Source organism: Numenius arquata, chromosome 17 (assembly GCF_964106895.1).
Source record: "Numenius arquata chromosome 17, bNumArq3.hap1.1, whole genome shotgun sequence".
In the NCBI taxonomy this organism is placed as follows: domain Eukaryota; kingdom Metazoa; phylum Chordata; class Aves; order Charadriiformes; family Scolopacidae; genus Numenius; species Numenius arquata.
The window spans coordinates 7,986,460-8,039,559 of record NC_133592.1 but is presented as its reverse complement, the minus strand read 5'-3'; the positions used below and the strand labels follow the sequence as shown (position 1 = coordinate 8,039,559).

At 54.9% G+C, this 53,100-nt stretch overlaps 4 protein-coding genes across 5 annotated transcripts; all 4 read left to right on the top strand.

Annotated features, from left to right (window-relative positions):
- The first annotated feature begins 343 nt into the window (after positions 1 to 343).
- On the top strand, positions 344 to 5,185 carry TRIM65 (tripartite motif containing 65). The gene is made up of 6 exons (XM_074160299.1): positions 344 to 778; positions 1,252 to 1,347; positions 1,422 to 1,655; positions 2,111 to 2,282; positions 2,592 to 2,672; positions 4,020 to 5,185. The coding sequence occupies exons 1-6, from the start codon at positions 344 to 346 to the stop codon at positions 4,550 to 4,552; spliced, it is 1,551 nt and encodes a 516-aa protein (XP_074016400.1). The 3' UTR covers positions 4,553 to 5,185.
- Positions 5,186 to 6,686: 1,501 nt separating this feature from the next.
- Positions 6,687 to 16,767, top strand: TRIM47 (tripartite motif containing 47). Its single transcript, XM_074160274.1, has 6 exons — positions 6,687 to 7,406; positions 9,461 to 9,556; positions 10,109 to 10,339; positions 10,923 to 11,118; positions 11,829 to 11,903; positions 12,767 to 16,767. The coding sequence occupies exons 1-6, from the start codon at positions 6,687 to 6,689 to the stop codon at positions 13,390 to 13,392; spliced, it is 1,944 nt and encodes a 647-aa protein (XP_074016375.1). The 3' UTR covers positions 13,393 to 16,767.
- Positions 16,768 to 19,563: 2,796 nt separating this feature from the next.
- WBP2 (WW domain binding protein 2) lies at positions 19,564 to 27,781 on the top strand. Of its 2 annotated transcripts, XM_074160126.1 has the most exons (8): positions 19,564 to 19,678; positions 21,448 to 21,556; positions 22,109 to 22,244; positions 23,842 to 23,934; positions 24,241 to 24,357; positions 24,570 to 24,695; positions 25,883 to 25,959; positions 26,153 to 27,781. In XM_074160126.1, the coding sequence occupies exons 1-8, from the start codon at positions 19,620 to 19,622 to the stop codon at positions 26,204 to 26,206; spliced, it is 771 nt and encodes a 256-aa protein (XP_074016227.1). In that variant the 5' UTR covers positions 19,564 to 19,619; the 3' UTR covers positions 26,207 to 27,781. The 2 variants fall into 2 exon arrangements, with proteins under 2 accessions (XP_074016227.1, XP_074016228.1); XM_074160127.1 differs by lacking the exon at positions 24,241 to 24,357 and having other exon boundaries at positions 19,620 to 19,678.
- Positions 27,782 to 36,356: 8,575 nt separating this feature from the next.
- Positions 36,357 to 50,664, top strand: UNC13D (unc-13 homolog D). The gene is made up of 32 exons (XM_074160174.1): positions 36,357 to 36,413; positions 38,913 to 38,945; positions 39,217 to 39,324; positions 39,698 to 39,757; positions 40,022 to 40,088; positions 40,172 to 40,406; positions 40,766 to 40,810; positions 41,200 to 41,268; positions 41,462 to 41,531; positions 41,862 to 41,966; positions 42,281 to 42,373; positions 42,628 to 42,731; positions 42,998 to 43,115; positions 43,735 to 43,859; positions 44,109 to 44,199; positions 44,500 to 44,556; positions 44,965 to 45,062; positions 45,279 to 45,330; positions 45,619 to 45,749; positions 46,087 to 46,207; positions 46,512 to 46,655; positions 46,821 to 46,919; positions 47,203 to 47,409; positions 47,588 to 47,656; positions 48,012 to 48,091; positions 48,319 to 48,424; positions 48,506 to 48,577; positions 48,687 to 48,770; positions 49,068 to 49,188; positions 49,757 to 49,880; positions 50,238 to 50,443; positions 50,558 to 50,664. Exons 1-32 carry the CDS (start codon positions 36,357 to 36,359, stop codon positions 50,662 to 50,664), a joined length of 3,258 nt encoding a protein of 1,085 aa, XP_074016275.1.
- Positions 50,665 to 53,100: the final 2,436 nt, after the last annotated feature.

Sequence of the window (53,100 nt, the reverse complement as noted above, 5' to 3'; positions counted from 1 at the left end):
AAAAGAGGAGTGAAATCAGATTATACGGTGTCCTGTGCGAAGGTGTTCACGGAAATACACGTGGCTCTGAACCTTGTCATGTGTCTCCCTGTGCTGTCGCTGGAGCCTCCTGCTCTGCTTCGGTGCCCTCCCTGTCCCCGAGGGGAGCAGCTCCAACCCTCCCCAGTGTGTGGCACAGCAAGCCAAGGGGACACCCACTGGGTGTCTCTTTAAGAGCCTGCCTGGCTCGGAGCCCTGACCCGCCTCTGTGCTCAGCGTCACCATGTCTTCCTCTTCTGCACAGCTGAGTTTCTATTTCCCCGGCTTCTTTCCCCCTGTCGGCCCGATCCCTGGCACAAGCAAGATGGCATCGCCCATCTTGCAGAAGCTGGAGTGCTCCATCTGCTTGGAGCTCTTTAAGGTGCCCGTGACTTTGCCCTGCGGGCACAACTTCTGCAAGAGCTGCATCAGCGACCACTGGGACAAGCAAGAGCAGGTGCCCACCGGGGCCGAGAAGGGCTACACGTGCCCCCAGTGCCGCAGGGGCTTGGAGCAGCGCCCGTTCCTGGAGAAGAACGTCACCCTGTGCAGCGTGGTGGAGCTGGCGAGGGATGGCGAGGCGCGGGTCCCGGGCACAGAGAGGTGTGAGGTGGCCCCGGGCGAGCTGTGCCCACAGCACGGGCGCCCGCTGGAGCTGTACTGCGAGGAGGAGCGGCGGTGCATCTGCTGCATCTGTACCGCCCAGCAGTGCCAGCAGCACCGGCGGGTGCTCTTAGAGGAGGAGCGCTCTAAAAAGCAGGTGGGGATGACGGGTGGCAGGATGGGGGGCTGTGAGCAGGGGGAGCGATGGCAGCTCAGGCACATCACGACATCTGCCTCTGGTGTCCCATGCCCTGCTGTGGGGATGTGGTGTGCCTCCATGTGCTGAGCTGTGCCCGGTCTCAGTTGAACAGGCTCTGGCCAGGGCGATGACACCAGTGCCTGGCTGCTCCCCAAGAAATAGGGGGCCATCAGGAGCAGCAGAGAGCTGGGTAAATCCAGCAGCACCAGGTGAACAGTGTCGTATGTGTTTGTGACCTCGTGTTATAGAGGAAACAGCTGAAAATGGGTGAAAGACAGCACAGGGAGGGTTTTGCTTCTTAGTGAGCCTGGTCCCAGCCTCTCCCCTTCCCAAGCCTTCTCCTTCCCTGCAAGCCTTGTCCTGCAGCCCTGAGAGGGCTCCTGGGGGCACCAGCACGCTGCACCATGGGACATTGGTGCCTCTCTTCACAGGCTCTTTTGAAAGAGTCCCTGGAAAAAGCCCAGGAGGAATCAGAGAGGATCGAGCAGGTGATGCAGAAGCTGGAGGAGCAAACACGCAGCATCAAGGTAAGGCTGTGACCACCTCCATGCTGGGTGTGCAGGTGGGAGCATGCTGGCTCTCACGGTTCTTCCCCACTCAGGACTCCTCTGAGGAGCTCAAATCCACGATTCTGAGCAAGTTCGCCCTCCTGAAGAAAGCCCTGGAGGATTGCCAGTGCCGGACAGTGGCCAGGATCGAGCAAGAGCAGGCGGCAGCGCTGGGACGTGTGGAAGAAGACTGGAGCCTCCTGAAGGACCACCTGGACCTCCTCACCCAGCACAGGGAGAGGGCTCAGCGCCTGCTGGCCTGCCCCAACCACAGGACCTTCCTCCAGGTACCACCATCCCCTCCAGCTGCCAGTCCTATGAGCTTTTGGTGAGGGCAGAGATGAGGTCAACCCCTTCCCCAGTGGGGACGTGTCCTCAGCCCAGCTCAGGGATGATGGCACAGGACTGTGGGGAAGAGCTGCTTTTGTGGGGGTTACTGAAAAGTTGGGGTGGCGATGCTGGATCACAGTGGACGGTGCTGCCCATGGGGTCATGGGCAGCATCTGCCACCCCGAAACTGCTCATCAAGGCTCTTCCACCACCAGCAAAACACAAAGTCCTGTGCCACAGCCCCTCTGCTCCCACTGCAACTGTCCCGATCCCACGTGCCAGCCGCAGCTAACGGCCAATGTTTTGGGGACGCCCCTGTCACCCACCATGGAGAAGCAGTGTGTGTGGATGGGTTTTGGAGCTGCTGATCCTCTCCAGGCCAGTGCATGGGTGTCTGTGCGTCCATCCACAGGAGTTTCCCCTGCTTCCATCTCCGGACACCCCAGAGGTGCTGGTCTCCATGGAGTTCAATGCAGCCAACATAGTCAAGCCCATTGTTGAGATCCTCACTGACGTCTCCAGGCTCCTGCTGGAGGACTTGCCCGGCTCTGTGGACTCCAAAGCCCCTGACCCTGTTGGCCAAGGTAAGCCCTCTGCTTGCCAGGCCACCCCAAAGGGCTCCAAGTCACCCTGAACCACAGCCTGGCTGGTGTCACGGCTACTGGGCACGGGGGGTTGGGATGGGGACACACATCTACTATATCAATGGGGTGGGATGACCTGGGTGGCTTCCCTGTGGCCCCTCCTTGCTGGCAATATCAAGCAGCTGTGGCATGTGCCCACTCCCAGGCTTGGATATGATGGGTTTCCTCCTCCTCCTCCTCCCAGCAAAGCTGGGTAGGGACAAGTTTTTGGGTGTCGTCACTCAAAATGCCTGTCCCCATCCTCCACAGGCCCGGTACAGCCTAAGGAGCCAGCAGTGAAGGTGGTGGCCCCTCTCCCCGCGTGCCAACTCCGAACTGAGCTTCTGAAGGGTGAGGAGCACATTGGGGGGAAGTGGGGGAAGAGCACCCCACTGGGGTCCCCAGCAGGCAGAGGTTCACCAAGCTGAGCTCTTCTCCAGGAGGAGGGTGGTTGTGGCTGTGGTGAGAGGTGCTCTTTCCCCAGCTCTCCCAATTCCTCTCCCTAAATGTGGCAAAGAGATGGACGGGTTGGGGGACACTGCGTGGCTGGGAAAGGGCTTCTTAGGGGGTGAGCAGCACCAGGCACCACTTTCCTGTGGAAACGGGGGGCTGCCAGTGCCTGGCATTGGGCCAGTTGCTGCCCTAGATCTTGCCTCAGATCTCACCCCATCTCCATCCTCTCTTTTTCACCCACCTCGGGCGTCTTGCCCGGGCAGGAGTGACGTGCCTGTTCCCAAGGACCCATATTTAGACACAGCACTTTCCCACAGGCAGGCAGGCAGCATCAGCAGCTGGCAAACGAGCACCCACAGGGGGATGCCGTGGGCTGCCCGAGCCGCCCCACACGGCACAGCACTGGTCCAGAGCCCTGACCGCAGCCATTGCTCTCCCTCCAGGGATATGGCCCCAGCATTCCCAGCCACAGTCCTTCATGTCCCCTTCCCTCCCTGGGCCCACAGATTTCCTCAACGCTCCCTCTCCCATCTCCTCCCTGTTGGGAAGAGGGTTGGATGATGTTTAGGGCACGTTGGTCAGGTGACTCTTGCCAGGGAGGCAATGGATGCCTGTGGGACCTGGTAAGGATTCCTTCCATCGGGCCCCAGAGAATGTTCTCAGGGTTATTAATAGGGAAAAAAAAAAAAGTTATTTCTGAGCAGCAGGCATGAGCTCAGCAGAGCTGGCCAGGCTGGGTTGTTGCAGGAGGAAGGTGAGGTGCTTGTGGCTGGCGACAGCCCGAGGCAGGAGGAGTTAACGCAGCCCACACAGAGGAGAGTAACTCCCTGCAGTACCATATTTGCTCACGTAATGCCTGGTTTTTCGTTTTTCTCCCCCTCTCTCTACCCATGCTCATAGTTTCTTGCTCTTAAAATCAAGCACATTTCTTTCAAAACACCCACGGAGCCACCGCTGCTTGCTGGCTGGGAGCTGGGCTGTGCGAGGACTGCACCAAGCACCACGTCTCGGTGCTTCGCCAGCTATTTCTGGGCTGTTTCCGTTCCTTTGAGCAGGCGGTTGGGCAGATATCTCACCTCACCCTGCTCCCCTTCCCCTCCGAACACGTTACTGCTTTTTGGGAGTTCTCTTTTGGGAGCCACTCCTACACAGTTTAAGCCATGTCACTCTTGGGAGGGGTGCACACCCAGGGCATAAAGGTCTGATGAAGCATTTCAACCCCATCCATGCCATTGCTCTTTCCAGACCACCGCAACCTGACCTTTGATCCCAAGACAGCCAACAAGCACCTGAAGCTGTCGAAAGGTAACCGGAAAGCCAAGCACAGCCCCGGTGCCATCTGCGGGCAGCTGGAGCAGGGACCCCGCTTCCAGCCCTGGCAGGTGCTGTGCACGCAGGGCTACGGCCACGGCCACCACTACTGGGAGGTGGAAGTCTCCAGCCACTCTGTCGTCCTGGGGGTGACCTACCGCAGCCTCCCCTGGGAACAGCAGCAGGGCCAGAAATTCAACATTGGGCTGAACGGGGGCTCCTGGGGGCTGCAGGTGCTGGAGGATTGCTACCTGGCCTGGCACAAGGGCCAGAAGGAGAAAATCCAGGAGCGGCTCTATAAGAACCTGGGGGTCAGCCTGGACTACGGCAAGGGGCTCCTCTCCTTCTATGGCCTGGGGAAGACGATGCGGCTCATCTACTCCTTCCACAATATCTTCACCGAGCCCCTCTACCCTGTCTTTTGGCTGTGCGAGGGGCGAACGGTGATGCTGTGCCATTGGGAATGAGCCGGAGCTGCCGCGCTGCTCCGTTAGCCGGGCCAGCAAGCCCTGGGCTGGGACCATAGCCGAGCTGCGGTTGGGGCCATCGCAGTGCGAGTGGGACCCCAATGCTGAGACGGGAGTGAGGTGCAGTGTTTTAACAAGAGCTGATAAGGCCTGACATGCAAATTAACCTGCTCTGATTTGCATATGCAAGTATCACACTGGTGACAGAAGTTAGGGCAGAGAAAAGGACGCAGGGCTAAGGGCCCTGTCCTCGCCGTGGGGACAAAGCCCGTGCTCACTCTGCGCAGGGACACTGCGGGTGCCTGTTCCTGCAGATGGGGCAAGGGAGGGGGATGGTGAGGGTGCAAGAATTGGGTTTTTCCTCTTGCTTCTATCCCTGCCAAACCTCCCAGGCCAGGAGAAGATTGGGGGTAAGGGGGATCCTGGAAGGGGGGTCCTGCATCCATGGGGTGCTGTGGAGTAATGCATAGCAAGCCCTGCGCTCCCCCAGCCCCACATGCAGGTCGGTCTTCCTTCCCCAGCCCCTCCCAGTCCTCTCTTGCTGCTCTCGGATGTGGCAGAGCAACATTTTAGGGTGCTGTGCTGCAGTTGCTCTGTACAAAGCTACTTTCCCTAATAAAGCTCTATTTTCCTACTGGTTTGACCTCGGTGCTGGTGGGAGCTGTGGGACCAAGTGGCACTTGGGGGGGCGGGGGGTGAGCTGGGTGCCCCTGCTCCTGCACCCATCCCTGCAGGGCCCCATCCTGCCCCCTTTGTGGGGGCTGGCAGGAGGGACCAGCCCCACATAGTGACCATGTGGCGGCAGAAATGAAAGGTGTTTTATTTACAGTAGAGCTGCTGCGATAAGGAAACCTGGTTTCCAACGGCTCTGCTCCAAGGTTGATCTGGCACAGAAGCAAATCCGAAGCTTTGATTGAAGCTTTTCCAAGGGCGAAACTACAGGTCTGGCATCTCCTGCCGCCCCTGCTGGGACACTGGTGAGAACTAGTGGGGCGAAACTGGGCACTGGTTCAAAGGTGGTGGAGACATGCGAATGAACCTGTGGGAAATGAATCGCATCAGCTTGTTTCCTTTGGGGGAAAAGGGCTTAAAAGGATCAATCCCCTTCTTTGGGGACAGATGTATTTTGTCTTGCTGTGCTTCCTCCTTCACTCCGCACCTCCCCTCTCCCCCCAGCCCTGTCCTTGGGTGGGACCTTGGACCGGCATGGACCTGGGAATGTATCCAAGCTGAAAAATTGTCTCTGTACCCTCCACAGGAGGTGTCCGGAGATCCCATGTTTACCAGGCAGATCCTCAGACTAAAAGCACTTTGGTGTCTCCCCAGCCCCACTCCTGACTGGTGTCTGCCTCCTCCTGCAGGGGCCTGGAGGAAGAGGGGACAGGGTCTGAGCCAGGACCTGGGCGCTGTAGCCCTTTTTGGCCCTGGGAATGGCTGACGTGGGTCCATGGGCACAAGGCTGGCAGGGAAGTACTTGCACCCATGTACTGGGGGGAGCTCAGGACCCTCCATGTGGCCCCCGGCTGGGGAGGAGCTCCTGGGGGACAGTTTGGTGCCAGCAGATTCTGGGGCAGCAGATCCCGGGGTCAGGGAATGCTTGTAGGGGACAGCCGACCCCTGGGAGGGGGATTGGAAGGGACTGGCAACAGCTTCCCTGGACAGAAGATTTGGGGGGTGTGCAGCAGCTACCCCTGGGGGCAGCGGACCCCTGTGATGGGTCCAGATCCCAATGGGGCCGATCCTTTAGGAGGTAGCAGACCCTGGGTGGGATGCCATACATCCTCAGCAGGATGGCATCGTCCCGGGGGAGGGGGGGGGGGGACAAATCTCCGAGAAGGCAGCAGATGTTGGGGAGGGGACACGATACCTGGCGTGGGGAGCAGATCCCGGGGGTGAGACATACAGCCCCCCAATGGGGGACGAGTGATTGGGGGCCAGGTCCTAGGGGATGTGAGGGAGTCAGATCCCCCGGGAGGCAGCGGACCCCCAGCGATTGCGGGGAGCGGATCCCCATCGCGGCGGCAGCTCCGGGCGGGGGAGGCGGAGCGGGCGGGCGGGGCGCGGCGACCGCCCGCCTCCCGCCGGGGCTGGGACCGGGGCCGGGGCCGGGACCGGCTGGTCGGGGCGCTCAGGGATGGAGACCGCGCCCGGGAGCGCCCCGCCGTCCTCCGCCGAGGCGTTACGGCTGGCGCTGGCGGCTCCGGGACTGCCCGACGGCCCTTTCGGTTGCCCCATCTGCCTCGACCTCCTGAAGGACCCGGTGACCGTACCCTGCGGGCATAACTTCTGCCAGGGCTGCCTGGGGGCTCTCCGCCAGCGGCCGGGCCCCCCCGACGGCATCGGGGGGGCGGGCGGGGCCGTCCGCTGCCCGCTCTGCCAGGAGCCCGTCCCCGCAGCCTTGCGGCTCCGCAAGAACCGCGCCCTCTGCGAGGTGCTGCCGCTGCTGGCAGCCGCCGCCGCCGCCACCGCTTCGTCCCCTCTATCCCCAACCCCCCGGTCCCCCCCGATGGCACCGGGAGCCGAGGAGGAGGATGCGGCGGGGGAGGAAGGAGCGCCGGTGCTGTGCGACGTCTGCCCGGCGGGGTCGCGGGTGGCGGCGGCGCGGTCGTGCCTGGTTTGCTTGGCTTCTTTCTGCGGAGCCCACCTGGAGCCCCACCGCCGGGCCCCCGCCTTCCGCGCCCACCGCCTGGTGGCCCCGCTGCGGCGGCTGGAGGAGGGTCTCTGCCCCCGCCACCTCCAGCCCCTCGACGGCTTCTGCCGCGCCGAGCAAACCTGCGTCTGCGCCCGCTGTCGCGCCCAGGAGCATCGCGCCCACGACGTGGTGCCCCTGGAGAAGGAGCGCGAACACAAGGAGGTGCGTGGTGGTGGTGGTGGGGGGGCGTTGGGGGGCTGTAGGGGGTGCGCGGAGGTCCCCTAGGTGGGGATCGTCCCGGCAGGCGCTGCGCTGGTGGGATGCGGTGGGTGGGGAGGATGCTGCACCCCTGTCCCCACGCGGGACCTAACCCTGGCGTGGGGGTGTCCGTATGGGGTGCGGTGCTGGTGGGCCATCCTGGGTGGGGTGAGGTGCGGCACCCCTGGGAGGGGTCCATGCTGCACCCACATCCCCACGGGGGACCTAATTCCCACGGGGAACCTAATCCCTATGTGGGAGGTGTTGCAGGTGTAGCAGTGGGGGCGATGCTCTATGTGGGGTGGGGATGGTAATAGATCCTGGGGCAGCAGATCCCGGGGGGGCAGGGGATGCTCACGGGGGGCAACAGACCCCTGGGAGAGGGATTGGAATGGGCTGACAACAGCTTCCCCGGACAGGAGGAGATTTGGGGGGGTGTGCAGCGGCAACCCCTGAGAGCAACACACCCCCAGGGAGGGTCAGCATGGCCCCCTGGCATGGGGAGGCGGGATGCTGTGCCATCAGGGCACCCTGTGGGGTGGGGACAGGATGGGCAGACCAGGACAGGCATTAGGGTCAAACCCGCTGGGTTTGGTCCTGCTGTGTGGCCGAACTCACAGTCCCAGTGGGTGTAGGGCTGGGGGCGAGGGCGCCTGGGACACCCCGCAGTGGCCGCCCCCGCTGTCATGGGGCACCCGTCTTCTCCGTCTTGTTCCCACAGCTCCGTCAAGGCGGTTTTTCTCGGCGCGCTGGCAGCCTGCCCAGCCGCCGCTCCCGCTCCATCAGCCCTTTGTATCCTGGTGTTTTTGGCAGCGGGGTTTTTTTTTTTTTCCGTCACTCCCATTCCCAGATGCGGCTGAGTCACCTCCCAAATTCGCACCCACGAGCCTCCCCGGGATCCGGGGCTCCGAGCCCGATGTGGTGCTGCTGCCTTGGGCACTGCTGCCTTGAGTGCGTGGGGCCTCTGTGGGCTGCGGGCAGATGGGAGCCTGGGAGGCTCGCAGTGTCGTGGCATCCCCGTGGCTGCATGGGGCACTCGGAGACCTTGGAAGGGTTTGCTTTTTCCAGGGGAGAGCCTGGGGGCTGTGGACACTCTGGTGGGGAGCACAGTGGCAGCCCCGAGCCAGCTCCCGCTCTCTTGTGGGCTCTTGGAAAACCCTTTTGCTGGTGTTATTAGTCATCAGGTGCCTTAAAATAGAAAGCGTGTGCGATCCCAGCCCCGAGGAGCTGTCGGGCCTCCGCAGCCGCTGCTTAACGTCACTGCACGGCCTCCGTGGCTGCTCTCTGCCCCCACCCTCGCGCTGCAGGGTGGGAAGGATGGATGGGGAAAGCGCCTGTCCCCCCCTTGCCGTGCACTGGGCTGGCAGCCGAGCATCAGGAGGGAGGAGAGCTGCCCTGGTTGGGGGATGCGATGCCCTCCCGGGTCCCAAGGGACCTGTCCTCGTGACGGGCAATGGCTGGCGCTAACAATAGCGTGTCAGGAAACGCCACGTTTGGCCGGTGCTTCCTTTGCAGCCACGCAACACCCTGTGCTCCTGAGCTGGTTTGCTTCGCTCCTAATGAGAAACCCCCAGGGGACTCAGCACCGCATTTCCGAGAGCTCCGGGTCTGCCCTTCAGTTTCCGCACCAGTCCCAGGCGGATTTTTCCTAGCCTTGGGATACACGCTAAGAGCACACGGCTGAGCTGCACTTGCTGCTGCAGTCGCTGCCCGATGGTTTTGCTTTCAAATTCCTATTTTGCTTGGTTTGTGCTGGGAGCAGGGTGGGGAGCATGGAGCTGGGCACGACCCTCTGCAGCCCAGCTGCTCCTTTGGTTTTCCAACCGAGTGAGAAGGGATGTTCGCAGGTTGGACGTTGCAGGGCAGGAGAAGAGAGAAACAACTCACAATTCCCCTTGCACCCTTCACCCGAAGCCTGAGAGCAAAGGCATGGTCAGAGAGCAGGATGTGTGTCCCCTGCTCCTCCTTGCCGCTGGGATAGGGGAGCACAGCTCAGTGTTTGTCCTTCGTGTCCACAGGCCCAACAAGCCAAATTCCTAAGCGATGTGGAGAACGAGCTGGAGGAGCTGGCAGTCACCATCGCGCAGGCCAAGAAGATGGTGGAGCTCATTAAGGTGACTCTGCGATGGCTTCTCTCCGTTAGTGCAGCTCTGCTGGGCCAGAGAGTGGAGGCGAAGGGGCCATGAGATTCTGGGGTGTGTGGGTTGTAGAGATGGTGCTCAGAGGGGAGCAAGCGCCCCGTAAAATGATGGTGACCCTGGCAAGGATCCTTGTTTCTCATCTCTGCTAGCTCTCATGGCATCTCTGGTTGCTTTCATTTGCAACCTGAAAGGAGGAATGGGGCAAGAACCATGGTAGGGCATCCGCTGGCTCTTCCGCCTTCTCTACCCAGGCTCACAGGGGTTTTGGTCCCCTTTGGCCCTTGTGCAAACATGTCACTTCACCACCTGGAGACACGAGACGTGGTGGAGCAGTAAGAGACTATGCCCAGCCAGGTCCCTGGACACCTGGGTTGTAAAGTGCTCTGAGTTCTTGGGTGAAGGGGGCTACGAGGTGTCAGGGGGACCCCACAGAGCTCAGAACTGGGTGCTGGGCAGGGGACAAGGGTGCTCTCCTGCACCCTTGCCTACAGGAGGTGACCCTCACCCCTCTCTCCCTGCGCTCAGGGTGCTGCCACGAAGGAGAGGGAGAGAGTCGAGAAGCTCTTTGGAGAAGCCTCCGAGGTCCTGGCGACCTTCCAGAAGGAGGTGGCTGGTTTCATCGAGGATGGGGAGCGCTCCATGCTGGGGGAGGCTGAGGCTGATCTGCGCTGGAAGGAGGAGAGACGAGCCAAGCTGGCCCAGTGCAAGCAAAACCTGGAGAATGTCCCCAGCACTGACACCATCTACTTCCTCCAGGTGCCTGGGTGGGAAGGGGCGAGGAGAAGAAGCTGATAATGTTGTCTTTTGGGGTTTTGTGCCATTTCCTGTGGAGCTGGGTGGCAGGAGCCCTGGGACACGAGGGCTGCAGAGACTCATTCCCATTGGCACAGTCCTCTCCCCTCCCCATTCCCGGGGACACTGGGCAGCCAAGACTTTCTCCTCCATCAACCCCACCTCCATGCTGGCTGTGACTCAGGAGAAGCTGATGTGCTGCCTGGGCTGGGTATCTCGGTGTGGGGGGCAGAGGGTGAGAGCTGCCCCACTGCCCCCCTCCAGCGCCTCCCCCCTCCACCAGCCCAGCAAGAGGAGATCTTTTTGGGAGGAGATGCTGCTCCATGTGAGGTGGGAATAGTCTGAGTCCAGGTTTGCAAGGGAGTGAAGAGAAGGCGCCAGAAACGCGTGGCCGGGAAAGCTCTCTCCTCCCTTTTGCAAGGCTGTCCTTGGGCCAAGTCCTGCGAGCTGCCAGCTCCCAAATCCTCTGGGGCAGGGTGGGGTTGTGGAATAAGAGACAGCTTCGGCTTGTTTGAAACCTCCTGAAACTCCCCTCTTTTTGGCTCAGGAATTTCAAGCCTTAAAAGTAGCCATGGAAGAAAACTTCTCCCCGGCACTGAGCTTCCAGAAGGAGCTGAACTTCACCAAATGCACCCAAGCCGTGAGCAGCATGAAGGACGTGCTGTCCGCTGCCTGCAAAAGCCAGTGGGACCACTTGCAGGGGAAAGGAATGGATGGGCTGAGTTTCCAGGAGATGGAGGAAGGTTTGTGCTCACCCAGCTCCTCTGCCCGGAGGTCACCCCGTCACCCTCCATCCTCCCCGCGTAGGTGGGAGATGTCTGCAGGCTCAATGGCTCCTGTGAGCACTGGCCCCTCTCCCACCAGCCCTGGAAGCTGCCCGGCACGGTTGCGCTGCACGTTGCACAATCCCTGTCTGGGCTTATGCCTCGTCTTTGAGGTTTTATGATTTTTTTCCACGGAGACCAGAGACTGGAGAGGCAACAAACAGCCTGGGAGTTAGGCAGGGCCCTGTGGGAGGGGGCAAGTGGCCAAAGTGGCCTCCCGTGAAAGGGGACTCTTTCTTCCCAGCATAGATGATCCTCTTCACGGGGCAGGCTGTGGTCTCCCAAACCTGCCAGGGTTAGAAAGCCACCGTGGCAGCTTTCTTCCGTGCTCTCTCATTTAGCCCAAGCTTTCTCCTCTCTCTTATTTTCTTGGATGCCCAGGGGAATTGCAGCCAGTTCCTTGCCCCCCCCTGCCCATCTCCCTGGGGTGGCAAAGGTGGCATCTGTCCTTTCCCGTGTCCGAGCCCGCAGAGGTGTGCAGGGGATGCCGGCTGGGGCTCAGGGGCCGCAGCAGCTGGGTACCACCAGGGGTGTCAGGTGGGGGGGGTGATGCTTCAGTAACACCTTTATTTGAGGCATCAAAAATGTTTCTTTGCTGCTGGCAAACCCTTCTGTCCCTGTCTCTGCAGCGTTGGCCGAGTCCCGATTTCCAGACAAGTCAAACAATCCCGCCTGCCTGGAGAACCGTGATTACTTCCTGAAATGTAAGTGAGGGACAGTTTTGCTTTGACAGTTGTTGCTAAGGTCCATCTTCCCTTTCCTCTCTCCTGGCCAGCCGGCTCCTTCCCACATGCCCGGCCGGCGCTGGTTCCCAGCCGATGGCTGGCAGGAGCGCTGCCGCCACCAGAGGAAATATTGCTCAGCTATGGAGGAAGCCTCCTTGCTTTCCTGACAACGGACATAATCTGTTTAGGTGATATTTTTTTTCCCTTGTCTGTGGTTCTGCCGGACCAGCTGCCGTGGGGGGGCTGCAGACGTACCGTGTAATTTCTGCTGCTTTCCAGCCCGTAACGAATTGAATCCTCTGTTAAATTAGATCAGAGTTTGTGCATCTGCCTTGTTTGCCGCAGAGCAGGGGATGGATGAGGGGCAGCTTCAGGGGCAGCTGAGGGATAATTCAGTGGCTGAGCAGAGACAGTGGGGCAGAAGGGGCTGAGACTGGGGGGGAGCAGGGCTGGACTTGGGCTCCAACACCCCGCGCGTCCCCCCCAAGCCTTACAGAGGATGTGGGGTCACCCACTGAGATGTCCATAAGGAGACAAGATCTCCCTACGTTCTCCAATGCGTGGTATCATGGTTGAGCTCATCGAGCAGCCCCTCTGCTCTCTGCTCTGCCCAGTTACCTGTGTCCATCCTGCTTATGGGAGCATCAGCTCTTTCAGCCCCTTATCCTCATCGGCTGAAATTGGCCATAGGATTTAAAAGCAAAGGGATAGAGTGATGGTAGAAGTCAGAAAGGATCGTGCTCATCACCAAAGGCTGGAGCAGAGGCTCAGAGCGGGAAGGGCTGGGGGGATTTCCTCCCATTTTCCTCCTCATCCTCACATCTCCTTCTTGCCCCACACAGTTGCCTTCATCATTGACCTGGACAGTGACACGGCTGACAAGTTCATCCAGCTGTTTGGCACCAAAGGGGCCAAGCGGGTGCTGTGCCCCATCCCCTACCCTGAGAGCCCGACCCGGTTCATCAACTGCGAGCAGGTGCTGGGTGTGAACCTCATGAATCGGGGCAACTACTACTGGGAGGTGGAGATCATCGACGGCTGGGTCAGCATTGGTGTCATCGCTGAGGACTTTGACCCCCGGGAGTCCTATAACCGTGGGCGCCTGGGGCGGAACGAGAAGTCCTGCTGCCTGCAGTGGAACGGACAGAACTACGTGGCCTGGTTTGGTGGCTTTGAGTCCGTCATCCAGCAGCCGTTTTTCCACACAATCGGGGTCTTCCTGGAGTATTCGGAGAAGGCCCTAACCTTCTATGGAGTCAAGGACTCCAAGATGACCTGCCTGCAGCAGCTCAAGGTCTCCCATTTTTCCAAGGGTCAGCTTGACCCCTTCCAGAACAAGATCAACCACCAATTCGCCTCTCTTTTCTTGTGCAAGCTGAAACCAGCCTTCTTCCTGGAGAGCGTTGATGCCCACCTGCAGATCGGGCCACTGAAGAAAGACTGCGTTTCGGTGCTAAAGCGTAGGTAACTGCCCGGGGAGCGGGAGCACGGGAAGACCCAGAGGAGTCTCTCCTGTGTGTGTTGCCGCCGTCACGACTTCCCTTCGGTAGCGTTGTATTTCTCTGTGGCAGCCCTCCCTCCCCGCTCAGTGCTGTTGGTGGCCCAGGGGTGGATGATGCTGGCTGGCAGGCAGAGCCCCGGGCTGGGAGCCAGGCGGGAGCCGGATCCAAGTGCCATCTCCGCTGCTGGGCCACTGAGCCAACTTGGGCGAGTCTCTGTGCTGCTCCCTGCCCTTCAGTTTCCCTTTCTGGACACGAGGGACGGCGATACAGCCTTTCTTGGTAAAGCCTGTTGCTCAGGAGAAGTGCCATATAGATTTGAAGCTGTGTCTTGGCCGGCTGCCGGGCTGCCAGGTCCCTCTCCTTAATGTGTGCTCGCACTGCCCTGGTGACTTGCACAGATGCTCCGCTTTGTGCCTTATCTCGATCTTTGTGTCGCTGCTGCTTTTTAAAGCTCCGGCTCATCGCCACCTTCCGCACGCTCCTTATGAAGAAGTGCCTTGGAAGAAGCAAGCCCGGCAAGGACCGGGAAAACCCCAAAGCAGATGCGGTCGCTTTCCCCAGTGCCCGCGTCACCGTTGTGCCTTGGCGTGGGTGAGCAGGGTGCTCCAGGGCTGGGGGGATGCAGAGGGGTCCGAGGGGGATGCAGAGGAGCCCGGCTGGGTGCAGGATTGATGCTGTGGTGACCTCTCCCCACAGGGCTGACCACCAATTAGTGCTGGAAACGTAAAACGAGCATCTTTGCCCTCCCTCGCGCTGTGGCCGGAGGGTATTTTGAACACTGGTCTGTGGCCAGGCATATTTGGGAAAAGCTGTGGTCCCGCATATGTTGGAGCCCTGTGGCTGGGGGGGCTGTTTCCCACCCCAGCCAAAAATCCCAGCTGGGAAAGGGGAGAAACCTCCTGCCGAGAAGGAGCAGCACCATTCCTGCCCTCAGATGGTGAAGAGAGCAGCAGGAAAGAGTTTTGAGGACGTCCTTTTAGAAAACACGTTCCTTGGGAAGTGCTTATAGAAGCTTTACAGCCAAATTTCCCCCCATGTTTTTGATGACCCTACTATTTTAGGGTGGGTTTAATATTAAACTCCCAGCTCTTAAAGTACCCTGGGAACACTTGAGCTGTACCCCTCAGCTTAGAGAGTTTTTTAAGTGACAAAGAGATGCTGTGAATATGTCCCAGGGACAAATGGTTTGTTGTAGGGACAGCTGTGAGTGCATCGATAAAAGGTGCAGCCTCAGGCAGTTATCAAATGACCCTTTAGACTCTAGCAGTAAGTAACAATTAACAAAAACTACTCTCAAGCAAGTGTCCCCTCCAGGAAAGGTGGAAACTTGAGGCTGAGAGCCAAAAAATGCCAGTTCACGTGTCCTAAGGGAGCTTTTCCAGAAGCAAAATACAGAAATGCTGCCTGTAAGGGCGGCACAGTGCAGCCCCTGTCTCGGCGCAGCGTGCCTTTCCACAAGTTTATTTTTTCTGGGATTAGTTTGCTACCTACCTCCTGAAGCTCGCTTTACAGAATCGTAGTGCTGTGTAATATATACCTAGAGAGAAACTATATTGGGTCAGTTTTTTCGCTGGTGTGAGTGAATCAGCGGTGACGCATCAACGGTCAACAGGGATGGAAAATGGCCCATTTAGCTAAATATATGAAATACGTATATATTCCCCAAAGGATAAGCTGGAAATCATAGTGCTATATTCAGGGGGAGCCAAGGGAAAAAAAGTGAACGTGAATGTGAAGGCAGCCACAAAGCCGAGAGGTTTAAAGTTAAAGCCACGTTTACATAAACACTGAGGCTTAAAGAGCTCCTTTGCTGTAACTCCTTTGCCAGCGCTGCCAATTAATGCTGGCGTGGGAAGAGGTGCCGGTCCCCAGCAATTAGCCACCGCTGTGGGCTCTCCTTGGAGGGACTGATCACAGCCGCCCCCTCCCCAAATTTTGGAGAGATTTGAGGGCTCGACCAGGGCAGGGCTGGTAAGTGGGTCTGGGAGGGGAACCCCTAGGATGTGCCCGCAAATCCCTCCTCTTCCTCCTCCTCTGCATGCGGCGACTCCTAAAATCCCACAGGCGGTGGGAAAAGGGGAGGTAGGGCTTCCAGAGTGAAATCTTCGGATGAAATCTTGGCCTTTCCCAGCCAGCGGGAATGCTGCCCGGACTTCTGTCCAGATGGGAACTCACTCCCCGTCTCCGCAGCTCCTGCCTCAAAACCGCTTTGTTTGGCTCCCGCCGGTCGCTCCCCTGCAAATCTCAGCCTTTGCACGAGATGTCAGCGGTGACACAGCCCAGGCATCGCCCCTGTTTTCTTAACATGGGCGAGGACTGGGGCTCAGAAATGCCTTACCGGATAAGAAGGGTAGGGACGTGACACAGCCCTCCTGCGTGGTCACGTCCCGGGAGGAAGAGGAAGGTACCCCGGACCTCTGCTGCACGCCTGCAGGAAGAGATCTCGCACGCGGGCTCCCAGCTCGGCTCTGTCTGGGCCCTAAATCTCATTTATTCCGGCAAAACTCCCACCGTTCGCAGCCAGGAGTTTTTGCCAGAGTAAATAGAGTGGATCCGGGCCTTTGCCCCCTTTCTTTTCGCCGTAGGCGGACAGATTGCTCCGTGGGGAATGCTGTGCTCCAGCCACCCATCCCTCCCTTCTCCGTGCTGCCCAAGGAACGGGTCTCTGAACTCCCTCAGGGTTCGGGATGGTTTGGTGGGATCCCACGGTCTTCCCTTTCCACCCTGTAACCAACACGGGAGCAGCCCAGGAGGACACGTCTGGTGTTCGGGCTTTGCTGCTGTTTGTGCTGCTGCTTTTGCTTAATTTGCCTTAATTCACAGCCCCCAGGGGCTGGGATGCTGATACGCAGCTTTCCGGAGGGATTTGAGGGCTCGACCAACTCTCTCCGTCCCGCTGCTCGCTTTTATCCCAGTTGGAAGCTCTCTAAATCCTCATGGTTTAGGGCATTGAGCAAATTCTGACCCATTTAAGGCGGGAGCAATCCTCCCACCCGGGGAGTTGGACCAGAGTTTGCTCTGGGTTGCCAATAATTTGGGGTGTAAACTGGAACGATTAGGAAACGTGCACTCTGCCAGCTCCGGATCGCTGGTTTCGCTGCAAACGAAGGGCTAAATGCGGTGCATGGTGAGGTTAGATGGACAGATAGCACTTGGTAACTTAAATTCCGTGTTCCCTCGAGTTATTTCTGCTGTCACAGAGTGTTTCTCTTTTTAATTTGGATTTTTTAAATAGAGTTACTGTAGAGTATTTTACAGTGTGTGAAAAAAACCCAACAAACTGTAACAGAATAATATAATGATGTTAGAGACTATGATTTACCATTAAATATTACACAGACATTGCTCTGGGTCGTCTTTCCTTCCTTTAAATACCAAACCGTTAGAGCTGCCCCATTATCTCGTGTTTATTTTTCTGCGTTCTGTACATCTGGAGTAAAATAACACAGATTTTTATTTTCCAAGTGTGTCTAAGGGAATTGCGCCAAATACATGTTTCTATCGCTCGACTGCAAAAGGAGCGGAAGAATCCTAAAATCCAGTAACAATATTGTCAGTCCTGGGCAATTTAAAACAATGAATTGTTTTGAATTCTCTTGTACCTCTGCCCTCAGCTTAGAAATAACAAAGATGAACAGATTAGGCACTTTTTCCTCAGTGTTTTCAGTTTTGAGTATAAATTTCCAAGGTTTTCTGTGTGACGAGGAGGTCTAGAGCTTCCCACGCACGCCGGCGCTCACACTGGCCCCTTTTTTAAGTGAAGGCTGAGTTTCTTAATACCAAATATCAGCTGGAGCTAGGAGAGAAAAAAAACATTATTGGGCGAGTCTTAGTTCATGCGAGGTGGCAACGCTTCAGCTGGGCGCTTCGCTGGAAGCCGAGGGGATGTTTGCTACTGACTTTAATAGGAGAGGAATCAGGACTGTTTGTTATAACCACTTCTTAAAAGGGAAACTTACAGCTTATTGAAAAAAAGCGGATATGAAAAGCACAAACTTGCTCTTTTCTTGCCAAGAACTCTACAGATTATGTCACTGCATTTGTTTAAATCTGTTTTCCATTATGTAGTTTTTCTGCTTTTTCCCCCCCCGTGCACCATCTGGTCCTCAGGCACTCAGACAGGGCTGGGCTGCAAAAGCTGCAAGGAAAAACTCAAATCCATATAAAAAGAAATACTTTAGGGTAAAAAAAGGATATAATTTAGGGTAACATATACTCAATATATATTTGTATGTTATTTATATACAGTTGTCAGTTATTGATATGAGGAGCCTGTCAAAACAGATGACTAGTTTCGCAGGGCTTCTACTTTTAATGAAATTATGCAATCATTAATTTTTTAAGAGTTCCTCCTGCTTGCACACCTGGAGGCAGGACATTAGACCCCTACTGTAGCTCTGCAAACGCCGCAGAGGGTTTTCCTGCTCCCAGATTCCCTCCCTCCAGACAGACGGCCAGGGTCCTGCCTTGCCTATAGGGCGACTGGTTAATCCTTCCAGTTTAACACTCTCCAATATAAAAAGGGGTAGTTTGAAGATGGGATTGATTCCAGCATGGAGAGCAGCCAATGCTGGCCTCAAAAATCCGTTTGGAAGTGTGCAAAGCACAAAACGTGCATCAAATTTGAAACAAAAAAAAATGGTTAGAAATGGAGCAGGCATCTTTAAGGGGCTACGCCTCATTTTATGTGCAGCTCCATTACATATGTGGGATGATTTTTAGTCTGCTCTACCCAACATCTCAATTCTGCCCTGCCTGCCTCCTGAACATCCAATTTTGTCTCCATTTCACTTAATTCTGGGCTTTTCCCAGGGAGATCCCACCAAGGAGTGTTAAAATCGCTTGTGGTTGCATGGGACTCGCAAACAGCCCCTTCTTGCATGCAAAACTGGACAGCCTCCGAGGGAAAATGTTTTACCCGCTAGTGAGCCGGCCAGGAAATGTCTTCAGGATAAAAAAAATGAGGTGCAAACCGCAGCAAAATACAGCATTTTAAAACAAAATCATAGAATCACAGAATCATCTAGGTTGGAAGGGACCTTCAAGATCATCTAGTCCAACCATCAACCTAACTCTGACAAAAAAAAACATCACTAAACCATGTCCCCCAGCACCATGTCAACCCGTCTTTTGAACACCTCCAGGGATGGTGCCTCAACCACTCCCCTGGGCAGCCCATTCCAATGCTTGATTTGAATGCCATCGGCGTGCTCTGCAACTCCCACCCGCAAAGCATCACTATTCTGGAGTGTCCTTGTGGGCAGAAAAGCCAGAAAAATTGCTGCCAAGATCGGGCGGGCTCCAAATAGCTTAAATAATTTTATTATATAGGATCAGCAGGACACGTAATCAGAAGATTAATGGGTTTATAAACATGCCAGAGAGCTCTCCCAAAAAGGAGACTGCTTCTTTGGATTACCCCAGCTCTGTCCCATCCAGCCTGGCCTTGAACCCCTCCAGGGATGGGGCAGCCACAGCTTCTGTGGGCAACCTGGGCCAGGGTCTCACCACCCTCAGAGTAAAGAATTTCTTCCAGAGATCCCATCTAAACCTACCTTCTTCCAGTTTGAAACCATTACTCCTCCTCTTATGGCTCCACTCACTCCCTGATGAAGAGTCCCTCCCCATCTCTCCTGGAGCCCCTTTAGGGACTGGAAGGGGCTCTAACGTCTCCCTGGAGCCTTCTCTTCTCCAGGCTGACCCCCCCACCAAACTCTCTCAGCCTGTCCTCACAGCAGAGGGGCTCCAGCCCTCGGAACATCTTCGTGACCTCAGCTGGACCTGCTCCAACGTCCTTCTTGTGGCAGGAGCAAGAGGGGTGGAGGCTGGGGGTCTCCTCAGGGATGGTTAGGCCTGGGACAGCAGTTCCCCACAGCTCGTGGGCCTGCTGTCCCCACCTGGGCTTTGGTGGGGGGCGATGGAGGTGTCTGCGGACCCGGTTTTGGCCTGAGAGAGGTGGGAAGCACCCCTAAAACCGAAAAGTCCCCGGACCCCCCCCACCGGCCGCCACGACACCGGCCGGTGTCGTGGCGGCCGGTGGGGGGGGTCCGGGGACTACAAGTCCCAGCATGCACCGCGTGTCATGTCCCGTCATGCCTCGCTCCCGCCGTCGCGTCCCGCCGCGCAGGCGCAGAGTGGGCTCGGCGCTGCGAGGAGGAGGAGGAGGAGGAGGAGGAGGAGGAAGGCGGCGGCCATGGCGCTGAACAGGAACCACTCGGAGGGCGGCGGCGTCATCGTTAACAACAGCGAGAAGTGAGACACCATCCCCTTCTCCCTACCTACCCTCCGGTGGCCGGGGGGCAGCGGGGAACTGTCTCCACCCTCTTCCCTTCTTTCCCCCCTCAGGGTTGTGTGGGCAGCGGGGGGTGGAGGGGGTGCCGAGGGGCTTGGGGGGGTGGTTTAACCCTCTTGGTGCCGGCGTGTGTGGGCTCGTCCTCCCCTCTTCTCCCTACGGTTGTTGGGGCTGCACGTCTCCCCCTGCCCAAGGGTCTCCCCCGGGGGAGCGCTGCTAGGCCGCAGCCGCGGGCCTTCCCTCCTGACACCCTTCCCTGCCCGCCCCCCCTGCCTGCTGCTGGCTCGTACTGCTGTCCCCAGCCTCCCCCCTGAGCGCTCAGTGAGGGCTGGCAGAGCTCAGTCCCCAACCAGGTGATTCTGGCCTGGACCCAAGCCTCATCTTTCTCTCGCCACCCGGTGCTGCGGGAGATGTTGCCCCTGCGCTGTGCCTCTGTTGAAGAGGCTGCCTGCTTGGGAACTGCTAGGCCTCCTGCCCGGTTAGGTTTGCTGGGTTCCTCGCGCGCACACCCCCACCGTGTGTTTGGGAAGCAGCGGCAGTGTTGGAAAAAGGTGCTGGGCTATAACCATGGAAACAGAAAGCCTCCACAGAGCTGCCTCTGTCTGCACGGCAATGGGCTGTCCTCACCCTCTGTGTCTGCCAGTGTCTCAGTTCTGATGTGGCAGTCACCTGCTTCTGGGACAAAGGAGAAGTTCATTCTTCAGGGCTTCTTTCCATGAGGCCAGTTAAACGTTGGTACAGGAATTCTGCGCCTGAGTTACCATTGGGATGTGACCCTTCTTAGAAGAATTTAGTAAAATCAATTCCGGGGCTTTTTGCATTCACTGAAACAAACAACAGCGGCAGCTCAATGTGTTACTGTTCCCAGTTGTCAGCCTGCCTTGGATCAGGGGGTACCTCTTGTGCTGTAGCACAGGCTGCTTGTTGATCCAGCTGATAATGCTGTAGCCTGGACAGAGCTGCCGGCCCCTGTGCCCATCCAGAGCTTTTGCTGGAGGGAAAGGTGAGTGACTGAGGATGGTAACACGTAAGCTGCCAAAGATAACAGCGGTGGAGGTTTCTCCAGCTTTAGGGATTAGAGTCCCTAATGTGGATGCTGTTATGTCAATACAAGTTACCCTCTGTATCCGTGCAAGGGTATTGCACTGGTTTTAATCAGGTCAGTTTCTAATTGAGAATTAAGGAGTCAGTGCGGACAACGCGGGTCAGTGAAGTCTGGTGACAAGAAAGGGGAGTTCCTCTTGATCACAGTTGTGTGACAGAGATGCTTAAGCTGTGGTTAGACCTTCAACAGCCGTGTTGCATAAGGCAGCCTGAGCAGTTCCTGCTTAGCGGTCCTTCCTCTGTTGTGTTGCTTGTGGTGCAGTAATGTGTGCACAGTAATTTCTGCACACTTGTGTGCAGAAATGCAACACCTTAAAAAAAAATACATATATTTATGTCTCGAGAGTTTGATCAGTTCAATTGACTAAATTCACTGGCTGTGCAGACTGCGGTAGCTGTGCCAGCACACTGAGGAGGGAACACAAGGCTGAGAACAAGCAGCCAGCACTACTTAAATTGCTGTTGCCAACATCAAAAAAATGCAAGCCAGACTGATTTTGTCTGCCGAGTACTGGCCTGAGGATAAAGCCTGTTTTGGTAGGTCGGTAAACTTACATGTGTATTGCACTTCTGCCTTGAGCTGTAACACTGTGACACCGTGTCTGCTCTCTCATCTTGTTTGCAGTGTTTTGATGACCTACGATCACGTAGAAATTACCTTCAGTGATATCGAACCTATGCCAGATGCCTTCAAAGGGACCAAGAAAGGGAGTGTTTTCTTGACTCCCTACCGAGTAAGTAGTAAAAGGCTTTATCTTGTGTAAGGAGATAAAGGGCTCTTTGCGATTCTGTATTTAAACGTCCTCAGTGCATGAAAGTCAGGATAATCTACTACCCCTTGAAGTATGGCTCATCCTCCCCCTCTGGGGAGCATTATGAATTCATTGCATATCCTATCTGTTTGTCAAAAGATAATAAATCTGATTAGTTCTTATACAGGCATCTGTTTAGTCTACCAGGCATCTTCGGGACTGGAAATTAGCAATGGTCTGGAAATGCGGAATGCAAGAGCACAGCTACTAAATCATAGCTGTGTGGAGCAGCGAGTTCTGTGGAAGCTGGGAGGAGTATTATCTGAGCGAGGGTAGCCTTCCTGGAAGGCTTTATTGCCTCGGGGCTTCAGTTTACCCTTGTGGCTGTTCTGTGTAGCTTCTGGCTTGCAGAACTGACAGAGCTTCGGATGTGGGAGGGAGTTTCAGTCCATCGAAAAGTCTCTTCAGATAATAAATTTGGGCTGTGTTTCCTCTCTGTTCTAAATACCCTTTGTAATGCTATTTTCTTTTCAGGTTATCTTTGTATCGAAGGGGAAGGATGCAATGCAGTCTTTCGTGATGCCCTTTTATTTGTTGAAAGATTGTGAGATTAAGCAGCCAGTCTTTGGAGCAAATTATATCAAGGGTACAGTGAAAGCAGAGGCAGGAGGTATGTATAGTGCAGATCTATGTTCTCTATCTTAGTTCAACTACACAATTCATAGCAAAGTATCCGGTGTAACCAAACTGGATACTGACCAAGTGGGTTTTTAAAGCACTGCTAAAATTATGTTTCTTTCTTTGAAACCAGCAGCTAAAAATATTCCCCTTATCTGCTCCCTTACAGTTACAGTGAACAGATCTGTTCTGCAACCGATCTCATTCCTGCTCTCTGTGCAAAAGACCAAGTGCACTCAGAACGAGTGATCTCACTGAGTAAACATCAGAGCAGAGTCAGGGAATGAGGATGTCACTTTGCTTTGGTCAGTTGGGGTTACCTGTTAGTTCTGCATCCAGGTCCTCCTGTGCCAAAGACTTGTGATCCTTTCTGGATCTGTTTGGGTTTTCAGGTGCAGATCTCCAGAGCTCTGTTCTCCTGGTGTGCAATTCAAGGAAAAGCATGCTTTTGCTATAGTGCATCTTAGCAGTAAAAATGACACTTGGAAGAGAATGGGCTGTCTTAAAATCAGGGAATCTTCAAGGGGCGGTTTCGTATTATGTTCAATGAGGAGGTTGTGGTAGACATTTTCAAGAATGTTTTTTTAATCACTGTTTCATGCTTCCACTTTTTACCAAAGGCACATAGTTCAGTAAACTCTTTCATCCCCAGCTTGGTTTAGGCTATTAGTTGTGGCACTGAAGTCACCCTGCGGTGCTTAGGAGACTTCAGTCTGTAATCCTGAAATCAGCATCGTAGCTTCTGTATGGGAGCAAAGTGGGACCATCCAGTGTGAGAGGAGGCCCGAGCAGTAACGACAAACTCTAAACTCTGTGAAAGGCAAACGGCTTTAGCTAAATCTTTGTGAGTTTTCCCCAGAGGCTGTCTCCTTTAATGAGGAAGTTGCTTTAACAGCCATGAGAGTCTGGTATAGCTCAAAAGGCTCTTTAATCTACATGTCCCTGTTTCAACACTGACACAGCTTCTGCTTTGATGCATTGTTGGGACTCTGGGCTGTGCATGTTTTTCTTTTTTAGTCTGTAATATGAGATGTCACTAATATTTTTTTTATTATTATTATCCTGACTTGAAATATCTTCCATGGACTCTTAATGGATTTATGTGAGCCATGTTTTTCATTAAGCTCTTTGCTTCATTGGGCACTCAGACTCCCAAACTAATTTATAACTGACAGTTAGGTGTAGTTGCAAAGGCTTTTTAGCAAATGGGATTAACAAAATCCCTGTCTTCTGCACTAATCTTATACGAAGCTAGAGCAAATCCACACTCCTGATAGCCTGGTCTGTCAGCAGCTGGTGTGGTGTGCCTGCTGTGGAAACAGGCACAACTTCAGTAAGCTTTTGAATGTCTTCCTCACTTATGTTTCTTCAGGTGTCTCTTGACATGAAAATACTGCCCAATGTGATATTTTTTTTCTGATAATAGGGTAATTCTGCCACAGTGTCTGCATATTTTTTTTTTTCTTAGATATTTGGGATAAGCTCTTTAAGGAATTATATACTGGGCAGGTATAGAGATAAAGCATGGAAGCTATATAGCATTGAAACAGCTTCTCCTTCCATCTGAATTCTGTCTTTCCTCCCTGCAGGCGGCTGGGAAGGGTCCGCCACGTTCAAGATGACCTTTTCAGCTGGGGGCGCAATCGAGTTTGGGCAGCGCATGCTGCAAGTGGCATCTCAAGGTACGGGAGTCGGGCGGTGTCTGCTGTACAGTTCTGTGGTTTCAGAAGGCCTTGCCTTCACCTCGCAAAAAGGGCAATTTTAGGTTAGGGCAGGTTGGATTCAAATCCATGTGAGTTCCAGCTGCATCTGGAACTTGCTTGTTTTAAAAAATACTTTTTTTTTTGCATCCAAGTATCAGCAGATTTATTGGGATGGAGCTTGTTTGTTTTTCAGATAAGGATTCTTTAAGTTTGTTGGAGATCTTTCCCTGCATTTGGTGCTGGCTTGATGTTTTCATGAGGTCAGCTTTATCTTTACTTTTCCAGTCTCCAGAGGCGAAATACCCAATGGAGCTTACGGCTATTCCTATATGCCAAATGGATCCTACGCTTTCGCACCAGCTGCAGCTAATGGGGGCTATCCCTACCCACCACCTCCTCTGGGTAAGTTCGGGAATTGAGGATGGAGGCTAGTCTAATTAGCAAAAGTTAAAATGGGAAGAAGAGGGAAGAACCACTAATTTTACATAGTCTTTTAGATTGGATCTGATGCCTCGTGCAACTTTACTTTCTGAGCCTTTGGCTTGTTTTGGCTGCGTGCTGTGACCCACCCAAAGGAGCTAAGTCTTTTGCTGTGTTATTTTCTTTCCTGACAGAGTTCTATCCCGGCCCCCCTGTGGCTGCTGGAGACATGGGTTACATGCAGCTTCCACCCCCGCCGTACCCGGGGCCCATGGAACCCCCCCCTGTCAGCGGCCCAGACGTGCCCTCCACTCCTGCAGGTAAGAAGCATGTTCAGGTGAATTAGCTTGTAATGGTTTTATTACCCAGGAAACAGACATTGTTTCTTGTCTGTTATCTCTTGGGGAACTTAGAGTCATCTTAGATGCTCCATTTAGAGGTTTAAATTGTTCAGGAGAGGGATGAAGGAGCTCCCCTAATCTCTAGCCTTGTATATTCAGCTCAGTCTGGAGGCCAGCCCGATTCTCTCCAGGGTGGATACCATTAGTGGATATTTTGCAGCTGGATTTATTCTTGTGGCAGAAAAAAGATACAGTTTATGATTCTCCTGTTGTGATAATCTTGCTCTGTTAGATGAATAAAAAGAAATTGATGGTGAAATACGTTTCTGTTCCATTTTGGTTAGCAAATGTGGCTTTGCTGTTATTTGCTCCCCCTCCCCCCATTTCACTCTAATCTGGTTACTTTTGCTTAAATGATATTAAACAGAGGAATAGATAATGGAAAGGAGCTGAGGAAAAGTCAGTCTTGTTTTCACTCATTTGGAATTTATCAAAATTATTTCGAACATGGTCTTAAAAGGGTCGGGAACCAACCCAAAAAAAAGAGCTTTTGTGGTTGGACAGAACTGTAGATCTCTCAAGGATAATTTCTTATCCAGACAAATATCTTTAACTTCTCTCTTTTGTTTGAATAAAAAACCAGTCATCTTTGAACTATGATTTGGAAAGTGGCACTGATCCAGATAGTTTTACAAGACTTTTTTGTATTGTGCAGAAAGAGAAGATCTGAATTATCTTAATAAATTACCATCTTTAAACTATGAATCCCCTGAGCTGCTATAAACTTGTGCTGATTTTTGTTTTGTTTTGTGTTCTCACTCCCAAGAAGGCTGGGTTGTTGACTGTTTTTTAAGGGGTATTGTCTGTATTTAGGTGAAACAGCCATTAGCGTTTATTTGTTGGCCAACAGGCAAGTCCCAGGTGACATTTCCAAACTAAATCTTGGAACTATTTCACTCTGACTTGACAGTTCTGTGGCAACTGAATCTTTAGTACTTGGAGGAGATAATGCTCAATTTTGTTCGTTGTAGCTATTTTGCAACTCGAGCATTGGTCAAATAGTGCTTTGTTAGTAAGGCTTGATGGCTGACAATATGTGGAGTTTTCGTTTGATTGTAAAAGTTCTCTGTGTGTCGCCAAGTTGGTAACTTCTCTTTCTGTGACAGCTGAAGCGAAGGCTGCCGAAGCTGCTGCCAGTGCTTACTACAGCCCCGTCAACCCACATAATGTCTACATGCCCACGGTAAGTTCCTGGATTATTCTGGTATTGCAGTGTGAGCCCAAGTGTGTATTTAGCAGCTCTTTTTCTCAGTGACACAGCAAAGTTTGTCTAAATTGATTTGGGGTTCTTTTCATTGGTGGTGTTTGTGTTTTTTGATTGGGTTTTTTTATTACCTTAGCCATGAATTGAGATTCTTTTATTGTCTTTATTTCAGGACCAGCCACCCCCTCCTCCGTACTTCCCACCAGAGGACAAGAAAAACCAATAAGCTAACAGAGAGCTTCTCCACAACTCATTGCTTTCTTAACTTCCCACTTTGGCAGAATCTTGGGGCATGGTCCATAGCACTGAGGAGTAGAGCCTTCCCCCGAGGCAGGTAGCTTTCCTGGACTCTAGTGGTAGATGTGTGCAGAGAAAGGGGAGAGATTTTGGAAGCCTGGGTTCCCTCGCAGAGCCCTGAGGGGTTGCTGTCCTGCCGCAGTGTTACCTTCTCCCTCTGCTAGAACTGGAGGTTCGCGTCACCTGTGATCATTTCCCTTACGTCTGTTTCTTTTGATACTTATAAATTATACCTCTTTAGAGTATAACTGCTCCACACTGATAATTAACATGCTCATAACATGGAAACAAGGCTTTTGGGGGAACTGGGGGTGTCTTGAATTTACCTTAGTATGCAGCCAAGAGCATCTCTGGACACAGGGGTGTCTCTGGGTATTCCTCTCAACCCAGAGTGTCACATCCAACTTTTCCCTCTGCTACAGAGAAAGGGCTTCAAAGGGAACCTTTGGGATCTTAAAGGAAATAGATATCCATTAGGTTTTTGAGATCTGTTAAACTTCCTTGGGTTTTTTTTTAGCTAAGTCATTCCTGACAATTGTAGCAAATAATGTGGTAGCCCTCCAAAATTTTCTGCTGTGCACTGTGTACAATGATGCTGACGAGCTTCCCTTCTTAAGAAAACATACTACTCTTTATAGGGTTAATTAGTAGCATCTAACTAGTTACAGATCATATGGGAACACTAATTTTCTTTTGTCTCTTTTCCAGTTAGACATGTGGGCTTGAGATCACTAAGTCCTGAATATTCTCTTTATTAGTCTATAATGCACTTTTTTTTTTTTCTTTCCTGTAACACAAGTTACACTTTTTGGCCAGTGAAGCATTTTACTGCTGTGATTTAACTGTTAATTAATAGCTAATGGGGAGAAAATAGTTGCTTTATTTCTGCCCTGGATGCACTTGAGAGAATATGCAAAACGTTGGAATAAGCTGTTAGGTACAACCGAGCTGCTCATATGAAGGTTGTTTAACGCTGTTCCTGGATCAGCTGTGAATTTACTTCCCAGTAACTCGAACGTGGGCTCCTTGGACTGAGGGTTCGAGCGTTTCCCTTCCGTAGCGTTGATTGATTGAGCTCATTAACGACGACTCTAATATGCAGAACCTCTGCAGGACCGATCGGAATCCAGGTTGTAAAATGTTGCACAAATCAGACCTTTGCTGACTTCTGACAGCTGAGAGAGTGAAAATCCTTCCCGGCAAGTGTGAAGAGAGCTGATGTGCTAGGAAACCCCTGAGACTTGCTGCATGCAGCCTGCTTGGAGAGATAAAAAAAGGTCCACCTCCTGTTTTCTTTTTGTTTGAGTCTCGCTGATTAATCAAATTGCTACTGTCCGTGCACTGACTTTTCTAGAATTGCTACTGCAGTGATGTAAAGAAATGGTTATTTTAAAAAAAAAAAAAAATATTTATTTTGAAAATGTTTGATTAATATATTAATGTGAAATGACTTTTGAATGCAGATTTGTTTTGCCAAGACTGTGAAGTAAAGAGAAATCAGCTCAAAACTCAGTGTTTGAGTATTTATGTGTGTGTTAGTGGGCAAACTTGGTGACTTATTAGCTTTGTGTGGGGAGAGGGAGAATTAAACAGCAAAATCACGTTGGATTTTGGTTTTAGCTGTTCATTGGTGACATTAGTCACTTGATTTCTCTTGGCTGACTTTGTGAAATGAAAATAAGATGTTAAAATCTTTTAACAAGCACCCATTTCACAATTCCTGTTGTAAACGGGTGAGGCGACAAGTTAATGCTTTACCCAGATGTGTCACCCAGGTGGTTTTTCGGACCAATTGTCCTTGTAAAACTTGTAACCTACTGCTAGAAGAAGCAGTCGAGGGACACAGCGTAGTTGTTGCCTCTGAAATATGTCTGTTGTTAGAATAAATCCATAATTTTATCCTTTTTTTTTTTTTTTCAACCCAGAGTCCTGGGTTGCACTGACGTGTGTTAAACAAGTGATTCAGAAGCTGCTCTACAGGTAACATCCAAACCCTGTGTGGTTTCATTCCCCTCTGAGCTGGGACCAGCCGCCTTCATTCCCTGGGACTCCCTGAACAACCGGGGTGGACGTTTCCCAGGTTCTGCTCTCCTCCTCCATCACTCTGGCCTCTCGCGTCCTCCCACGTGGCTGTTCTACTGCATTTTAAGGCTGCCTGAGCCACTTGGGTTTGTTTTCTGTAGCAAGAGGTGGGTGGAGAAGGAAAGTATTAAGAGAGAAAATGTTACAGCCCAGTAGGAACCTAATAAATCCTGTTCTGTGAATTAAATTACTTCAAATCAAGGTTTCCTGAGTCACATCAGTCCGACTGTAAGATGCTGCAGAAACCTCTGTTCTGTTTTGAAATGGCTCCCTCCCAGTTACCCTCTACTCCTGGACAGATAATCCTAGAAAATACAGATTGCAGGAAGTTTCCAGGTCTCTTGCCCAGCACCAGTCACCGTGAGGTTGCCAACAATCAGCGCAAACCCATGAGGTTTTTGTTTTGTTCTGTTTTTTAAATCTTTCCTCAACTGAGTGTGCTCGAGAGACGAAACGTTGAGATAATCTGCTCTGAGGAGAACTTGGCTCCGTGGCTCAAACTGAGTGTCTCTTCCCCTAGTGTGGACAAGATCTGCAAAGAGACCGTGAGGTTTGCTGCCCGGAAAAAGGAAAATACATTGCGAGGATGAGTCAGGCTGGAATAAATGAAATATTCCTCTCCTCAACATGGGGATTAGTGAGCTACATCAGCGGCTTTTGAGCTGTGAGCTTTTTACAGTGGTTTGTTGGTGAATGTCCCCGTTCCTCCGGGCTGGAGCTTGGCACCTCATGGGAGGTGAGGAGGAATAAGCCAAAATAAAGAGATTGGTGATGGTCTTTTCCGTGTGTTTGGAGCTCGCTGATGGGAAGTGAAGCTCGTTTGGGGAATGCTGAAGCTGTGGGGCCAAAAGGCCGGGCAAGTCACAGTCAGCACGGCTCATCCACGTATTTGGTTGAGTGGAGAAGCAGGATTCAGGAAGGTGCAGATTTTGGGGAGATAAATGTGAGTGAGAATCGCTGCCTTGCTTGTTAAAATCTGAAAGCCCAAATTTGGTTTAGCTACTCAGCGCTCGTTGCTGTCTCCCCGATGGGAACTGGGAGCTGTGCTCTGCTTTGGAAAGGGCTCAGGGAGGGTGGAAGGGTCAGCCGGTCCTGCTGCCCACATGGAAGGTTTTAAATATTAAAGCGGGGAAGTGTGATTGAAAGTCTGCTTCTGCTCGGGAAATGGGGTGGGAGTAGGGCAGGAGGAAATGTTGTGCATTAATGTGTCTCCAGAGCTGGTTCCTGCTTGAGTGAGTAATCAGCCGTGCAGCAGAGAGGCTGTCATGTGAAAACTAGATTGGTACCATTAAATTCCAATATTTGGATGGTGTTAAACTATTGAAGAAAAAGATGGGGCATGGGGAACAGTTAGGGTTGGATCCGGTTAATCTTTTGCTATAGACAGGTTTTCTACCAGCGTGTCCAGTTCCGTCTCCTCAATCCGACTGAGGCTTTTCATTTGAGAAGTCTCTCACTGCGCCTCATGGCTGCTTCCCTCCTTCACGGGGCTGTGGTGTAACTGGGTATTTCTAAAGCGCTTTGAGATCTTACGCAAAAAATCCTGTTGCTGCAGGAACTGCAGGTACTACTTACAGGTTGCCTGCTCTCGGCCCTGAAACCTTCCTGATGTCCCTGGGGGAAGGTCTTTACCCTGGAAGGACGGGGCATGAGTGTTCTTGCCCTTCATGGATTGCCTCCAGCTGAAGGAAGAGACCAAGCCCTCCTCCTCCTTCTCCTCCTCCTCCTCCTCTTCCGCATCATCCTGCCCAGATTTTACCTTAAGCACTCCTGCTTTGTGCAACTTTTTTACCCAAAACCAATTAAATAAGTAATAAAACCAAATTGTTATTTTGCATTAATAGCTAGGGGGATGCATGGAGTGGTCATAGGGACGTGGTTAAGGGTGGTGGTTAAGCCAGCCTGGCCACTGCCTGCCAGCCCCGCGTTTGTGTGTGTGTGTGTGTGTCTTCCTTTGGGGACCACAAGGACTCCCCACCGCTCTCCAAGCAGTAGATGGTCAAATTGCACCTCTGCCCCGTGATGGACACCGTGATTTACGAGCTACGGCTTGCGGCACCGGCTCCCTTCACAATCTGGAGGTGGCAGGAGGCGTGGGGCGAAGTTTGGACCCAGCTGCTCCCGGGAGCAGCCGGGAGCGGGGCCAGCCCTCGCCGGTGAGCGGCTGGTGTTGGCCGATGCGGTCCCATCACAGGCACCTCCAGCCCTAAACAACGGCCAGGTTGGTATTAGGAGATGGTTTTTGCTTAAGACAGGCTGTGGCCAAGAGGTGGTTTCAGGTTTAAAGCCGCACAAGTGGCAAGCGTGGGGTTTTTTTGGTGGGTTGGCATGAAATGCAGGGCGGAGATCTTTCTTTTAGGCAAGGGTTTTTCTTTGCAGCCCTACTGGGTGTTACTCACCCGTCTGCTCCCCTGCGTGAGTCAGCTCCAGGAGCTGCCATCATGAGACTGAACTGGAAACTGGTATTTCAGCACCCTCCTTGCTCAAGGGCTGTCCGTGACTGTGCCGCCGCCAGGACAGGACGTGAAGAGACCCGCGTAACGGCGAGCAGGAGCGGGGACTGCTGCATCTCGGGACCGGGATCCATCTCTGCGGCACCCTCCCAGCCACCCACCTCCCATTTCCTACAGCCCCTGGATACTGGAGCAAAAGGTATCGGCTTGGGCTCCGTTTGCCAGCTCGGTTTGTCAAATCCCACCTTTCTAAACCTTTCCCTTGCTCAAGTCCAGCCTCTCCTCCTCCTCCACGTACTTTGCTCCGTAAGGGCTGGGCTCTGGCTGGGACAGGGTTGCTCTCCTCGCGGCACAGATTGGCTGCAACAGTTCACACCATTCCGTGTTTTGGCGTGTCTGGCTGGGATCTGGGGGTGGTGGGAGGGGTTCAGCCCTGCAGCCTCCTCCCATCGTCCAAGTGTGTGGCTCCCTGGGGCTTGGTGGGCTCCTCAGGGGGCTTTGACACATGTGTGGGGAGAGGTGGTGGTGGAGAAACCGTGGTGGAGAAACCATGGTGGGACCGTTTCGGTGCTGAAGGTGGTCAGTAACTTGGTGCGTGTGCTCCAGGATAGGCATGAAGGTGCTTAATACGGACCATGGGGCATGCCTGGTACCCAGGTGTCAGCCCCCCACTTCTTCCACCTTCACAGGCACCCGCCCTGGTCCCTCCTCAGCTCAAGCAGGTCCTGCTGCTCTGAACCCAGTGCCCCAAAACTAGCAGACGAAACGACCTTGATACTTGTGTCCCCCCTTTCCTGTCCCTGCAGTGAGAGCCACCGCTGCCCTGTCCCTGCGGTGAGGGGGTGATAAATCCAGCGGCTGACACCGAATTCATCTCTCCGGGAGAGGGAGGTGGATGAAATATTTGCTGTGGGCAGGTGGCACATGGCAGTGATGGAGAAAACCTTTTAAAGCCTGTCACGGGGCGCCCCGAGCCAAACGAATGGCACCCGGGTCAATACATGAAGTTTGTGACCTCCTAAAGGACAAGGCAGGCTGCTGCCTTGGGGGGAGACACCTGCGGTGTCCCCCTGCTTTGTGCTGCCATGTGGGGAGCCAGGATGGTACCCGGGCAGGTCAGCCCTGTGCTCTGGGGGCCAAGGGGACGGCAGGGAAGTGGGACCAGGGTGGGCAGGACACGTCGTGCTTTCCCCCGTGGGACCCTGGGGAGCTGAAGCAGCTCCGAGGAGAGCTTGGCATCGCAGTGGCATTTCCTCTGGAGGGGCTGGGGTGGCCGGTGAATCCGTTCCCTGGGTGACCTGGGTGCTGACCGCCTCGTGGGCAGCGTGGCCGGAGTCATCCTCACCCCCCTGCCATGGAGGCAGCAGGTCTCATGCCGAACCCGTGCTCCCTCCCGGGGGGGGGAAATGGCAGCTTTCACACACACCCTGCCCCACACGCGTGGCTGGAAATCCCCTTTGTTCTTCCCAGAAGCACAGGGTTAGCCTTGATGTCCTTCTAAGACGTCCTAAATGGGGTGGGGGATGTCGTGTGTCCCCCCCACCTTCTTCTTCCCAGGTACCACTGCTTTTTGCAAGGTGCGCTCAAAGCACTCGGGAAGGAAAGATGTGGGGTTAGGGCAGAAATAACTAAAAGGCCCCACAATAGACAAGGAAGGGAAGGGACTGACGTCCCTCTCGGGTATGAAATCACTGGTCCCAGAGCACACAGCACCCGCAGGTTCCTGGGGGGGATGCCCCAGCCAGGCAGCCCCGAGGAGGGGGAGCAGGAGCATCGCTGTTCTCATTTTGAAACCACTTTCCTCTCCTCCACCTTGTGCTTTTAACCGTGCGCCTTGCCAAACTCGGGCAGGCGCAGCCGGGTTTTGCAGAGTCATTGGACCCCGTGTTTAAAAGGAGAAGTGAGGGAGGGACATGTTGAAATCAATTTTTTGACTATTTGCCCATTTCCAGCCGAGAGATAAAGATAAGGGTGAGGGCAGGCTGCGGCTCCAGGATTATCAAGCCAAGAGGTAGGGAGATAAACTGCTATTAATGCTTGCGGAGGGTCCTTTCATGCCGGGTTTTCCTTTGAGGGGAAAATTATATCCTTTAAAGAGGGCGATAATGCATGTTCTTTGGAAATTAGTTTTCTCAGCAGCACCTGCAACCCCCAGGTAGTTCGCACGAGTGAACTGGGGACTTTATACCGGGGGCAGAGTGTGAGCCCCCAGGAGTACAGCCCTATACCCTGTAAGGAAAAGGAGTTTCCTCTCAGATTAATTGTTCTTAAAAGTAATGAATGGGTTTACCGTATGTTGCGTTTACTCTACGTTGTGCATATATATGCTAGTTATTGGGGGGGGCAGATTGGAGGGCTATTTTATGGAATGGTGTCTTTAGGAAAACATAGTCCCTTTATAGACACCCCTGACCTGGGGTGTCTGGGATGTTTTGCAAGGTCCTGGTTGTCCTGCAGATTTGGGGCATGGAGTTCATTGGGATTGTCTCTACTAACCAGAAATCTGTGCTAATTCTGGAGCTGCTTTTATAGGACTTTTCTTATTGTTTCCTGGACAAGAAGTAATTCGAGGTGCAGATACAATGAGATATATGAGCTCAGTGATTTTTGCCACCAGTATTTTGTGGAGCAGGTGGCTGCTGGTAAAACCCAGGAGGAAAAAAGGATATTTGCTGCTATTGAAACAGGATCATGAAATAACTCTCCCTTTGCACACACAGAGGCTCAAATCTGTGGGAGCCCTGCACAGAGCCCTTCTGAAGGGACCACGCTGGCCTCTGATGGGGGACACGTGCTGCCCACCCTGCCGGGCTGTGCCTGAGCATTTCCAGCCGGCGCCGCAAACCAGCCCTGAGCAATGCAGTGATGAGCTGGGGAACTTCCGGAGAAAGTGCTTTTTAGCAGACACTTCCACACCGCAGTTGAAGTTTTCCTCTCTAAAACCTGCAAAACCCCAGCACAGCCACTGGCTCCTGGCTGGAGAGTGATTGCCTGGTGCTTAGCAGTATTTATGATTGCAGTGGATTTTATTTCTTCAGCCTTACAAGGAGAAGGGAGGTAGATTTGAGGTTTAAGTAAATTTTTACTGGTTGTTCTCTCTGTGCTGGCCAAGGTAAGAGACATTTCTTTGACCTCTGTTATTTTTCGTTGGCAAGAAGCAGCAAAAGGTGTGAGCAGCTCGGGGACGCTCTGTCCGCATCCTGCCTTTATCTCTGTGATTGCTCTTTGCTAGGCCAGATTTTGCTTTTGCAATCAAAGCTAAAGGCAAAGATGACAGCAATCATTCTCAAATGCCGTTGTGCACTTTACATCTCTATTTCCCACTGACAACATTTTGTGGTGGAGCACGGTGCTGATGTCCCAGATCAATAAACAGCACTTGTGTGTGTCAAGGGAGAGGGATGCAGAATAGAAATCAGCTCCTCCGCTGTGTCCCTCTCCATCAGTGAGGGAGGAGAAGGCTTTTAAACTGTTTGCCCAAGGTGAAGCAAATGCGAGGCTGGTTAAAGCGGAGGCTGAGGCTGGCGGGGCTGGGCAAGCACCTCCGAGTGTCTCTGCCAGCAAAGGGGACAGACGCTCTCTCCGGGCACAGGGCGAGGAGGCGACTCCACCAAGCTGGGGAAGTCAGAGGAAGTGATGCTGAAGCCCATTTCCTCGAGGCTACTGCACCCGTGCCTGGGGACAATTACGAAAGAGCCCTCCTGATGTGGAAGAGAGCAGAAGTGTAGCGAGCAGTTCTTTTCAGACCTCAGGGGATGAGGCTGAATGATAGAGCAGGAATGGATTTCAGCTTTTTGGTGTCTTGCTGTACCTCTCCATGAATTGGGTTGGCATCCCCCTGCCCCTGGCAACGTGTTGTGCATGGGCTGTGCACCCCCACAGCCCAGGTCCCGTGGTGGTTGACTTGCATAAAGAAAACTTGACCCCCACATTGCCCCACTGCCAATGCCAGCAGCCCTTTTCCCATCTCCTGGTGCCCCAACTTTAGGGAACCCCTTTTGCCAATATAATCTGCTCTCACATGGTTTTAGGGCAAAGGGAAGTTGTGTCTCCTAAAGCAGCTAAAACAGTGCAATCTGCCTTAATTAAAGGACAAGATGATTGCGAGGATGAAAAGGACTGTCTGCCTGCCTCCCCCTTGTCCTCTCACAAGGGATGCTGCTGCCAGCGTCTTCCCGCAGCCCTGGTTCGAGCCAGGGTGCCGCAGGGTATCACCACACAGGTACCTCCATGCTATTGGAGTCATCTCTTCGCAATGCCTCGTACAGTAGTTAAGGGAACAAACTTTCCAGTGCAATTACCACTGTCATGGTTTCCTGCTTGTATTAAGCAGAAGTCCCTGACAGGCTACACCCCACATACAGCACAGGGCGGGCAGAGGCTCTATCTGAACCATCTTGATTATGGCTTCCAGGAGTGTTTTTTGTGGGGCCAGATATAGGAAGGATGGAAAGACAAAAACTCCCCAGATGGAGACAGCCCTACTTTGCAGAGCCCATGGGAGCTCAGCAGCCACAGCAGTGACACGCAAGTCTTGAGCGCAGCCTGATGTCCTTCCCCAGGCTGTGGGTCTGTCTGCTGTGCGGCTCAACAGCCCCTCCGAACCTCAGCCCGAGGCTGCTCTCAGCTGTGTGTGAAAATACATTAAATGCCCAGGAGCAAACCAGCTCGTCCCTTGGTCATCATCTGGGCTGCAGCTCCCCCCTTTGCCACCAGCACAGGCATTTCGATAGGGATCTTGGAGGGGCGGGTGCTGCTGCCGGTCTGTGATAGGCAACTGCCTTGGGAGTTGCAATCAGATAAAGTGTTTACAAGAATGAAAACTGACAGTAAAGCACAAGTTTTTAACTCCATTTCCTGCTGCTCTTTTTCTCAGTAACCAGCTCTCCCTGGACAGCCCCTTCAGGGAAAAGGCTGTGCGCTCTTTTCCGGTGCCGTTCCCGACACGTGTGCTAACTGCATCAGTTCTCAGCCCAGCCTTGTCCAATGTGCGCGGGTGCCGCAGGGATTTCCCACCCTGCAGCTTTCACAGCGGGTCTCAAATCCCCTCCATGCCCTGGGGCTGAAGATGACTTCTGCTTTCCGCCGGGTCCCCGTCTGCACTCGCAGGGCACGATGGGTCCCAAATACACATCGGAGCCCAGATCCTCCATGTAGCCCCCACCCATGCTCCCCACCACCCCCTTTCCCTGCTGAGCTTTGCCTTCTCAGGACTATTTCTGTCCACTTGCTCCCAATTCCTTGCTCATAAATAACAGCAGAGACTGGATGTGACACTGTTCTTTTGCCCCCATCCTGTCTGCACCGTGAGGTCCCCATTGCCGAGGGGCTGGCCGTGCAGGACGGGGTGGTGGGAAGCAGGGCCGGGGCGCCTGCGTCCCCGAGCTGCTTTCGAAGGAGGCCTGTGCACGTTTCCGCTTGTTAAAATGGCCATGGCGAGATAAGGTCTGTGGTTTCCTTTGAGCATGCGAGCGAGGGGGAGAGGCGGCAGCGGCAGAAAGAGCTGCAGCCGCTCCCCTGCCCTGCGCTGAGCCTCCCCCCGAGATGGATGCTGCCAGTGAGACCCCCGTGGGGACCCTCCCCAGGGACGAGAGCCCCGAGGTAGGTGGCCTTGACCCCGGGGGGCTGGGGAGAGTGTTGGGGGTGCAATGGCCGCAGGGAGGGGGTCAGGGCAGCTGTGCCCAGGGGACCCTGGGGGGCAGAGCTGGTTGTAAAAGGGACCGAGTCTGTGTCCCGGCCGGGATGTTTTGCAAGGGTGAGCAAGGAGCAGGAGTGGGGATGTGGGGGGGTATCATACCCCTGCAAACGTGCACCCGAGGGTTGGCTGCAGCTCTGTGCCAGCGCTGAGGGTCCCCTCTTAGCTCGGCTACAGCTTCCCAGTGCCTTCCAGTCCCTCTGGGGTCCCTGCTACCAACAGATCCCCAAAAGCCCTGCTCTGGCCCAACCCAACCGACTTCCTCTGCAGTGGCGGGACAGAAAATGTCCTTGTGTCTGTCCCCATGGAGATGGTACCCACAGCTCTGCTTGCCTCTGCCCAGTGCTGCTGGGAGGATGCAGGCACGATCCCCCACACTGGACCCTGGGGTGACCTGTCCTGGTGGTGTCCCTCGACAAGGGACTTGCCCACCCTCCTAAGTGCCACTGTCTCTGCACCAAGCTAGCCTCCCGCACGGGTGACATTGCCACAGCTAACCGGGCCGGGGTGGGGGGGATGCCAGTGGCTGTATCCGGACATGGAGTTAAGCATCGCTCCTGGATTTGAGCTGGGGTCTTGGCGTGGGGATTAGCAGCAGTAAACACATCCCAGTGGCTCAGCTCAGCTTTAGCTTAACCAGTCCCGTGCTCATACGGGCGAGCACAGAGCAGGTCCTGCAGCAGCCGTCTCCGATGCCAGAAGGGAGCAACAGGGAGCTGCCCCCTCCCCAAAATCCACCGCGATTCCTCCTCTGCCTTCTCACGCTACTCCCCTGCTGGGCCAGGAGCAGACTCTCATGCCTTGTTGATAAATAACAGCAGCCAAGAAATAAAATCCTTTTTCTTTCCCCTCTGTCCTTGTGACCCTGCTGTTGGGCAGCGCTGGCCACGGGGATGCTGAAGGATCTGGGATGCAGCTATCACGCCCTGATGCAGGCAGGATGGTGCTGGCAGCAGCGGAAGGTGGAGGATCCCCTGGGCAGGAGCGGGCAGGGGCAGGCAGGGACCCTCCTGGGTGCAACAGGTCCCCCTTTCACAGGGGCTGCAGAGCCACCGCAGCCCCTGGCACAGACCAGAGGTTAAAAAGAAGGGACGTGGAGGAAGGTGGGAGAGAAGCAGCTCAAGGGTTAAACCAGCCGGGGGTGGAAGAGTTGAATCTAGTCCAGATGGCCAGGGGATTATGCCAGCCCTAGATTTGCCATAAGCAAATGTTAATATTCCAGCTCGGGAATGTTTGGGGTTTTTTTTGTTCTATTAGGGGGATCCTAAGGTCATTTTGGGGCCTGGGCTGACCCACAGGTGGGGCTGGTCCGTCTGAGCTGGGGCTGTGCTTGGCGTATGCCCCTCGGCACAGAAAGGTCCAAAGTTGTCCCAAAAATTTTCATTTTTTTTTTTGGTGTTGTCCCATTGCACTCCCAAAAGGCTCCGGCACTGGGAGCCATAGCAGATGTTATGGGGCCACCAGTTCCCCTCCCACTGACTGCGTCACCCGGCTCGTGGTGGTGGCGAAGTCACCGACACCTGGCCAGGTTCCACAGCAGGAAGAAGTTGCTCAGCTACGGTGGTGGCCAAATCCAGACCATGATTAGAGAAGCTGATGCAGGATGGGCTCAGCCTCAGCATCAGGGAGGGAAAAGGAGGTGAGGATGGGCTGAGAGCTGGGGTTTGCCAGGGAAAAGGGTATTTTTGGCAGAGGTGGTTTGATCTCCCAGCCAGACACATGCAGAGCTGGGATGAACGGGTGGTGGCATTTGAGGCAGGGGATGATGGGGGCTGCGTAGGCAGCAGGACCCCCTGGCCAGCCCTGGAGCTGAGTGCCACTGGAGCCAGGCTGTGCCTCATAAAGTAGCACTGTTTTAATTCAATTTCCTTTTGGAAAGTAAATGCTCTTGCTGCTCATCCTTCAAGTGGGGAATGGACCTTCAGCTCAACACGGAGCAGTGCACAATCACAGCAGCGCTCATGTTGCTTTCTGGCAAGGGGACTCAACTCACAAATCCCAATGGCTTTTCGGTGTCTCCTTGCCCACAGCTGCCTTGCCCAGCCTGCAGCTCCTCCCTGTGCTTTGGCCACCTGCCCGCTCCCTTGGCTGGTTTGCTCTCTAGCCTGCTCCTGCTGGGCCTGGCCGGGCCAGCAAGCAGCTTTTTGGGGCAAGAGGTAGGTGGCTGTCTTTTAAAGCCTCCTATGGGTCACTCCAAATTGCTGTTGCCACCCTTGTTGCCTCACTGGTGGGTGATGATGGAACTGGTCCCTTGGCTTCAGGGCATCTACAGGGTGTCACGGCATCCTTTGGGGCATCCCACCCTGATTCTGCCCCATCCCAGCTGCCTGCCATGGTTTCCTCCTAAATCCACCCTCTACCATGAAATCTAATGGGAAACCTCTCTGCTTCTCTTCTTTCTCTAGATGGATCTGTCCCACCGGTTCTCCAAGAGAGAGGTACAAGTGTGGTCCTGCCATGGTCTCCCTTGGTGGCACTGGAGGGGGTGGCAGCGCTACTGGGGCTTGGGGACATGGCTCAGCTCCTGAAGATGCTCCCCAGGGATAGCCGGTGGTGGCTAGGAAGGGTTGGATGCTGGGAGGGGGGGCAGCGGGGACCAACAGGAAGTTCTGGGAGCTGTTGGATGGGACACCCTGATAATCCTGGGGGATGCACATAGAAAGTCCTTGCTGGCCTGGCCGCATGCAAGGTGTCGGCATCCCCCCACAGCTGGCCCTGCTCTACGAGGAGGTCCTCTACACCATCCGGCACCGCCTGGGCAAGCCTGAGCACCACCACGTTGCAGATGCCCAGGAGCTCTACGCCTATGTGCAAAAGGTGGGTCCCCACCGCTCCAACGGGATCCCCAAAACCTGTCCCCTGACAAGCCCACCCTCCCTTCTAAAGGAGGTGGGGGGCACATGGAGGGAATGCTTAATGAGCACCTTGAAAGATGTAGCAGCAGTGTCCAGCTGGAGAGCTGGGACAGCTGGCGGCTGGGAAATATTAGCTTTAGGGAGAAATATTTATCTTAGACTGGGGATGGTTGGAAGAAGACTCTCCCTCAAGAGCTTTCAGCTGGTTCCCAGCCATTCTGCTGGGCTCTTTGCTCCTCTCCCCTCCCCTCGAGCTGCAGCTGACTCCCAGGGAGCAGAGGGAAGCCCCTGGATGCTCTCCAGCTACCATTAACTGTCTCTGATATCTACAACAGGCTTTTGGCATGGATGAGGAGGAACACAGCATCATCATGCAGCAGGTCAAAGAACTGGAGGTAGGCAGCGAGATGGCATCTCCCCAGTGTGCTGTGGCCCAGGGGGTCCCCGCATCAGGGTGATGCTGGGGAGCTGTGGTGCCTCCTCACCCCTGTGTTCAGGCTTTGGGGTTTGGGGTGCCCTGGGCTGTGCTGGGGGTGTTGCTCGGGAGCTGTTTGTTGGCATGAGCAGCAGCTGATGACGCAAATCCTTCTTGAGCCCCATCCTTCCTCGTGGGGTTAGTGACTCCACCATAAGCATTTTACCTTTTTTTTCTTTTCCAGAGCCCAATTTTCTGCCTGAAAGCAACTGTGAAGGAAGCCAAGGGGATTTTGGGTAAAGACGTCAGTGGTAAGTGGAGACGGGTGGGTGTCCCATCAGAAAAGGGAGAGTCACTGCTCCCGACAGGGACTTGCACGCCTCTGCCCTCACAGGGTTCAGTGACCCATACTGCCTGCTGGGTATCTGTGAGAAACCAGAGAGAACCCCTCCAAGACCAGTCAGACCGGGACCTTACAGCATCGAGGCCAAGAGCCAGGAACCGGCTCACCATGACCACAAGAAGCGGATGAAGGCTGTGGTCAAAGACCTCGTCCCCGAAGACCAGATCCATCGCACACAAGTCATAAGCCAGACCCTCAACCCAGCGTGGGACGAGACATTTATCCTGTAACCTACCACCCCTCAGCTTTGCTCATCGGGGGGGTGGCCAGGGCTCTTGGGGGTGGATGTGTGGGTTCACCACTCACCCCAACCAGGAGCTGGGGCCCTGCCGGGACCCACTGGGGCTTGTCAGGCTTCTGGTCTGACCCATGCAGCAGGTCCAGTGAGATGAAAAACAAAAGCGTGGTAAAAATCCCTCCCTTGGGGCTCTCCCACCAGTTTCCCAGCCTGTGTGGGGTGGTCTGGGTTCTCCCCAGGGAGGACCTGCCTGCCTGTAATCCCCAGCTGTCCTGTCTGCTTGCTGCCGGTCCCTTGGGGTCCGTTGGATGCTACTCGAGTAACAGCATCCCGCTGGTGCCTTGCAGGGAGTTTGAAGACATGGAGACGGCCAGCTTCCACCTGGACATGTGGTGAGCAACAACATCCCATGGCCAGCAACCCTGACCCCCGGCCTGAGTGGGGTCCTGCCTCTTGGGAGGGTTCCTGAGGTGTCCTGCACCCTGCACCCTTTAAAAAGCCCCAGAAACCAGCTGGAGACCCCTTTCCCCAACACTTTCTGCTGGAGCAGGATGTGACCAGTGAGAGCCCAGGCTGGCTTTGCCCTTTTATTTATGACAAGAAGCTGTGTGCTTGCAGATTTTGGCTGGTTTTGGGGGTGGCCTCCATCCTGACATATTCCGCCCACCTCCCCCCCCCCCACCTTCCCTTCTCCACCGTCATTGCAGCTCCCTGAAATGTTTTGCAATCTCCTGAATTTCCTCCTTTCCCCCACGGTGGGTTTCTCTGCCCACGCTCGCAGGGACTCGGATGTGGTGGAGTCGGTGCGGCACAAGCTGGGGGAGCTGACGGACCTCCATGGCCTCAAACGGTTGGTGCTGGCCTGATTCTAATGGCTGCCAAGGAAAGAGGGTTTACAAAATGTTTGTTTTCCTACTGGATTTTAAAAATTGCCTTTAGAAGGAGGGAGTGAGGGCAGAAGGTCTGCATCACCCTGCTTCGCCCTGACCGTGGCTGGGTCAAGGCTGCATCTTTTCACCCCCTCCTTTGTTCATGCCTTTCAGGATCTTTAAAGATGCTCGTAAAGACAAAGGGCAGGATGATTTCCTGGGGAACGTGGTCCTTCACCTGAAGGTGAGTGGTCTGGTGCATCCTCTCCGAGAGATTCCCCAGGTACCGGTTCAACCTCACGGGGTCCGGGCAGGATCCCAGCCCCGTGGCAGCACCAAGTTTGTCCAGGATATAGCTCAGAGCCACAAATTGATGCCTAGTCCCTCAGTTCTGAACCCCAGCCACTCCAACACACTTGCTTAGTGATTATGCATCTTTTATTTTTAATCCTATACTAGACTTATCCAATACAGCATCTTCCTGTCCCATTAATGCAGTGGGACCTGGTCCTTGAGCAGGATCCTTCACCCGGGAAGGCTGCCCAGGGCTTCCCCCTTGTCTCTGTGTGTGCAGGACCTGCACTGCTGGGATGACCGGTGGTACCAGCTGGAGCCGCGGACGGAGACGTACCCCAACCGGGGACAGTGTCACCTGCAATTCCTGCTGACTCACAAGAAGGTGGGAGGGGATGGGGAAGGGGGTCCCTTTCCTTTTTGGCAGGACGGGGCAGCTGCCTGTCTCTTGGGGTCCCAGATCCCTGCCCCAGCACCAGAGGTGCCAGCACCAGGGTTTGCACATGCTGGAAACCAGCTCGATCCTCCCCTGAGCTCCATGTCAGCATGGGAGCCTTGCTCCTGGTGCACTTACGCCCCTTGGCTCGGCTCAGACAGGGTTCTCTGGCCTCATGCTTTTTGGATTTCTGTGTCCCCACTGTCATCCCCGCATGTTCAGGCAAGTTATGGTTATTGCTCCTATGCCTTGTCTCTTTTCAGAGGGCCACCACGTGCAGCCGGACACAGCCGAGCTACACCATCCATCGCCACCTCCTGCAGCAGCTGGTGTCCTACGAGATCCTTCAGCACCAGGTACCGAGGGGGAGAAGCAGGTCTCCATCAACTGAGCTGGGGTGAAGGCTTCCTTTGGAGCCTACCACGCCTGACACATTGCTGCAAGGAGACAGGGAGGAGGGTTGTGGTGATGGCTGCTTGTGCCTGGCAGCCTTATGGGGCATCCATTCCCTCCGTGATCCTGCAAACACACCCCACCCCAGTGCCTGTCCCTGTCCTCGCTCAGCCCAGCTGGCTCCAGGACACGTCACCCTCCTTTTGCATCCTGGCAGGCCGGCAGCATCGCCTGGGACGGGGAGCTGAGCAGGCACGCCAGCACCGTGCTCTACCTGCACGCCACGCAGAAGGACCTCTCCGACTTCCACCAGGTCATGGCGTGAGTACCCCACGCCCAGGGAGCCATGACACAGCATCATGGAGGGGGTCACGGGTCCTGACACCTTCCCTGGGGGTGTCTGACCACAGCTAGTCTCTCCCATGAGCCCAGCATGGCTGGTATTACCCCCTGCCCTGAGCAGCACCAGGAGACCTGGGTCTTGCCCCTGCAATCCCAGCCATAGCCATGGGTGGGGGAGCCCCACGCTGGCCCCTGGGTGTCCCCCAGCCCCCAGGGTCTCAGCCCAGCCTCTTCCTCCTCCCCAGGCAGTGGCTGGCGTACAGCAAGCTCTACCAGAGCCTTGAGTTCAACAGCAACTGCCTGCTCCACCAGATCACCAGCATCGAGTACCAGTGGGTGCAGGAGCGCCTGAGGCCAGAGCAGGTGAGGGGGTTCCAGCACCACACTGGGGGCAGAGATCAGGGAAACGTATCCCATGCACCCAACCCCCAGCCTCGCCTTCCAGCTCCTGGGGCCATTTTTGTGCCCCCATGTTCTAGGAAGGGCAGGAGTTTGTGGGGTATAGGGGTGCTGGGGCAGATGCAGGGCATTTCTGGGGAGAACCAGCCATGGGGACCAGGACAACCCACAGGTCAGGGAGCCCCTTTGCCCCGGGAGGTTTGCTCTCCCTCTCCACGGAGAAGCCCTTACCCTTTGCACTGACATCCCCCTCCTCCATCGCTGCCTCAATCGCAAGTCAATCACAACCCTCTGCAAAACTTAAATATGACCCAATTCCTACTTTTTCCTGCCCGTTTTCTGAGGGCATCCCTACACCCTGCTGAGACTCTCAATTTTTTCATACATAGGCATGAGGTTAAAGTGCAAAGCTCAGTTCAGCCCCCCCAGGGAGAAGTTACCCGAGGCATCAGGGGTTTTTCCCATCCCTGGAGCAGGCTAGAAAGGAGCAGGAGACACCGGCTCCCTCCACCATGATGCCATGGCCCTGCCAGCATCTCTGTCTGATGATGAGGGCAGCATGTGTTTCCTTCCCTTTCCCCAGAAAGCGGAGCTGGCTGAGTCCTTCCAGTCCTTGCTGACTTACGGGGTCTCCCTCATCCGGAGGTACCGCATCATTTTCCCTCTCTCTGTCCCGAGGTCCACGGAGAGGCTCCAGTCCCTGCTCCGGTGAGTCAAGCACTGGTGCCAACTGCTCATGGGGTCATATTGCTTGGCCACCATGAGGTATAAGCCTGTGAGCTTGAGCAAAAACCCGCAAAAGCCCTTTCTGCCCCCTTCTAGGCTGCTGTGACATTTGTCTTGTCCTGTCCCTCGTTGTTGGGAGGGGAAGCTCTGTGTGGGTAGGGTCTCTGGTGGGAGAGGCAGTTGTTTCTGACAAGCTGGTGCTGGGTATCACCAGAAGTTCTTGCTTTGCAGGGTCCTGGTCCAGATGTGCAAAATGAAAGCTTTCCACGAGCTGTGCACGCTCAGCCCTGACCTCCCCCAGATGGTCTCCACGGCACTGAAGGTAGTGGGACCAGGGTGCCTCACCCTCCCTATCCCCTGGGATTTGGGACGCTGTGGCTCTCCCTTCTCATCCATCCCCTGCCCAGTGCCCACTCCTCATCCTCTCCTGCAAAGCCACGTAGACCATGCTGAGTGGGAAAAATACCTGTCCCTCTTCAACCTGGTGATCCAGTCCTGTGGTTCCCACCACATGGACCTGGGTCCTGCCCATACCCAGAGGACAGAGAGAGTGAAGGGGGTGACAGAGCTGGCTTTGCTCTTCCCGCTTCCCTGCCATCACACCGGGACTCCTCTCTTGCAGTCAGGCACGACGGAGTGGTTTCACATGAAGAAGCAGCACCTCAAGCCCATGGTGAAGGTCAGTTCCCATCTCTGCCTCTCTGACATTTTAAGAAGCAACTCGCTGGGCTTGGGGTGGGAGGCCCAGGAAGGGTGGGAATACAAGGCTTCTCCAGTTTTCTGATACAGACAAAGGCATTTGGGTTTCCAGCTTAAAAATGCCATAAGCCATGTTACCTGCAGCTGCCAAGGTGCATTGAAGCTTAAAGCCTTGGTGCAATGCTCAGGAGAACAAGAGGTGGTCCCCAGTCCAACCATGCAAGCACAGGGTGACAGTTACTGACAACTTCTTGGTGTTCCTAATGTGGATCTAATGATATATTGCTACCCCACGAGAACAAATCATTGAAATAAATTGGATCAGAATGGAGCCCAGGTCATCTGAAAATCACTGAGCGTCCAAAACAAGCTGCTCCTTCCTTTGCAGAGCATGGAGGAGAATGGCAAAGCGTTATCCAGACTCCTCTTGGAGGTGATAGGAGATCTCCAGCAGTGCCAGAAAATCTGGAATAAATTCTTCATCAAGTAGGTTTCAGAGCTTAAACCCCCCTCATCCACTTTCCCTGGGGTCAAGAGCAAGAGGGCACTTTGATGCCTCATTCCTTGGCTCTTGGACTCCACACATAGCATCTGTGGTCCCATCTCTGACTCTTAGAGCTGTACTGTCCTCAGCCTTAGGGCAAGGGAGGGTTTGCTGGGCTGGAGCTGGCAGGCTTCTGACTCCCCTTTTCTCTCTTGCAGCACCTTGAAGTTGAATCTCTTCTCCATCGCCTACCTAGAGCTGGAGCACCTGGTGAGTAATCCCTGCTCTGCACCCATGGGACCAAGGTCTAAAGCCAGGCTGAGGTTTTTGGCCACCCTTCAGGTGGCAACTGGATGTTGCAAGCCTGGAAAGAGAGCAAGCCGGGGAAACTCTCCATCATCCCTGCATGCCCATAAAGCTTACTTGACCCAATGAATGTCCTGAAATGCCACCCAAAAGGAAGAGGAGTCCCCTGAGATGAGCCACCCCCCCAGCAGATCAAGCCTTCCTGGCCAGACCCCACTAACAGCTCTCCCCTATTCCCTTGCTCGCTGCCAGGTTGCGGAACATGTCCAGGAGCAGCTGCGCGAGGTTGACAGCAGCATGTCCAAGCCCACGGCCGAGAGTCTTTTCCAGCTCTACATGAACCTGCAGGAGCTCTACCAGATGAAGGACTTCCTCCCAAAGAGGTACTGAACCCAGAGAGAGGAAAGATGCCAAAGCAAGGGAACAAGTTAATTGAGAGGAACTCCAAATCCTTCCCATTCACCTACATCACTAATTACACACAAAGCAGACCAGGCTGATGGTGTCTAGTGTTGATGTGAGCATCACCAGAAGGTTTCAGGCTTGTCTCAGAGTGGCATTGATGGAGACCTCAACTTCCGGACAAGGGGAGGTTTCTCCTTAGCATGGTGCTACGTACTGCCTCCACCTTGGGGCAGTTTCTTGTATGTGAGAGCAAGGAGGGGTGATGGCCCTGTGCTGGTGCTGTGCAGTTGGAGAAGATGTTGCCTTCATCCACAGGGATGGACCTCTGGCTCTGAGCAATTTCCACCAGTGGTTCAAGGAAGCTGTGCCCCAGTGGCTGCAGAAGGCCTACACCATTGCGCTGGAGAGGGCACAGAGAGCCGTCCAGATGGACCAGGTAACCTGGGGAGAACATCTCCCTCTGTCCTTTGGGGACACTCCAGCTCCCCCCATGCCTTGCCGCTGTGCCTGGCTCAAAGCATTGAGACCACCATGTAGGTGCCTCTTGCAGCCCAAATGCATAACAAAGGATGTGGTCTCCTGGACTAGGTCATCCCACCCTGGCCCCACACGACATCCCCGTGTCCCTTCCCACTTTGTGGCAGCTCAAGAGAGCTGATGAGCCTGCATTCAGGCCATGCTGTGAGCATCCTCTTTGCTTCTCAACTTTAGGAAGGTATTTGCTTTCTCTGCCCTCTCAGTTGACACCCTTCGGTGAGCACAACAAGCACAGCACGTCCACCGTCGACCTGTCCACTTGCTATGCCCAGATTGTGAAGACCTGGCAGCAGCTCAACTGGCCAGACCCCGAGGAAGCCTTCATGATCATGGTGAAGCTCGTGGAGGTCTGTATACCAGGCATCAGCAGCTGGAGTTTCCTCTCCTGCTCTTGGAGACATGTCTCCATGAACGGGGCCAGTATCTCACTCCAATGTGGTGGGGTCCCCTGGCCCTGTGGTGATCCTTATGCTGCCCAGCTCAGTCCTGTTGACTTCTTCTCTATCCTGCAGGACATGTGCAAAATTGCCCTCATGTACTGCCGTCTCATCAAGGAGAGGGCTGAGACTCTGTCGCTGAGTGAGCAGAATGAGGGCGAAGCAGCCAACAGGGTTGGTATCAAGTCAGGGTCCACTGCTTAGGGAGAGGCAGGATTTGGCCATGGTAAAAAGGCACATGAGCTGACATCCCATGTCTGACTTTCATGGGGACCAGTTAACCCCTGATAGCCATAATCCTGGAAATCAGGGGGGAAGTGGTGTGAGCAGTGGGAGCGGGATGGGGATAGGGATGGGGACAGGGATGAGAATGAGAATGGGGATGGAGATAGTGAAGGAGCCAGTGGGGGATCACCAGGGGGTTTGAGAAACCCTGAAGCAGACCCACCTCTCCCAGCTCTGCATCGTGGTGAACAACATCAAGCAGCTGCGGCTGCTGATCCAGAAGCTGCCATTGCAGCTGAACTGGGCGCAGCTGGAGCAGCGCACGGGGGCCATCATCGACCGGCAGCAGATCCAGCACACGCTGCACAACCAGCTCGACAGCACTGACTCCTGCCTGGACCACGAGGTCCGGGACGTGGTGAAAGCCCTGGCCACCAAGGTGACCACCTGCCACTGACCCCCGCCCTTGTCCCCTAGCCCCAAGTGGGGAGGTTTCACCCAATGGGGCCTGGAGCCCGCAGTGCTTGCTCCTGGGATGGAGACAAGGCGGACCCAGGCATGGGGAGGCTGGTGCAAAAGGCAAAGCCCAAGTGCCTCCATGCATTTCTCCCTGGCAGCTGGAAAAGGGCATCGCCAGACACATCCAGGAGCTCTCATCTTCCAACGACACCCGGGAGCCTGAGGACGTAAGTACCTGGCCTGGGCCCTCCTGAACTAACTTTTTCAGGCAGCTGTGAGTAACCCTTGCCTACTTGGTGGAGGCCCCCATCACTCTTCCTTCCCTCTTTTTGCCCCACGCCTGGGACATGGGACACACCAGCAATGGGGCCCAGACCCCCATATGCTTTGTTTGATGCCTGTGTCGGCATCAGGACCAGATTGAGCGCAGGCTGCCCGTGTCCTCACTGTGGGAGGGAGCCCCTCTCGATCCCCCTGTACCCTGCTAGCTCTGGCCAGCAGCACCCTGCCTCTCTCCTCGCTGTGCTCTGCTGGGTATGACCCCCCTGTGCCCTCCCAAACACCCCTCTCCTCTCGCTGCAGTCCATCATCCCACTTATGAAGTTCCTGGAGTCGGAGCTGCAGTATCTCAATGAGCATCTTGTCCAGGAGAACTTCAAAAGGTGACCAGGGTGCCATGGTGTGACCAGCAGCGTCACCGTCCCTCTGCAGGAGTGTCCCCCCCCAGCCCCATGGGGCTCAGGGATACCCCGCTTTAGGGCTGGCTCCTCAGCCCAGCGGGATGAGCCAGTTCCCTCTGGGGCTTGGCAAAGCCCCTTGGCCAAGGACCAAACACCCCAACCCACTACCCCGGACACCCGCTCACGGCCTTCCTCCCTCATCCCCACAGCCTCCTCACTCTCCTCTGGCATCACACCTTGACCGTGCTGTCGGCAGCCGCGGGGCAGCAGGTCACCTCGGCCCAGCGCTACAAGAAGCTGCACTGTGCCCTGAAGGTACCAGGGGGCAGAGGGGATAAGGGGATCCCCGTCAGGGACGGGTGTTTGGGTGCCAGCTAATAGCATCCTTCTCCCCAGAGCCTGGAGCTGTGCTTCTACGGCGAGGGCTGCGGGCTGTCGCTGGAGACCCTCCACACTGCAGCTTTCCTGGTATGGGGTGCTGGGTCCCCAGGGTTTCCTTTGGGTGCCCTCCAGTGGGGCTTCCTCAGGCTACAGACCCATCCATGTGCTCGACTGTCACCTCTTGTCCTCCCCGCAGTCGCTGGAGACCCACCTGGCCCTCTGCTCCTCCACCAGCCGCAAACTCATCCAGAAATACTTCAGCAACAGGATCCAGCAGCAGGTAGGAGTCAGGATGGTGCTCCCAGCCCCTTCCCAGATCCCACCCTTGCACACACGAGGCTGCCCGGCACAGCCCGCCTGCGGAAATGTGGGATTTCCCCACCACCCTCCCAGTCCTGGGGCTGTTGGGGCTGCTTTTGCCCCAGTGGTGGGTAGGAGGGGGTTTAGCTGCATCCTACAGGATGCCCATCACCCCCTGGTACCCCAAAATGCCCCCTCAGCCTCCACTGGACCCTGGGCATCCTCTCGGTGAGCGTGCTGAAAGGCAGCACCCTTATTCTTGTACCCCACCGCTCAGCGGGACACCAGATCAGAGAAGTACGGGGCCGTGACGATCAAGGCAGTGTATCGCCCTTCGGAGCAGAAACTCCGTGTGGAAGTGCTCAATGCCGTCAACCTCATCCCGCTGGACTCCAACGGTGGGTGTGGGTGGGTTGGGGAGCCCCACCACCCCGGGACCCGCTGTCCTCGATCCCCGATACACCCCTGAGTAGGAGAGATGCTGGCAGGGCTTGGAGTAACGGGACTCTCTCTTGATTTGCTTTCGCATCTGAGGAGGTGGATTTAGGGAAGAAGGGGGTTATTGCACTGGTCTGGGGTGGTCCAGTGGGACGTGGCAGGCAGGACCAGGCAGGACCCACCTCCCACTGCCTTCACTGTGCAACACAACCCAGCAGCCAAGGCAGGCATGGTTTTTTTCCACTGGGTAAATCACGTCTCAGACAGAAAAATATGACAATGTTGGTTGTCATTTGGGGACTTCTCCAGGAGAGGTCACTCCTCTTGCAGCCACTCGTGTCTGATCCACGTGTGGGCAGGGTTGGGGATGCTCCTGCACCCTCAGAGGAGGCTGGTTTGGGGGGTGGAAGTGAAGGTCCCCTGACCCCCCCAGTCACCCCAGTGTGTCTGGCCACCCCAGTTCGGCTCAGTCAGCCTTGCTGGGGCAGAAGGCATGGTGGGAGGGGGCTGATATCTGCACCCCACCAGGCTCGAGCGACCCCTTCGTCCAGCTCACCCTGGAGCCCCGGCACGAGTTTCCCGAGGTGGTTGCCCGGACCACCCAGTGCAAGAGGAACGAGCTGCACCCCCTCTTCGACGAAGCCTTCGACTTGTACGTAGGGGCTGGCACCCACCAGCCCCCCCCTCAGTCCATGCAGCCCCCCAATGCTTCAACCGAACCCCCGCTATGGGGCTGCTGCTCCAGGAACTGGGTCCTGCTCTGGGATTTCACCCCCTGCATCCCACTGGGGGCTCAGCTGTGGGGGTCCCACGGTGGGAGCAGGGGTAGGGGAACCCCAAATACCTGGGTCCCACAGGCTGGTCTCATTGCTTTGAAGGGGTTGGGGGTCAGTATGGTGGGGGTGTGTGTGGGGATGGCTTCCCACAGAGCATGACCTGGGGGAGGGAAGGTTGAATTTTGGGACCGAGGGGGTGGGATGTGATGTTCTCCTGCATCCCCCCCCCCCAGCTTGATCCCCCCCGAGAAGTGCCGGCAGGAGGGGGCCTGCCTGCTGCTGACCGTGTTCGACTACGACACACTGGGGGCCAACGACCTGGAGGGCGAAGCCTTCTTCCCCCTCTGCCACCTGCCTGGCCTTGATGACAACGAGGACCAGGCTGACATGGGACGAGTACCCCAGACTCGCCTCCCCCTCACCCATCCCAAACCCACCGGTACGTGGTGTCACGCCAGGCTGAGCTCCGCTGAGCCCCCCCCTGCCGGCCCCGTGGGGTGAGGAGGGGGCCATGGTGAGCATCTCCCACCATCCCTCCCCTCCTCTCTGGCAGGAGATGAGATCCTCCGGCTGCTGGAGTCCAGGAAGGGGGACAAAGAGGCTCAGGCCTTCGTTAAGCTCCGCAAGCAACGAGCCAAGCAGTCCAAGGAGACGGAGTGAAGGAGGCGGAGGGTCCCGAAACGAGGGGTTCCAGCCAGTGGGACCCTGGGGGTTTTGCCAGGGCTGGAGCCGGAGCTGCCCACAGGGACCCAGGGGACAGAGGGGGTCCCTGTGCCCCCCACCACCTCCCCGCGCCCGTCTCACCCCCACCTTCAGGTAGCAATGGTCCCGTGAGGCTGGGGAGGGTGGGCACACGGTATTTCAGGGGATTTCTTTCCCTGTCTGGACTAGCAACACTACAGGGGGGGGGATGTGAAAGTGTGTGGCTGTCCCTGCCCGTCCCCATGAGCTTGTCCTGCCGGTGCCACACCGCCTGGCCGTGTCCCCAGCCCTTCTGTCGGTGACACTGTGTCAGGGCAATGCAAAAGCATCGTCATTTACTTGGGGTAGGGACAACACGTGGCCAAACCTGCCTTTTTTTTTTTTTTTTCCTCTCTTTTTTTTTCCTCTCTTTTTTTTTCTTTTCTTCTTTTTTTTTTTTTTTTTTTTCTTGTGGATAAGCCTCTTATTTTAAATTAAAAGCACCAAAGCTGATGCGTGGGCTGAGTCTGTGCAGGGGCGGGGGGGGGAGGGAGGGGGTTGCTTTGGGGCGATGGCCGAGGCTTTGGCGAGGGCTTGGGTGTGCTGAATTGGCCACGCTGTTCTCCTCTGTGGGGCATCAGGTAGCAGGGGTTTGAGTTACAGCCCACCCCAAAGTAGAGCCAGGTGTAGAGCAAAGGGCTGGGAAAGCTGCCACCGCAGGTGGTGGTGAGGGGGGGCTGAGGATGCAGCACGGCCGGTGCCCGTCATCCTGGCGATGGAGCTGATGGAGCCGGTGGAGCTGGGTCTTTGGCTTGTGAAAGAGCCTGATGAGACACACGAAGCCCAGGCCTGGCTCAGGCACGGCAAAAGGCTCTTAGGATGGACAGTGCGTGGTGGGTTGGTGGTAGCAAAAGGGCCCCAGGCAGATGTGCGTGTCCTCGGGGCTGTGCGGTGCTGGAGCCATCCCTGTCACTGCTGGCTCTGGAGCTGGCACCTCCCTGTGCACATGGTTGGGCTTTTTTTGGTTTTGAGGTTGTTGGTTTGTGGGTTTTTTTTTAATTCTTTTTTAAAATGTGCATGGCTCTCCTGATTTTTTTTGTATTTTACCACCAATTGTATCAACCTCGGGCAGCTTTGCTGGAGCGGAGGGAGCCTGGGAGCTTGCTGGAGCCCAGGCAGCCATAAAGAGCATCGTGGCTCTGTCAGCCAAACAATGTGGTGACTTGGGCTGCCAAAAGCCCAGAAACAGCGAGCAGGACCCTGGCATTGTCCCCACCCTGTGCCAGGGCCCTGTGTCCCTCTGCTATAGCACACAGGGACCCTCATTGGTGGGGACACTGGTGGGCAGCAGCTCTGCAAGGTGGGGTGGCCCAGCTGTACCAGAAAAAACGCCCAGCAAGGCAGGTGGCTGCTAAATATTTGCTGGGGTATTTTGGAGCTTTTTAGCCGCAATTATTAGTAATTATAAATCTGTGTCCCCCTCTGCCCCTTTTCCCCCCAACCCTGTAAGGGGGTGGCTGTGCTTGAGCTGCTGCGGGTCCATGGGGAATTAAAAGCATCACCCTCCTGGGTACCGGAGAAGCAGCTGCTCTGGGTGGGCTCAGCAACCGCTGGGTCAATTCAGGCCAAGCCCTCGATGCGGGGGTGGGAGGGAGGAGGAAGAAAAAAAAAAAAGAGCTCCTTTGGCATCGATGTGACACGGCCAGGCTCACCCAAACCCACAGCAGGAGGGATTAAGGCGCCGCTCGCTCACTGAGGAAGCCATTTGCTGGCTTAAATCACTCATTTCTGTCCTTGTAGCTCTGCAGAGAAAAAAGATTCCGGAGCAGGGTCCTTGCTCTGTTTGTGCTGTATTATCCAAGGGGGTTTAGCTTAATTTTAAGGTTCCAGGCAGCTGGAACTTCCAGGCTTTTCCCACCCCAGAAGACATAATATGCTTTACGGAGAAAGGACTAATAAACCTTAAATGATGAGAGGGTAACTCACCCCGTGGACCAGGAGGAGAACAGCCTAAGCATTAAAAAAATATGGCTTGAAGCATAAAACCAGATCCCAGCAAATGCAAGACTGAGGAGGAAGAAACTCCCATCATCATCATCCTCCCGGTGAGGAACCCCAGCACTGGCAGATCGCTGCCACACAAGAGGGAAGGGGGCAGGCACTTATGTTTACTGATTTTATTGCGTTACTAATAACCTAAATTGGGTGATTTGGATTATTGTTGCGATTGGACTAAGGGTAAGTGATTGATGCAGCTTCAAAGCATTAATTAGACCAAAAATGTAAGGTAATTCTTAGATCCATACGTAAGGCATGTTCTTTTGGGTGTCAACAGATGAACCTATGTATGTAACGATGGAAATGTTGGTACCCCCTGATGCACGGGCACAGGAGGAGGCAGAGCTCACCTCCCCC

Coding starts and splice junctions, on each gene's coding strand:
- TRIM47 (XM_074160274.1), top strand. CDS start 6,687: ATGGAGACCGCGCCCGGGAGCGCCCCGCCGTCCTCCGCCGAGGCGTTA. Junction 10,340..10,922: donor ACACCATCTACTTCCTCCAG/GTGCCTGGGTGG, acceptor TTTTTGGCTCAG/GAATTTCAAGCCTTAAAAGT. Junction 11,119..11,828: donor TTTCCAGGAGATGGAGGAAG/GTTTGTGCTCAC, acceptor CTGTCTCTGCAG/CGTTGGCCGAGTCCCGATTT.
- UNC13D (XM_074160174.1), top strand. CDS start 36,357: ATGGATGCTGCCAGTGAGACCCCCGTGGGGACCCTCCCCAGGGACGAG. Junction 38,946..39,216: donor ACCGGTTCTCCAAGAGAGAG/GTACAAGTGTGG, acceptor ATCCCCCCACAG/CTGGCCCTGCTCTACGAGGA. Junction 40,089..40,171: donor TTTGGGTAAAGACGTCAGTG/GTAAGTGGAGAC, acceptor CTGCCCTCACAG/GGTTCAGTGACCCATACTGC.
- TRIM65 (XM_074160299.1), top strand. CDS start 344: ATGGCATCGCCCATCTTGCAGAAGCTGGAGTGCTCCATCTGCTTGGAG. Junction 1,656..2,110: donor ACCACAGGACCTTCCTCCAG/GTACCACCATCC, acceptor GTCCATCCACAG/GAGTTTCCCCTGCTTCCATC. Junction 2,283..2,591: donor CCCTGACCCTGTTGGCCAAG/GTAAGCCCTCTG, acceptor CATCCTCCACAG/GCCCGGTACAGCCTAAGGAG.
- WBP2 (XM_074160126.1), top strand. CDS start 19,620: ATGGCGCTGAACAGGAACCACTCGGAGGGCGGCGGCGTCATCGTTAAC. Junction 19,679..21,447: donor ATCGTTAACAACAGCGAGAA/GTGAGACACCAT, acceptor TCTTGTTTGCAG/TGTTTTGATGACCTACGATC. Junction 21,557..22,108: donor TTTTCTTGACTCCCTACCGA/GTAAGTAGTAAA, acceptor TTTTCTTTTCAG/GTTATCTTTGTATCGAAGGG.